This window comes from Leuciscus leuciscus (genome assembly GCF_965113295.1).
Source record: "Leuciscus leuciscus genome assembly, chromosome: 24".
NCBI lineage: Eukaryota > Metazoa > Chordata > Actinopteri > Cypriniformes > Leuciscidae > Leuciscus > Leuciscus leuciscus.
In genome coordinates, this window is record NC_138723.1 from 25,474,708 (window position 1) to 25,546,796 (window position 72,089).

At 38.2% G+C, this 72,089-nt stretch overlaps 3 protein-coding genes, 2 long non-coding RNA genes and 2 pseudogenes across 7 annotated transcripts; 4 read left to right on the top strand and 3 right to left on the bottom strand.

Annotated features, from left to right (window-relative positions):
- The first annotated feature begins 8,290 nt into the window (after positions 1-8,290).
- On the top strand, positions 8,291-9,628 carry LOC309489233 (trace amine-associated receptor 13c-like). The gene has a single exon (XM_082157878.1). It carries the CDS (start codon positions 8,508-8,510, stop codon positions 9,573-9,575), a length of 1,068 nt encoding a protein of 355 aa, XP_082014004.1. The 5' UTR covers positions 8,291-8,507; the 3' UTR covers positions 9,576-9,628.
- A 6,493-nt stretch (positions 9,629-16,121) lies between these two features.
- On the bottom strand, positions 16,122-17,164 carry LOC309489260 (trace amine-associated receptor 13c-like; annotated as a pseudogene). The gene has a single exon. The product of its transcript is annotated as a trace amine-associated receptor 13c-like (transcript).
- Positions 17,165-19,201: 2,037 nt separating this feature from the next.
- On the top strand, positions 19,202-20,373 carry LOC309488870 (trace amine-associated receptor 9-like; the record flags this gene model as incomplete). The annotated part of the gene is made up of 1 exon (XM_082157292.1): positions 19,202-20,373. Exon 1 carries the CDS (start codon positions 19,375-19,377, stop codon positions 20,371-20,373), a length of 999 nt encoding a protein of 332 aa, XP_082013418.1. The 5' UTR covers positions 19,202-19,374.
- A 2,076-nt stretch (positions 20,374-22,449) lies between these two features.
- LOC309489267 lies at positions 22,450-24,274 on the top strand. The gene is made up of 3 exons (XR_014202371.1): positions 22,450-22,803; positions 23,511-23,578; positions 24,209-24,274. It is a non-coding gene; the product is annotated as an uncharacterized lncRNA (long non-coding RNA).
- Positions 24,275-46,616: 22,342 nt separating this feature from the next.
- Positions 46,617-50,433, top strand: LOC309489213 (piggyBac transposable element-derived protein 3-like). Its single transcript, XM_082157850.1, has 3 exons — positions 46,617-46,871; positions 47,714-48,802; positions 49,011-50,433. Exons 2-3 carry the CDS (start codon positions 47,719-47,721, stop codon positions 49,721-49,723), a joined length of 1,797 nt encoding a protein of 598 aa, XP_082013976.1. The 5' UTR covers positions 46,617-46,871; positions 47,714-47,718; the 3' UTR covers positions 49,724-50,433.
- Positions 50,434-53,928: 3,495 nt separating this feature from the next.
- LOC309488871 (trace amine-associated receptor 13c-like) lies at positions 53,929-54,929 on the bottom strand (annotated as a pseudogene). The gene has a single exon. The product of its transcript is annotated as a trace amine-associated receptor 13c-like (transcript).
- Positions 54,930-57,739: 2,810 nt separating this feature from the next.
- On the bottom strand, positions 57,740-60,787 carry LOC309489268. Its single transcript, XR_014202372.1, has 4 exons — positions 60,653-60,787; positions 60,139-60,184; positions 59,071-59,135; positions 57,740-58,085 (listed from the first exon to the last, which is right to left on the bottom strand). It is a non-coding gene; the product is annotated as an uncharacterized lncRNA (long non-coding RNA).
- Between the last annotated feature and the right edge of the window lie 11,302 nt (positions 60,788-72,089).

Sequence of the window (72,089 nt, forward strand, 5' to 3'; positions counted from 1 at the left end):
ACTTTGGCATCAGACTCCGGATGTTTAAGTGTCCACCTAGAATTCCTCTTAGCTTAGATTTAGTGTTCCATACAATTTTGGCATGATTTACAGTTTGAAAAAAACGGTGCTCTTTCTGTTTCAGCGTCGATCTACATTCATCCGTAACTGACCTCAGCTGGTAAGTGTCGTCAAGCAGCTGATCTCTCGTGCGAACTCCTTTCTTCCTTCGTCGATTTTGCTGGGTTGATGTCGGTCCCGCGTGTTTACCTTTTTTCACACCACACCCGCCTAGCTCATCGGAGCCGTTATCCACTCCGACAACCATCTCACAGTTCTCATTTCGAACTCCTCCCGCCATCGCCCCTTGTACTCGCAGATCGCGCCGGATCAATCCCACGTCCTCGCCGCAAGATAGGCCTACAACAAGCCCATCGGCGACACAGTCCCGCTCCAAAAGCGCATCCCCCTGTAGTGAACTCCGCAGATCAAGGTCCCCAGCCACACCGGCTCTTGCTGCCGCAGGAGCCCCTTCAGTGAGATCTTGCACACCCGGAAAAAAATGATTATTCACAGAGTTCGTCGATTCAATTGGAGCTGTGCTTATGCTTATATTTGTAACCATATTAGGTCCAGGATTCAAATGAACATCGCCAGCCAACAGCAGCAAGGTAATCAAAATGTGCAACTTAGAACACTTGCACTTGTCCATGTTTTGTTTAGTGAGTTTCATTTTGTAGTAATGTCCCAATGATTTCTGTCCAAATCTCTGATATAAAATGTAATGGCCGTATCCATAACAATACAACTTGATTTGTTCCGTTGTTGACTGTAATCGCAATTTGGGTGATGAAGTTTGCTTTGTTTCCAACCTTGAGCGATAATAAATTAATACCAGCACCATGCAGCCACTGATCAATAAACAAATCAGTTGTTTACGATTACCCTTTATAGTGGAACACTTTTTTGCCTCATTAAAAAATCCAATGAACTGAAAAAATAAAATCATTTGCAAAACTTTAGCTAGGAGAGTGGAGCCTAACCAACCACTCATTCCCTTGGCCGCCATCTCGGCCAAGGGAATCTTGGAGTTGTTTTACTCCCTGACCGAGGGAACACTCGGCACGCAGGGTGGTCTACGCTCCCGTTGCACTGGCACACAGCTGGCCCCGGGGCCTCCGCAAATATGCATTTCCCTCAGTGAGCCTACTTGCACAGACCCTGGGAGATGGAGATGGCAAAACAATAGGAAAGCACGACCTGGTCGTCAGGTTCCTTAGGGGGGCGAGACGATTAAATCCTCCTCGTCCTCCCTCCATACCCTCTTGGGACCTTTCCCTGGTGCTTCGAGCACATCAGGATGCTCCCTTTGAGCCTTTGCAGTCAGCAGACCTAAAGCTTCTCTCCTTGAAGACTTTGCTGCTGATTGCACTGGCCTCGATCAAGAGGGTAGGGGACCTGCAAGCATTTTCGGTCGACGAATCGTGCCTGGAGTTCGGGCCGGGTGACAACCATGTTGTACTGAGACCCAGGCCTGGCTATGTGCCCAAGGTTCCTACCACTCCTTTTAGAGATCAGGTAGTGAACCTGCAAGCGCTGCCCCTGGAGGAGGCAGACCCAGCCCTGGCTTTGCTCTGTCCCATTCGCGCTCTGCGTATGTACGTGGACAGAACTCAAAGCGTCAGGACCTCAGACCAGCTCTTTGTCTGTTACGGAGGCCAGCAGTCTGTTACGGCTTACCAAGCTCAAGGCGTACCCTGCCCGCTCAGGTTTGCATGCACACTCCACGAGAGGCGTTGCATCCTCCTGGGCGCTGGCACGTGGCTCCTCGCTAACAGATATCTGTAGAGCTGTGGGCTGGGCGACACCTAACACGTTCGCTAGATTCTATAGCCTACGTGTAGAGCCCGTGTCCTCCTGTGTTCTCACCCTAAACGGGTAGAAGCACTGTGAATACCGGCTCTGTCGGCTTGCTGCATCCTACTGTGCACCCTTATTGCTCCAGAGTCAAAACCTGTTGAGTCCTCCAAACACCCTTGGCGGAGCGTCCGGTGCCAGGCCTTTATCCGCTGAATCCTTGAGAACCGGGTCTAGGCTGGGTCCCATATGTGTATATTCTCCACGGCTGCTCCTAAACGGAAGCCCGTGTCTTTCCCTTGGGCTAAGTCACCCAATACTCATATGCAGTACAACCCTCGGGTTAGTCCATATGTCTATTCCCACATAACTCTCCTTAAGAATGTGGCTCCCGCAGCATTCCCCTCCCTCAGTTCGGGCACGCTTTCCCAGTGTTATCCAATATCTCACTGTATAGGTAATCACGGAACAACAGTGACGGATACTCTCGGTGTAAGCCCTCTCCTATCATCCTTCCAGGCAAGAAGGTGTGGAGGCTTACACAGGGCGCTGGATGGGGTGCAGCAGCTGTGGCGCTTTGGTAGGGATTCCTATTCGTCCGTCACCAGACCTCGTACGTCTCAGTTACATATGGTAACCCTCGTTCCCTGAGGGAGGGAACAGAGACGTACGTCCTGTCGCCTCATCTGCTGCTACCCGCCGGAGCGACCAGCTTTTTCAGGCTTGGCTCCTCAGCAAAAAACTGAAGTGCAATCGCACCAGCTGCGAGTTAAATACCCGCGCTGCGAGGCTTCACAGCTGATGCAAATGATTGCACGCCAATGTGTATTGGCTTGTTTTAGTTTCACTCGAAGTAGATTGGCCTCTCTAGCGAGATTCCTAACCCTAACCTAACCCTAACCCTCAGGGAACGAGGGTTACCATGTGTAACCGAGACGTTACTTTCACCTCCTGTAGCTTGACTGCTTCTTTCTAATGAGTGCTACAAAACACACTGTATAAATAGCATGTTGGCTTAGGCCACACCTCACTACCGAAACAGTTTACCACATGACTAAACGCGAACAAACCTTCACCAACGAGATTTCAACTCGTGAGCACAGTAAAGAAACACCGTTTCTAGTAACTACAACTGCACTAAACACTTGTTATCTATTTATTTGTGTGTATGAAGCTTTATTTTTTTCACTACATTGAGCATAATATCAGACTTTTTGCTACACTTTATTTCAGAAAAAAAATATGTTCCTCGTTATTTTAAAGTGATGAAATCGAGAACTTTTTTTTATCTGTAAGCCTACCTGCCATGATTCGGAAAGAACGCAACATTGTAACAACATAGAATTGTAAGACGCGACAGAGCTGTAGCAACGTTGTTGCGCGACATTCAGCAACTGCGAGACGACGTTCTGCCAATTCGTTTTTTTGTGCTAGATATAGATATCCCCCATTTAGCATGTTATGTTTTGTGGTTAATTTTAATTAGTCGGGTGTTAGATAATTATATACTTTTAAAATATTGTTTATCATTATTATTTATGGGCCTAACAGTAAATTAATTATAATCAGCACCTGCAAGTGTACACTTTGAAGAGTTAAAATGACATAGAAGGTTGGTAATCAAAGTGCACTTCCAAAAGTCATGCACTTCATCGCAGACAGGAGAATGTAGTCGAAAGCGGAAGTATCTTAGTGGAAGATGAAGATCAATTACTGGAATCAGTCCAGGAAACATCAACAAATCCAGGTATGAGCCCGAAACCAGGTAGACAATCTGGGCCCAGAGAGGGTGGCACTGCAGGCACAGTTAAATTTGACAGAGAACAAAGCAAATCAGAGCTTCACATGACAGGACTATACTAACGTTAACTAGCATGAGCAGACATGAGAAAATCGAGCAAAGAAACGAATGAGACTAAATAGCAGACAAATCAAAGGAAAAAATAAACAGGTGTTAAAACTCGTTCCCTGACTACGTCTCCGTTACCTCCTTCAGGGAACGAGGGTTACATGCGTAACCTAGACTTGGAAGACAACTTTAATATACAAAGGGCTGCAGCCGCTCTTACATTAAGAATGAGGTGAATAGCTTTCTAGAAATCCTGAAGACCTTGATTAGCTTGTTCAAGTGTGTTTAATTAGGGTTGGAGAAAAACTCTGCAGGAAAGTGGACCTTGAGGGCCAGAGTTGAAAACCGCTGGTTTAAACAATATCTGAGATGCATTTACATATAAATATTGTTATTTACAGATACGTTATACAACCTATATAAGTAGGCAGTGGTCTTCTAACTGTCATGGAACCTCGCAAGTGACTGATTTGGAAATGCTCTCTATGCTGCCACTCCATGTGCCCCACAAACATACAAAAAGCAGAGGAGAGTCAACACAGTTTCAATACAATCTGACTTTAGAATTTTAACTTACAAGTTAATAGTATGATACATTAATAAGAATAAAAATACACAGCAAACAGATGAAACACATTTCGTATTTATATTTTTTAGCACTGAATTAAATAAGTTTATTATCAGCTTTATTAATGCCTCATTCATTTGTCACAATGAACTTAAGGATTCCTTTCTCTGTGAAGGATGTATGTGATGTCATGTGGGACAATGATGCCTTGGTTTGTCTCCCCTCTGGTTGAATCGGGATATGAAATTTAAATTCCCTTTTGCATCTAACATTATGGTTTAACACTAGGCCTGTCTTTGGTCATACATCTGATTACAAGAACAGTACATGTCATTACCATTACCTAACGTAATTTCGGTTCCCTGAGAGGAGGATAACGAGACACTGCGTGTGCTGCCGTGTTATATCTCAGAGTCTTTGTTGGCTGCCCTCTGCTTCAGTCCAAGATTCTGAGGCAATGACACTCTGCGCCGTTGTTTGGCAAATAAATACCGTTGTTTGGCAAATAAATACATGATGGATGGTTATCTTACCAACATTTTATCATCTAAGCTTTTCTGGTACACATCAAATAAGTTATTATTGATTAGTGAGTCCACAAATGCCTTCGGTATGCAGAGCATTTGCAGCTTATATATGAACCGTATGCCAGTTTTATGCACATTTTTAGAATTTATGTGCATCTTGCCATTTCCATTCAGTGTTTATTTTTATGCTATTTGCCAAAATTGGCATAAAATAGGTGGATGGAAATATGGCTAATGATAAGCATCACAATGTCTCTATAAATGTGTGCAATTACAGTGGTTAATCTATATAATGTGACCATGTCCATTGATGCACCTACAGAAGCCATGACTTCATGTGTGTCAATGGCTGTGGCACATTCTGGGAATTTTCAAATGGTAAACATCTTTAATAATTCTGTAATACAGTAATATACTAAGTAAACTTGTTTTACTGGCCAATACGTCAATGTTCCTACTTTATACTGACACATGTAATCATTGTTATAGCATCACATAAAAGCAGAATTTTCTGAATTCATGTGTCTCATTTTTGTTGTCAAACAAACTCACAGACCTCTGAGCACAATGCAACATCAGTGTATTGCGTATTGTGTTTGTTTGCCTATGTTTGCTACACACCCTTAATGAACAGATCACTGGAGGATTGTCACTGCAGCAAACCTCTGAATACAGAACAGGTGTTAACAGGGCCCAAAGGATTATTTACCAATGTGAAATACTAAATAGCCACAAAAGCGTATGTCCTTAGATGATTAGTTTCTGTCTGAAGTTAGAAAATGAATTGGTCAAAATAACAAAGATGCAAAGTCACTGTCTGAATGATAGGTCAGTGGCCAGGTGCACACAGACAAAGTGGTTTTGGGGCTTATAAATGGCAATGATAATACAGTAACCCAAATTTGCATTTGGACACACTTGCCACAGCAACAAAATGTAAGAGTTTAAACAAAATCAAGAAGAGGTGTTCGTTTTAAAGAAAGATCAATAGTTTTCAAACAAAACATTTGACAAAAATATGTGGCTTCATACAACCAATTCTTTTTGCAGATGTCACTTGTTTTGATATTTTATATCCAATGCCAATACCGTACATTCATATGTCAAATGTTTGAATACTATTGTCTTGCATGTCAGAGCTGTCAAGCAGGTGGAGATGTGTTGGTACTTTGGAGATTTGTTTTTGATTGTTTTTTAAACTTGGAGATACTTCTCTGAGATCAATCCCTGAAAATGGACACAGATATTGCAGCAGGCATATCATCACGACGTGTTCCTGTGCTCAGGTGCAGGAATGACACATACAAATGTATCTATCACCAATTACTAAACTTCCCAAAGACTTTTCAGTGACTTTAAGGTCTGGACTCAGAGGTGCCAATTCGTGTGAAAGTGACTCTTCATTCTCCCTCCAAACCATTCTTTCACAATTAGAGCCTGATGAATCTTGACATTGTCATCCTGGTATATGGCCATGATTGTTTAAGAAATGAAAAGCTACACACTCCATCAATTAGGGTTAGAGAGGGATGACAGCCTTTCTATTGCTGCATCTGAATGCGACGAGTCGGGGGGCTCCGTGTCCGGCCCCGCACCCTCAACGCAAGCCAGCGCGTGCAACGTGAGAACCAGGCTGGATGCAGAGCTTCTCCGTTTGCTAACTAAGGCCATTGAAGATAAGGCTGGGCGATATGGCTGAAAACAGTATCACGATATAAGTGTTTCATATCGGTCGATATCGGTAATTATTTATCTTTTTTATGACCTATTTAAAATAAGGACCAGGAGACAAATATATTACATTTAAACATTTTTTTATTTTAAACTTAACCTTCCTCTGATTATAATCCCCTCAGTTATAAAGGCAGAAATGTCAACACAACCATGGAAATCCCTCAAATAATTAAAATGTAAACATAAGTCTAAAATCACAATGAACACTTAACAATTATCTCTTAACATTAAGTAGCAAAATTAAAGAATACGTAAGAAATGCTTAATAAAGTGTAATAAAATAGTGCAAAGTGTTAAATATAAACATAGAGAAACCGACGACGGTCTTGCATAATTTGCAGACGACATTGGTCTGACTACGGTCAGACTTATAAAATCCAAAAACCTGCCATACTGGCGAGCTGACTTTTCCTGTTTATCAACAATCGCTGCGGCACTCATTTTCCACTTATCACTCCACGCTGGTTCTGTTACTGAAGAATCCAACACGAGACAATGATATGATACATACGATACTGTTAAATGACCGGCTGTTAGTGTGTCACCCCCTAAGTTGCTAGGTTACCAGAGAGTGAGTGCCTTTGTTCATGCAACCAAACTTGCTTCGCAACCTCTGTTTTTTTCCCGACGAAGAAAAAAAAAATTTATCGAACGTTTTATCGAACGCATTTTTTATTGATATTGATTACGTGTCTATCACGATACATATCGTTATTGTTTTATCGCCCTAGTTGCGCGACCTCGGGCTCGAGTGGTCTTCGCCCAAGGAGCCGACGCGTAGCAGGTTAGATGAATGGTTTCTGCAGGGGTGCCAACAGGCCCCTCAGCAGAGGCCTGCCCCCTTCTTTCCAGAAGTGCACGGCGAGCTAACGAAGTCGTGGAAAGCACCACATTCGGCTCGCCAAAAGCCTTCCATCTCCTCAACGCTCTCAACTGTGGACGGCGCTGCGGAAAAAGGATACAAGGCGATTCCTCCCCTCAAAGAAGCGGTGGTCGCACACCTATGCTCGCCCACTGCTATGGGATGGAAAGCCAAAGCGACGCATCCGTCTAAGCCTTGCCCACCACTTCAGCCCTGGCTGGCCGAGAATACGCCTCCGCTGGCCAAGCTGCTTCGGCACTTCACACCATGGCTGTCCTCCAAGTTTTTCAGGCCAAACTCTCCGCTCGATGGACGAGTCTGGACATGAACCGGAAGCTTTCAGGGACCTGCGCAGCGCCACAGACCTGGCTCTGCGGGCCACAAAATCAACCGCTCAGGCGATTGGAAGGAGAATGGCGAACTTGACGGTGCTTGAACATCACCTCTGGTTAAACTTAACAGAGATGAAGGACGCAGACATGGCAGCTTTTCTCGACTCCCCTATCTCCACCACCGGTCTGTTCAGCCCAGCAGTCAAAGGTTTCGTGGAACGCTACACTGAGGCTCAGAAGGCGTCACAAGCTATGCGTCACTTCCTCCCTAAGCGTTCCAGCTCTGCTTCAAGCCGCCACAAAAAGGTGCCAACTCCTCAGCAGGTAAAGTCAGCGCCGCCGGTCACACAGCCCCAGCCAGCGGCTGAGGTCCATCACCACTTTTGTTTAGCTAAGCGGCAGCAATTTCGAAAAGGAAAGTTATCTCAAAAAAGGAGTTTTCCCATAGCGTAAGCTACTTACGCAATACTCGTTCGCTCTTCTCAGGGAACCAAGGTTCAATAATAACCGAGTCGTTTGCCGATCATGTGTTTAGAGCAAAAACTATCCGGTTCCAATTGATGGCCGGTTGACCAGTGCATCTCTATTGATTAATAATTATGAAATAATTATTTGATGCGCACAAGAATAAGGGTTATTCTGATTTGAATTATGCTTCAAAAAAGAGTAAACCTTAGTTTCTTATTACAGTTGTGTGTATTTATCTTATCAAAAGTTGGGAGAATAAAATAATTATTTCATTATGCAGTATCAGAGTGGGTGAAAATGGGTGGGCCAGCCTGAGCTAGACACTGTATAAATGAAAGGACAGAAAGGAGAGCAGAACAAACTCCTAACAGTAGGAGACTCACTCATGGCCTATGAGACAGAGGATCATGAGACTCAATACTGCTTTCCTGCCATCAACTCATCATGTGTCAAGGGAAAACGCTCCAGTTTTGAACATAATATCATTTACATTTTTGTATTATTGCTGTCAGCATGGACTGTGTTTCTGAACCTGCTGGTGATCATCTCCATCTCTCACTTCAAGAAGCTTCACACTCCAACCAACCTGCTTATTCTCTCTCTGGCTGTGGCCGACCTGCTTATTGGACTTATTGTGATACCCGTAGAGGGCATGAAGCAAATTGAGACATGTTGGTACTTTGGAGACACTAACTGTGGACTGTTTGTAATTATTGTTAGGTTGCTCCTTTCTATATCTCTTAGTAATTTAGTTTTAATTGCTGTTGATCGTTATGTGGCTGTGTGTTACTCTTTACAGTACCCACAGAAAATAACCATAACTAAAACCTTAATAAGCATCTGTCTCTGCTGGTTTTGCTGTTCATTTTACATTATTTTGTTTGTAATTAGTAATGGATATTTTAACATCTCAGACAAAACAATGTGTTACGGCCAGTGTATTGTTTTGATTACTCCTGCTTGGAGATTCACTGATTTGATATTTTCCTTCTTATTTCCATGTACTGTCATAATCACTGCATATTTGAGGATATTTTATGTTGCACATCAGCAAGTGAAGGTTATTAACTCTCAAATGAATGGTGTAAAATGTGTAATGGAAGTTTCAGTTAGGAGGAAATCTGAGAGTAAAGCTGCTCTGACATTAGGAATCATTGTGACGGCTTATTTGCTTTGCTGGATTCCATTCTATATCTGTTCTCTAACAAAAACCACAACAATTTCATCCACTACAATGACATTACTATTATGGACCTTTCATATAAACTCAGGTCTGAATCCTATTGTCTATGCTTTATTTTACCGCTGGTTTAAAATATCAGTTAAACACATCTTAACTCTTCGAATATTTCAGCCAGCATCCTCTCTGATGGACATTTTTACAGATTGTCATTCATGATTGAAGGGAGGAGGGGGGTGAACAAATACACAAATACCGCTATTACAGAATATGTCATATGTATTTAGGTGTTCAGGTGCGAGAATGACACATAACAATTTAGAGAGTTCAACCAAACATTAAAAAATGATAATCATTTACTCAACCTCAGGTTGTTCCAAATCTGTTTTTTAACACTGAGGGAGATGTCAGGCAGAATGATTGCCTCGGTCACATTTCAGTTTCATTGTATGAAAAAAAAAAAAAAATTGAAATGAAAGTGAATGATGACTGACGTTGTCAGACACTGCCTAGTATTTTTTTTTGTGTTCCAAGGCAGCATGACATGTATCCTTTACAGATAAGGCAATCCTATTTGTAAAATTTGTGAAAATTGAAAACGTAAACCCAAGATGTGGACGATGTACTAGAAATGTTGATAGTACTTATATAAACTTATTTCATACAGTAGTTAAATGCAGAAATACAGTGTTGAATAGTTATGTGTAATAATTGTGTGTGCTGTGGATTTTTATGCTTATTAAAATATCTTGCTATTAGCTCAAATTCTGTTTGAAATTAATTCAATCAGGCCAACTTTCATCAATAGTTTATTTATACATGGCAACAGTTATGTTTGTTTTTGTTTGTACAGTTTTGTTCTGGGTCAAACTGAATGAAGCATGCATGAAGCCATGCCTGGACAAGGCGAGGAGATCAGCAATATTTTACCCATCTGTTAAAATAAAACAGCTACAGTAGTTCACATATTTGATAGTTGCACACAATTGTAAGACAGAAAAAATGGCTTAATACAAATGCCAATACACAGAAGAGGTAAACAAGATTACATCACTAGCCTAGAATCACTGACATCCATCAGCTAAGTTGTAGCTGAAGATGGAGGTGGTAGTGGTGCATAGCGGTGGTAGTGGTGCATTGCGGTGGTAGTGGTGCAATGGATAAGACACATGCCTTTGGTGTGAGAGACCCGGGTTCGAATCCACTGTGAGACACCAATGTGTCCCTGAGCAAGACACTTAACCCCTAGTTGCTCCAGAGGCGTGCGACCTCTGACATATATAGCAATTGTAAGTCGCTTTGGATAAGAGCGTCAGCTAAATGAATAAATGTAAATGTAAATGGAGGTGGGAGTCTAAATGCAGCTAGCATTATCATCTGAATAGAGTGAATTTAAAGGATCATTGTAACAAGGTACTTGTCAAATCATGGGTGAACTGATGCAAGCATAACTGACGTGACCTCCCTGAACTAACATGATGCTTGATTTATAAATCAAGACTTCTTTGGTCTCCGCATTAGTAGCACTATTTGTGTAGTGTGTAGAGCTGTAGTGTTCCAAATCACTTAAGAAGTTCCATGATGGTTTGTAAGCAGAGGTAAAAAAAAAAAGTTTAATTCAAGTTCAAATGTTTTTAAATATGTCTAAACATTTTCTAAAAGATTTATATTTATAGGATTAAAGAGTAGAATAAAAATCTACATAGACATTATTCATTAAATAATCTATGACTGTAGTATTTTATGACGCACACGCACGCACGCACGCACACACACACACACACACACACACACACACACACACACACACACACACACACACACACACACACACACACACACACACACATGATCCCTGGGTGCATAACTACCTAAATGATGCCTTTATAGTTGAATCATTATCAAGAGATTTAATAAATTAATTTCAAATGACAATTATTTTTGAGCCCCAGGGCTCCAAAGCTCTGAATGGTAAAGTCAAAAAGAATAGGGTGATCATTTCTGAATGGAAACGACCCCCCAACTCTCTCAGAATCGTCTCTTAGTCTCTCGTAGTCACACGTACAGCATGCATCCTTTTATTCTAAATAGCTGAATAGAAACAGCCAGAAACTTCGTCAAAAGTGCAGTTTATTATGCGCTATTAGCGATACAGTCTTTGGTAGCAGTGGCTTGAATGGTTTCTGTGCAGGTTTAAACAGTGGCATAGGAATTTATACAGTATATATATATATATAAATATGTTAGGGCTGTCAATCGATTAAAATTTTTTATCTAATTAATTACATACTCTGTGATTAATTAATCTAAATTGATCGCATACATAATTTTTGCTGTAAAGTATTGAATATTTAAATTCAAATGAATCAATGAATAATCAGCATTAGTGACATTAAAGTTCAAAAACTCTTTTATTATGATTTTCACTGTTCAAATAATGGCCATAACAATCAACAATATGACCTAATATGCTAAGGCAATAAATTCAAATGTGCTTCAGGAAGAATTTTTTTTTTTCACTGTACAAACAAGGCATCTCAGGCCACATTTATAACCTAGGGGAAACAATAAATAAATGAACACTCCCCTCAATGTGAACACTATTTCTCTTGTATGTGCCATAAATAAACTCGGGCAACAGAGACCAAAAGTTTAACAGTGCAATATCAATTGCAGGGCTTTTTGTGTAATTGAACATAAACCTTAAATAAAAAATCAGCCCCTTTTACAACATTTCACACACACACACACACACACACACACACACACACACACACACACACACACACACACACACACACACACACACACACACACACACACACACACACACACACACACACACACACACACACACACACACACACACACACACAAAAAAAAATCAACAAAGCAACAATTTCTCATTTTCAGACACATCTGTCTCACTTATACTTCTCCTTCAGCCAGTCACTCAGACAAAGTAGCTTCTCTACATTCTCAGAGCTCAAGGCTGCCCTCTTTTTTTGGACTATGTTACCTGCAAGTGAAAAAAAAGTATCTCACAAGGGACAGAACTGGCAGGGGCAGCCAGATATTTGCGAGCCAGGACAGACAGCTGTTGATGGGCTCCTGCATGAGTTGTCCACCACTGCAGTGGGCATTCCTCCATGCTGATGCTGGGCTCTGCTTTGTAGCGGTTCAGAGCCCTGCTTGGTTCCACCGTGTCATCATCATCTGAGTCTGTGTCTGAACCAAAGAGTAGGAGGGTTCCCTTTTTTTGGTGGCTCTTCTGCAGGCTCTGGGGTAACTGTACTGGGTTTATTTTGCAGCAGTACCTCAAGGCTGGTCCACACCTCTTCTCTGTCTCCTCTTTGAAGAAACTTCAAGTCCTTGAAGCGTGGGTCCAGTGTTGAAGCTATGTTGAGCCATCCATTGTTGAGGTTTGCCTGCCGTTCAGACTTCAGACAGGTCCTTTTTAAAGGCAGTCTTGAATTTTCCTATGTAGACTGGGTCCTCCTCTGTAACTTCCATTGTGCGGTACAGGTGGCAGAGAGCAGGCAACACCACAGAGCAAGAAACATAAGTCTCACCTCCAAGGAGCTCAGTCACATATCTGAAGTGGATAATAAGAGATGCACACAGTACATTTATTATATCAGTGTCATAGTAGTAGCCTAGCCTACTTTAACAATTTGAAAAATAAAGTAAATTTCTTAAAAAATAATAATAATAAAAAAAAGTGTGTGTGTGTGCGTGTGTGCGTGTAAGCTTTTACCTGCATGGTTCAAGGATGGTGTCCAGCCTCTGAAGTTTGTCCCACTCAGATGTAGTCAACATAGTCAGCTTGTGCTTCTGTCTGCTCAGTGTAGCCTTAATAGCCTCCTTGTTCTTTAGGAGACGAGAGATCATGGCGAGTGACGAGTTCCATCTTGTGGGAACGTACTGAATCAGACTTTCTGTCAGTTGCCCAAGTTGATTTTGCTGCTGGTGGAGCTCCTGTGTATTGGCAGGGCTATGTTTAAAATGTCCCACTATCTTTCGACACTTTGCCAATGTGCCACAAAACTCTGCGAGACAAACAGTGATGCTTCTCTGCATCATATGAGCAACACACGGCATGTGCTCATATGGAAGCTTTCTCGCCGCAGCAATCATGTTTCGGGCGCTGTCTGTGCCGACTGTGGTGATCTTTTGTTGAACTCCCCATGCCTCCGCCACAGACAAAAACTGTTGGGCGCAGGCATCGGCGTAATGCCTGGTGTTCGTTTTTAGCATTGCTAACGCAAATGACTGGAGTTTCCACTCACAGTAATAATGTGTGCCGTAACACCGCGGTAATTGTGATTGCTAACTGACGTCCAGTGATCCCCTGTCAGCGCGATGTATTCCGCTCCCGCCAATACATCTCCTTTTTTTTTTTTTTTTTACAGCTGCTGGATTTTTAACATAATGGTGTTTCGCAATGGCGGTTTATATGTTATGTCTGAAGAGGCTATTTGCAAAACCTCTGCTAACCCTCTGTCTTCAATCACCGAAACTGGTCTGCAGGACATTGTGATCCATTTTCCAAAGGGAATTGGTCAGTCGGTCACATACAGATTTGCTAAGTTTGCGTTTCAGTGTTTGCTGCAGTGTGGTTTGAAGATGACGCTGACTGCTAGAGTTGGTATCACGGAACGTGCTAGGTTGTACATCCGGATTAACGTTAACTCCTGGATGCTTTGCATTGATGTGGTACTTTAGAGTGGACGAACTCCGGTGATATGCAAATTCCTTGCTGCAGACATTGCAGACGACTTTATTTTTATCAACACTTCCATCAGGCCGTTTTTTATAAGTAAATGTTCCAATCAATGATCCAGGCAGCGCCAGCGCGTTCTCGTCTCCCTCCTTCATTTTACAGTCGAATGGTGGCTAGAACGGCTCCAGGTTCAAAGGTCAATACGGAATGGATTAATCTGCGTTATTTTTTTTAACGCGTTATTTTTTCTCAGATTAATTAATCGAAATTAACGCGTTATTTTGACAGCCCTAATATATATATATATATATATATATATATAGAGAGAGAGAGAGAGAGAGAGAGAGAGATTAACACATACATTTAGCTAGCATATGTATGTGTGCATTATCACTTTTGTGATTGCATTCACTTTCAATAATCTAAGGAATGATGGTGGGGGGGGGTTCATCAAATTCATCAAAAACTTGAATTTTGAAGCCAAATGCAGTCGCCAGAAGAAAAAAGTTAAAGGTAGGCTATAAACGAACTACACCACGGTCCCACAAATTCACCATCACTAATAAGCTTCCAACAACTCTTTCAGGTTTATCTAAAAACTTTTTCCCAGAACGTTTGAGTTCAAATAGTTTGTAAGAGCAAATAACTATAACGATCCTGTAAAAGCGGACTGAGTTTACCTGTTTGCGTGATGATGTTTAATCTCCTCGACAGCCTCTGTAGTCCCATTTAGCCACTTGTTAGCAACCACCTTTTTCCAGACATGTAACAGCTTCAAAAAATACGAGTGGGGTAATATTGATGTATTTTATGTTGTAGAATTAAACGTGAAAGTGTCTTGAGCTTGTGTTCCCCACAGACCTTATTTCAGCCATTTGACTAAAACCCTATTCAAAAAATCCATTGACTTCGGGACAATGGAACTGAAAGTGTAAAAATGCTAACTCGCTTCCGCGTTTTGGCCTACAAAGTGATGTCATACCTGCACCACTCTTTTAGTGATGTGTCACAATTGTTTCTGCTGATGTGTGAAATTGAAAATATATATATGAAAATGTAAACACCTATACAGTGGTGGCCAAAATGATTAATTATTAGAATGGTAAGATTTTTGAATGTTTTAAAATAAGTCTCTTCTGCTCACCAAGGCTTCATTTATTTGATCCAAAATACAGCAAAGTCTTCAGTGTCACATGATCCTTCAGAAATCATTCTTATATGATGATTTGATGCTCAAGAAACATTTATTATTATTATTTCAGATTTCAGATAAATGCTGTTCTTTTGAACTTTCTGTTCATCAAAGAATCCTGAAAATAAATTGTACACAACTGCTGTCAACGTTGATAATAATAAATGTTTCCTGAGCAGCAAATCGGCATATTAAAATGATTTCTGTAGGATTATGTGACACTGAAGACTGGAGTGATGATGCAAAAAAATCAACAGAGCATGATGCCAGCATGTGCTACGCTCAAAGCATAACGATAAACAACACACAATAATATTGCAGAAAATAGTGTTTTTTATTACACTGATCGATTTAGTATTGATACTTTTTAGTTTTCAATGAAATGTTTATTTACATTTACATTAACATTTAATCATTTAGCAGATGCTTTTATCCAAAGCGGCTTTCAAATAAGAACAATAGAAGCAATCAGCCCAACAAGAGGGCAACAGAATAAAAGTGCTGTAACAAGTCTCAGTTAGTCTAGCACAGTACACATATTTATGATCATGATTTCTTTCACAATCTGGAAATGTCTTTTTTTCTTCTTCTTGAAGGATGCATACAATGCTGCCTAAGAATCTTGATAAAATTTGGTGTCTTGAGGCAGCATAATTGAGTAGCTTACCTTTTTGAACTGCACTAATGATGCATTAAAATGCTACTTCTATAGGCAATTCATTAGGGTTAGCGTAAGTATCTTACTCCATCTATCTGTATGCATCACAACTCAGGAACACATTATAACGTTGCAATTTCTGCAATTGTGCAAAGTGACTGATCTCAGAGATCAAAGTAAAAAAATTACCAATTATGAATGACAATCCGTAAAAATGTCCACCAGAGAAGATCCTGGCTGAAGTATTCTAAGTGTGAGAGAATGTGCTTAACAGACCTTTTAAACCAGCGATAAAACAAAGCATATATAAGAGGATTCAGACCCGAGTTAACATACAAGGTCCATGTTAATAATGTCATTGTAGTGGAAGAGATTGCAGTGGTTTCTGTTAAAGAACAGATATAGAATGGAATGCCACAAAATAGATAAACTGTCACAATGATTCCTAATGTCATTGCAGCTTTACTCTCAGATTTTCTCCTAACTGAAACTTCCATTACACATTTACCGCCCTTCCGAGAGTTTATAACTTTCACTTGCTGTTGTGTGACATAAAATATCCTCAGATATAAAGTTATAATCAGGATACAAGGAAATAGGAAGGAAAATATTAAATCAGTGAATCTCCAAGCAGGAGTAATCATAACAATACACTGACCGTAACAACCATCTGGTCTGTGTAAGGTATTCAAATATCCATTACTAATTACAAAGGCTATTTTATAAAATGAACAGCAAAACCAGCTCAGACAGATGCTTATTAAAGTTTTAGTTGTGGTTATTTTCTGTGGGTATTGTAAAGGGTGACACACAGCCACATAACGATCAACAGCAATTAATACTAAATTACTCAGAGATGTAGAAAGAAGCAGTCCGAGAGTAATTACGAAGAGTCCACAGTAAGTGTCTCCAAAGTACCAACACGTCTCAATCAGATTTATGGCATCCAGAGGCATCACAATTAGTCCAATAAACAGGTCGGCCACAGAAAGAGAGAGAATGAGCAGGTTTGTTGGAGTGTGAAGCTTCTTGAAGTGAGAGATGGAGATGATCACCAGCAGGTTCAGAAACACAGTCCATGCTGACAGCAGTGAAAAAAACACATACATGAATTTGTATTCATGATTGGAGCGTTTTTCCTTGACACATGATGATTTGATGGCAGGAAAGCAGTATTGGGTCTCATGATCATCTGTCTCACAGGCCATGAGTGAGTCTCCTGCTGTTTTGTTCTGCTCTCCTTAGTGTCCTTTCATTTATATAGTGTCTGGATCCGACAGACCAACTCATCTACCACACATATTTTGAAAGTTAGTGGGCTCCAAACAACATTGGACACAACTTCTGTCATTGCACTGACAAAAACACACAATAATACATTTTCCAAAATATTTTCTTTTTTTTGAAAAAGAAATAAATGCATATTGGTTTGGAAGCACATGAGGGTGAGCAAATTATGACATAATTATTTATGCATTTATTTTGGATTAACTATCTAAAAGAATGAATATAATTTAGGATCCTCTCTCTGTCCATGACTGGGTCATCTAGGTTGTGATGCAGCAAATATTATGCTGACAAATCATGCTAGAGAAGGTGTTCTAGCAAAGTAATCAGAGGTGTAATTGATCACATTATCTATGAACATGTTTCACTAACAAGGCAAAGCATACAGTGCAAAAAGTACAAGACAAACACAAGGCATTTGTTGTATAGTTCAGAGTATGTAAAACAAAGAATAACAACAACAACTAAAATAATATAGCTGCAAGCAGCAATACAGGGCCAAGTCCCTGAAGCAGCTGCAACAGCGGTGCAGAGCAGGAAGAGCAAAAACAGCAGAAATTGAACATACATGAAAAAACAGCTGGTTCAGAAGTACAAGTGAAAATGAACTCAAAATGTTCAGATGAGAATAAACACAGTGTGTCAAATTTGGTGAAAATCTCATTTTGTTTTAGAGTTATAGACATTTATATGTATGAGAGCATAAAAAAAATTACCCATGGGTGACTTTGATTGAATTTTTTTGCCACTTACTATCACAATTGTGACATTTGGGCATTAGTGTAAAATCAAACAACCTATGTTTCCAAACTTCTGACAGTGATTTCATCTCAATTGGTCTAACGGTTTCAAAGATATTGGCAAACGTTTTTTTAAGCGCTAAATCACAATGCTACACAAACAGTAAGACCAAACCTAGCATGTTTGGTATCGCTGGACTCGGAAAGGATTCAGGAACCTAAGGAGATGACTCCCGAGAAAATAAGTCAACCACACCCATAGTTATAAGCATTTGAAAAATATTTGTTGCCACTAGGTGGCGCTGGTTCGAAACTTCTCAGGCTCTTTCAGGGCATCGTACTGATGACCCATATCATTTCGTAACGATATGTTCATGCATTCATAAAATACAGCATTTTGGTACAAAATTCAAAATGGCCGACGCCTAAAATGGTCGATATGGGAACATTTTTGGACAAATCAATCAGAAGTTCTAAGAAAAAATAGCCATTTTTCGTATCTCCAGACCAGTAGGTGGCGCTGCGCCAAAACGCAGCATGTTGCCTCAAGTCATGCTTGTGATGACTTGTACCAAGTTTGGTCTGAATGCGATAAAGCGTTGCGGAGATACAGCCTTAAGCCTGTTTTTGCAAGCACTACGTAAAATTTGTTTGCGCGGTATTTGAGAACGGTTTGACGAACCAACTTGAATTCCAAAACTTTTTTCGGCATGATCTGAAGATGATCTGGTTAAATTTTCGTGAAAATCGGAGCAACCGTCTAGGACGAGTTCGTAAAAGTATTTTTTTCTGAGAATTCAAAATGGCAGAAAGATTTCCATGACAGAAAATGACGTCATATGGTGCAATCGAATCGGATTGATCCACATGATCAGAAGAAACTAGCTAACTTTTGTTTCTAGTCTTTACGGTTCAAAAGTTATTAGCATAAACATGAGTGAAACTTTGGACAGTTGGTGGCTCTAGAGGGATTGAGTTAGAGACTCCAAATTTGCTATGGTGACTGTTCAGATTGTCCTCTATCAGTGTGCCAAATTTCTATTTTGAATACAGCAACATGAAAATGATTTTAAAAATCAGGGATAGGGAAAGGAGATTTACCTATAACTAACAGTTAGAGGTAACTAACAGTCTGCAATTCTTATAGCTTATGAATTGCTCAAGCAACCTGGATAGTAACCAAACCAAACTGATGGGAATTATCATCCCCATGCTTATGAATATTTAACTAATGGGTGTGTTTAAAACCAAAGCATCAACCCTCCTGTGTAATGATGTGGCCAGGTTTCATTTACTATAAATTAATCCACAAAACTGACACCAAATCAACAAGCTTGAAAATCCTCCCACAGCTACAACATGTTGCTATGAAGTGGTCTTATTTTTAAAACTTGTGGTATTCCTAATACATTTTTTAAATGCTTAACAGGGTAATGACAGATGCAGACAATCAAGAAATGGACTACTGCTTTTTAAACAACAATTTGTCATGCATCAAAGAAATCAAACCTCAAGTGGAATACTTTGTTTTGTACGTTTTCATATCTTTAGCATCTTTTTTCACTGTGTTTCTGAACCTGCTGGTGATCATCTCCATCTCTCACTTCAAGCAGCTTCACACTCCAACCAACCTGCTCATTCTCTCTCTTTCTGTGGCCGACCTGATTGTGGGACTGATTGTTATACCACTGATGGGCATCAGATATATTGAGACATGTTGGTACTTTGGAGAGACATTTTGTTCTTTGTTTCCATTTATTCTTTATACTGTTGTTTCGGCATCTCTTGGTAATTTAGTTTTTATATCTATAGATCGTTACATTGCTGTGAAAGATCCTCTGCAATATTCAACAAGGGTCACCACCAACAAAGCAGTTTTTTGTATCATTTTAAACTGGCTATGTTCAAGCATATATTCGGTTATCATGTTATACAATGCTATTTTCTATACGGAGAACCCAATTACATGTTATGGGGACTGTATTGTTACTGTCAAGTTTGAGTATGTTCTCACAGACCTCATTGTTTCATTAGTGGGCCCTTGTTCAGTAATAATATCTTTATATGGGCAGATCTTCTGTGTAGCAAAATATCAAGCTCGGCTCATAAACTCTGTCACAAATGTCAGCAGGTCAGAAAAAAAGGCAGCAAAAACATTGGGGATTGTTATAGCAATTTATCTTATATGTTGGATACCGTATTACATAGCCTCTCTTTTTCCAGGAAATGATTCAAATGAATCAGCTGTAATGAACATTATGTGTTGGATTATGTATATGAATTCTTGTATGAACTCCCTCATCTATGCACTATTTTATAGATGGTTTAGAATATCAATTAAACACATTCTGTCTTTGAAAATATTCAAACCATCATCAGAATACTTAAGTCTGTTCCCTGAGGTAAATGATCAGTGATAATCTATAATGTCAAAGGCATGAAAATGAAAAACAAATTGTTGTTCCTTGGATTTAATTGTGCATTGCTGAATTTTCTTTTCTTAATATCCACGTAATGTTGTCACAGTAAAGATGTTGAAAGGTCTGAATGCTGAACCTTTTTGCTTTTTTGGGGATTCAGAGGAAACCATATCATCGGGGGAAAAGGAGACACAGGTAGCCTAATAATAATTTTTTGAAATAGTTGTTTATCTCCTAGTTATTTATTTTCTGACACACAATTGTATCTGCTGCAGGTTTACAATGTATTGTTTTTAAAAGTGTTATCAAACAGCATAGATGTTGCAAACAAAGTCACAAAAAGTGGACTACCACAATATGGCCAACAAAATACATAATAAAAATCTACTTGTTTTCTGCTTGAACCTTGTGTACTATTTTTTTTATGACTCTCTCTATATATAAACATCGAAATTTTGAAAATTGCTTGACTGTATTAAAATAATCTAATACTGCTACAAATAACAATTGTAGAGGCTACTGTGGCAGTCAGTGGTAATGTAACCAAATTCACCCAGAGCAATGTGACAATGGCATTTAAAGGTTTGTACAACCAGAAGTACAAGATTTGTAATCTGCCCTTTCCCATGCCCTTCACTAGTGGAGCTGGCCCTGGCAAAACATCTACTATAATATTACCATTTGCTAACTATTATGTTGTTAGCAAATAAAAGTTATTTTACCAGCATGCAGGGCTACTAAAAATTGGCCATTGATTGAGAAATAACTTTTATGGCATCTAACAGGAGGGGGAAACTTAGCTATGCAATCCAGACAAACCCTGGTGGGCTTGTACATGAAGCTCATTAGTGCTGGAGGAGTGCAAAGGCTCTTTTAGATGGTGCTGTTAATACACTGAACAGGTTTCCAGAGACATGCTGGGGAGAGCCCAACATTTTTACCATGAATCTTTCAAATAACTTCAAGCAGTGTGTGAACTGTTTTACACGGCATTCTGTGGACTGCCATAGACTGCAAATTAGAAGAAACAGAATTAGAACTAACACATACAATAAGAGTTTTGGTGCTGGGCTCCTTGTTGAACATTTTCATTGTTTATAGATATATTCATGAACATCTTTAAAGACAGAAAATTCTAACAAAATGTATACAGGGAATTCAAACAGAAATATCAAACAAAAAAAAATAGGGCTAATTGAGTCATGCAGTCTGTTTAATTTTTAAAGCTTTTTTTGACAGAGCGTTCGTCACAGGAAAAAGTCACTGTTTGGACTTAAAGGTATAGTAGAGGATTTTCCTGAATTTTAGAAAAGAACCGCCCTCTCCACTTTTTGAAAAAATGCACATGCGCAACACGTAGAGCAACACTGCTCCCGAGAGGGAACGCCTATTAAACGTGTGTACGAGAGAGCATGCACGAGCCTAGTTCTCCTCGTGCACGCTATGTTTACAAGTTGCAAGATCGCTAATCATAGCTTACATTAACTTTTACTAGCAGTGATTTTAAATGGATTTCTCCAAATAGCATGCCAAACTTTACCTGTCGAGTAGAAACTTCGCGACTGAGGCATCAGTGGGCACTTTTTCTCTTGCGACCCTCAGACATTTTGAAAAAACTCGGTGAGAACGGCGAGCTTCAATGAATGGCTGAAACCATAGCTCACCACACATATACACCTGAAAGTGCGCATGCGCAGAAAGGACGAGCACGTACGACGGCCTTACGTAAACATATCACCAGAATGATTGACAATTAGGAGGACCAATAGTCTTGATGATCCACCTGGAAAAAGAAAATCCTCCACTATACCTTTAAATAGGCATATACACTCTAAAAAATGCTGGGTTATTTTTTAAACCCAAATGCTGGGTTGAGCATTATGACTATGTTGCTGGGTTATTTTCTCCGTAATCAGCTGACAATGACCCAGCATTTGGGTTTGTTTTGGAAATTTTGACCCAGCGCTTACATCCTCGCGAGTTGCGCGCTTTTGTCCACACACATTGTTCAAATTACTACGTCAACAGGAGGAAGAGAGGTTCAAGCAGGAGCGAGCGTAAAGGTGAGCAACCCTGTTTTATTAAAACTATCCTAACGTTAAGTAACTTTAGTCAAAGAAGTCATAAAGTCAACAAGAAGTTATGTTGACATGAACTATGAATTATTGACGACGGACCAAATGCTCTAGTCTAGATTTTGCGTCTGTCGAACTAGCGACCGTTATGCTAACGTTACGTTACACATAACATTCATTATTTTTACACGGTCTGTCATCAATTATTCCACTTATAACACGGTCACAATGTCTAAGTACAGTTGTTGGTGTCTGTTTTATCTCCAGAAATGTTGCGGGTTACTTGACTCGGCGGTGTTGGATGGATGCAGTGTTACGTCACTGGCTAGTGGCTGGATATGCTAAAGAAGCTGTAAGTCTAATGTTACCTATTATTTAACTGTTTTTGTTAGTCATTTTCGAAAGGTAGCTTTTCATAAAATATTTTATTATGCTGCAGTATGTTCTCTGTGTTTGGGTGCGTGCGCCTTAGTTCAATTTGGCTAAGCATTTCTGCAGAAAACAGTGATGTCATCGTCCAGCTCAGTACAATTCTTATCAAAAACTGTCATTGTTCATTTGAAGTCAGTTCAGTGTTGCTTCAGTTACGTTCAGAAACTATATAAAGATAATAAAAATAAAAAAAACTGCCAGGAAGAATAAACATTAACAACATTTATTTATTAATTATTTTTACTTATCTTGAAACTGCAATCAAATAAGTCAATGGGCGCAATGCCCTCAGGCGATTGTTATACCGATAGACTATTACATTGGAATGAATAAAAAATATTCTATGAAATATCTACAGGTGATTTTATAAAATATTTTTTTCATTATCCACAAAATTAACATTTCTTGTTTACAGTCTTGTGAATTAACAATAGTTAATTAAGCTGTTAAAAATTATTTTGTCTATTTATTTATTTTATTTCTTAATTAAGTAATGATTCATTAAAATGATTTATATTTTTTTTTTTTATTAACTGGAGCCAGCATAAAAATTAATTTTAAAAGCATTGTATAAGACATGCTAACTTTGTAAAGATATTACTAATCAGATGTTTCCTTCTTTTACAGCAATGGACATTTTTGTTCAACAAAAACTCCTCAACTGGAATCTTGAGTGCCTCATTGAAAAATTGCTGGTAAATATGTGATGAAAAATTTTGCATTTCAAATTCTCTTTCTTTGTAGGTAATCTTTTTTTCACAGTTGCATCCAGTGCCAACCCTAACCCTTAACAAAGTTTGCTACACCATTCACAATAAGCTCAAAAACATGAATGGCCAATTTACTTGTCCAAAGTACAAGCACATGACAAGACTTAATGTCAAACCATGTAGGGTGAATTTAAATCAGTTATATTGTAGGGCTGGCATAGGGTACCACTTCTGTGCCTAGTCGTTGTCAGTGTAATTTCATAGATAGCCTTGCTTGTTTGCCCCTTGCTTGGTTTAAGGTTCTTGGCTCAAATGTCCTGGGACCCCCCCATCATTTTGGATGTCTCCCTCATCAGACACACCCAATTTAAATTTTGCAGTCTGTACTAATGAGCTGAATAAGGTGTGTTAAATGAGGGAGAGATACAAAATGTGCAGTGGTATGGGGTCCCCAGGACGGGTTTGAGAAGCACTGCTTTAAGGGATAGTTCACCTGAGAAGGAAAATTCTGTCATCATTTACTCACCCTCATGTAACCTTAGTTAGAAATGCACTTTGCTTAATTTATAAGCTGATGAACGAACAAGTTCTAATTTGCCATTTTTCTATTCTTAGATTCCAAAGGCATGCTAGCACTTACAATCCTGCCTGTCATTCTTCCCCCGCCTGTGTACATCATTGATGTACAACCGGTAAGTAAAACAACAGGGGACAAAAAGAGCAGGCTCATTTCTTTACACCTGTTTGTAGGGCTGCACGATAAATCGTTTTAATCGTTTATGGTTATTGCTGCTTGGATCTGACACGCATTTCATTTTCTCACAACTCTTTAAAGGATTAGTTCACCCCAAAATGAAAATTTCCTAATAATTTACTCACCCCAATGTCTTCCAAGATACCCATGTCTTTCTTTCTTCAGTGGAAGAGAAATTAAGTTTTTTGAGGAAAACATTTCAGTATTATTCTACACAGAATGGACTTTAATGACAACCAACTATCCCAATGTTCAAAGAAGGTTCAAATGTCCGTCTCAATGCAGCTTCCGAGTCTCTACACAATCCCAGTCGAGAAATAAGGGTCTTATCTAGCGAAACCATCGGCCATTTGTGGTTTAATAGTATATAAATGTGTGTGTTTTTTTTTTAAATGACCGATCGTTTCGCTAGATAAGACCCTTATTTCTCGACTGGGATTGTGTAGAGACTCTGAAGCTGCATTGAGACTGACATTTGAACCTTCTTTGAACATTGGGATAGTTGGTTGTCATTAAAGTCCATTCTGTGTAGAAAAATACTGTAATGTTTTCCTCAAAAAAACGTAATTTCTTTTCCACTGAAGAAAGAAAGACATGGATATCTTGGATGGCATTGGGGTGAGTAAATGATTAGGAAATTTATATTTTGGGGTGAACTAATTCTTTAAGTTAATTTAAGACGGTATTTAACTAATTTAAGACTGATCTTATGAAAACCTAAGACACACTTTTAAATAATTATCTGTGTCTGATATTGTCTTTCCCTCATTTAGTCTGGATCCAACATGGTGCTTTACCTGGAAAGGCTGAGAGAAGCAAAACCCTTCCCCTTTGTCTTGGAGCTTGGAATGGCTGGACAGTTTTTTGGTGAATGGGGAAACTCTGGAACAGTTGACTCAGTGTTTTTTTATTTTTTTTTATCTTTTTGTGAAGATAATTTTTAGCTAGGCTATTTTACAGTTTATAGGTATAGAGTTTCATGTTTTTATTTTGCTACACCGGACTAAATGATTGTGTTACAGGTACCGGCTGGTATCATGTAAACAGCTTATATGCTCTCGCTCTGAAACAGGAGAAATAAATGAGACAGGGCAAAGTCTGCGTCCGTTTCTCATCTCGCTCAGCAGAAAGAGAGCCAAGAGGATTTATTACACAATCACAATTAAAATCCTACTTGGTTACACACAATGTCTTCTGATGAAATAGACAGTTTCAAAAATAAAATACAATTAGTCTTTTCTCAACTTTCAGCAATTACTGAGATATAAATTGTATTTGATCAAATAAATCAAAATGATAACCACTGTTACCTTGTAAGTTGTCTCTTTTCAACTTAATATAAAACCTAGCTTATGTTACCACTTGCATTTAATTCCTAAATGCATTTTCCATTTTCAATTAGCAATCGTTTTGACTCTTCCACAATGCATGAGCTGACAGACTTCTAACTTGTTTTTAAACCACTTTTAGAATAACGTTTGGTTTTAACACTAGCTTTTCACATATTACACAATATCATACATTTCAAAACTATTAAACCTTATAAAAATGTTCAAAGAACTAAAAATAAAACTCTGTTCGACGTGACGTAAATTACAGATGACGTCACCGGGCGCGAAAGTACAACTGCTGCTATATATACATATATGTCCACATTTTCATAAAACAGCCTTGTTACATGGACCTTGAAACATTCAGCGACATGTAAACATATTACATTTCAGTTATTTAACTTAATTTACCAATCTACCACCCTGAAACAGGAGAAATAAATGAGACAGGGCAAAGTCTGCGTCCGTTTCTCATCTCTTCTATGCTCATCCAGAGAATGGCTCATCTCGCTCAGCAGAAAGAGAAAGACCGCAAAGCGGGACAAACTGACGTAACGCCCCGGGAGCACAATAAGCGCCACACTGCCCCCTGCTGACGAACTCCAGAATTACTCCTGATTTCTATATAAAATATATTAGCGCAAATAAATGGTAGAAACAGGTTAATTACCCCTGAACAAAGTTCAAAAACATTTATTTATAAAATTACAAAAATTACCACAAATGCGATAACAATTTACTGGGCATCACAATTGCTTATTTAAAATGAATTGCAATGTATGTACTTACTGTTTATACGCAGAGTTTTTATGTGCCTCCCATTTTTGCTGCACAGGACTAAATGATTGCTTATTTAAGTGAATTGCAATGTATGTACTTATGTGTTTTTTATTGTATTCTTTGTGAAGAGAATCTTTAGCTATAGGCTATTTTACAGTTTATAAGTGTAGGGTTTTGAATTTTGAGAATCTTACCATTTTATAATCTTTTAACATACCAACATTTTAGCACAAATGATTTTTTTGGGCCTCCGTTTATGTTGCAGATGTCTGTTTTTTTTTTAACATTAATGTATTTATGATTATATTAATTTCCTGAAATAAACACTTTAATTGAATCAATAAACAGTAGTGTTATTATTGTTATTAATATATATATATTTTTTTTTTATTATTATTATCTAAAATGAATAACCTGTCGCATGGGGGTTGTTTGACCCAGCACTGATTAAAAACAACCCAGCAGATGGGTTAATGTATAAAAACCCAACCTGCTGGGTCAAAATAACTCAGCATGTGTTCTGTCCAATATTTACCCAGCGCTGGGTTGCCAAATAACCCAAATTGGGTTGTTTTTAACCCAGCATTTTTTAGAGTGTAGGTAACTATACATTTATATATGCTTAATTGAGAGAATGGCGCGAGGCCGGTCGCATGATGGATGATGAGCGCCACCTGTGAGCTCCTCTCACGGAGGAGCTTTGGAAGCATAAAAGAAGGAGTGACGACAGTGAAGGACGAGAGAGGACCAGGCCTGGACATTATGTTATGTTTTGTTTATGTGTGTGCGGCAGTTGTCCATGAGGGGCTGCCGCCTTTACTTTCGTTTTGTTTATTTCTATAGATTTTCTATAGTTTGTAAATGTTCACCAGTTCCAGCCTCCTTCTTCCCATAACAACATACCTCATTACAGTATGTACATTGAGAGAATTACATTAACTGAGTAACACTCCAGTCTTGAACATTACTTGGCTTCACACAAATAAAAGGTAAAAATAAAGCAAGCTGCTTTTCAACCGTTGGACCGGACGGTTCTAAGAACGTTTAGGAACGGTTAAAGTTATGTTTCCAATTGAGCCTGGTACCGCACAGCATGATTACAAACGTTACGGTTAGCTAACCGTGCTGCTAGAATGCGTGTAGTGATGTTGCCACTCATTTGGCTACCAGTTTCTCTGTAGCTGACTATCATGCTATTTGAGTGAAGTAAACACAAATGAATAATAAGATTAAAAGGAATATCTGATCATCCTCCATAATGTGGTCACAATTTGCATCTCACATCATCAGTAAACAGTTGCGTTACCAAGGCAACAACTGATGCATTTATATTACATTCCAAAGAACGGCGGTTAAGCAAAGATAACAGTTTGGCCCGACGGTGGAAAAGCGCTTAAGTGTCTTTTAGTTTTTATTTTGCTCAATTAAAATTGTGATTAATTTGTTTCATGTTTATGATGACAATGTCTGACTAAGTTTTCGTTAAAAACTAAAAAAATATTAAAAAAAACATGGGCGTGATGTTGACATATTATCATTTAACTAATTGAACTTGTTTTGAAATACAAATCTTTATGCCACCATCTTTGGGGCCTTCATTGTAGCAACATAAACACCATAGAAATGTGAGCTCTGACTGATGTGGTAGAGGCTTCACATATTGTTGTATTACATGAGTTAAAAAAAAAAAAAAGTTTTCTGTACAGAAGCACTCTCTGCCAAGTCTGTATACAGTATAAAGTTTTTACTTCAATTTATATTTATTTATTCTTAATATACAGTTGAGGTTGTGTGCTTCTATGTATTGACCCAATTTAAATGATTTAATTGGATGTGTACTTCAAATTTTTCATACTCATGTTTTCCACTTTTTCACAAGTCACAAAAAATACTTTTTGTGCGCAAAAACAAACAAAAATAACGACTTTATTCCACTTTTCATTTCCTTCTCTCTGGGCCTCGAGTCTTTTCACGTAGTGTTTAAGCGTAGCGTAGCGTCACCACGTATCACACACATGACCAGCGTCGCCCAATAGTGAGCCTACGTGGTGACGTGCAACACAGACGCGCTACGCTTAAACACTACGTGAAAAGACTCGAGGCCCAGAGAGAAGGAAATGAAAAGTGGAATAAAGTCGTTATTTTTGTTTGTTTTTGCGCACAAAAAGTATTCTCGTCGCTTTATAAACTTGGACTATATTAACGATGTCTTTAATACATTTTCTGGGCCAGCAAGTTATAGTGTCTTAGAAGCCTATGGAGGAGTGAGCCAGCACTCAGATTTAATCAAAAATATCTTAATTTGTGTTCCGAAGATGAACGAAGGTCTTACGGGGTTGGAACAACATGAGGGTGAGTAATTACTGACAGAATTTTCATTTTTGGGTGAACTAACCCTTTAAGCTCCTTCAGTATTATTAGCAGCTATCGCGTTTCTCAGGAGCTAATTAAATGGCGAAATTCGGCAGGCAAGCCACATCATCTCACAAGGGATAATGGAATCGGGTATTGACAACATGCTTGTTGCTAATGCTATATGTGGCTTGGGCTTATCTAACTTAGTCGTTTTCATTAAAATGCTCTTGCTAGGCTTATACGATCATATTGGCTATGTGCGCTACTATCTGTTGTCATTGGCAACTGATCGCGTTGCACATGCTGTGCTTTTTGCACTATACAGCACAGATTCAAGCAGCTTACAGTGATAAGAAATTAACAATTCATGGTGCAAACTGCTCCATGAATTGTTATGAACTGCTCTAAATTTCTGCTGTGGCACAGCTGTGTGTATATATATATATATATATATATATATATATATATATATATATAAACAGTTATTTAAACACTGTTTGTTCTAAAGGCTATCTAGTGGCTATTGAAAATTGCTTTAAAAGCTGTTAGTTTGGAAACATGGTTGTTTTACTTTTAAGGTTATTTAGCCCAGTCGTTATTTGTAACATGGCTGTGTTTTAGGCTTATACCTGGTGTCATTAGCCCCGTTTACATGCACACTTTTTTGCTATTCTGATTAAGATCGTTCTGATTGACGGATTCCGGTTGACTGTTTACATGGGATGTTATCTAAACCGATCTGGTGTTTACATGTGCTGACGCTTTCAATCGAAATCATTTTGTGACATGCGCACACTTGTCTGCCGGATCTGGAAGCTCGTTATTTCCCACGTTTTCAATGCTGTCAAGATGGTGCATCACTTAATCGTTGCGTTACTTGTAGGCATTAGCCACGTTTCCACTGTCGGGCCAGTGCGAGCCAGGGCTTTAAACGGGCCGTGCCAGGCTAATATCCTCGGGCCAGTAGCACCGTGCCCAAAATCTGCTGCGTTTCCACTGTCGGGCCAGAAGCTCCACAGCGCTTCACTTAAAACATGCCCGAAACACGCCTCTCTGGAACAACGTCACACAAACCCATCATTTCACCAACGAAATGGAAGTTTTATCAGAAAACTAATCAGAAAGAAATCACTGGAAACAGCGTGATCGCAAAACAAGAGCGACCGTTTGCTGGCATTTTTGTTGTTTAATTGAATATTTAAAACCCAAGAATCGATGTTTTACCACAGGTTTACAATAAAAAGCAACACATTGATCATAATGAATTAATTTGTGTCAGAATTGCACATTAGCAATCATCTCTGACATTAGTCACACAGAAATAAAGTGGTTTACCGTTGATGACGTCTATTTCACAAAAGAAAGAGGACACGCAACTTATTCAGTCGCGTCTGTTTCTGTTTATTTGGTAGCCTAGTTACATGACATATTTACATCACATTTAGAAAGAATGATAATTTCTACAAATATGCCACCAAAAATATTACCTGAGGAGCTTTAGCACTCTCTCCCAAAAGGATACAGTTATATTTTCAGTCAGAGATAAAGAGGATAGTCCGGTATAAAGAGGCGAGACGTAGGCTACTGACAGATAAAATAAAAACAGGATTATGATAACCTATATGATTTGTCTGATTTCTTGATTTGTCTGATTTCGCTGATTTCTAAGCGTTCATATTTACCATGTTTACTATGGTAATGGTTAGCGTGCATTGTTTTTTGCATCGGGTCACAAACAGAAGGCATTATGTTAGCTGACAGAATTGTCTGGCGCAAAACCAGGCATGCGCAGAAAGACGTACACTCAAAGTAATCGGATCAGCTCGTTTACATGGTGTAATCTTTCGTTTGATCGGTTCATGAAAAGGTTTATTCCACCCCCTTCAATCCGACTGAAATTTCAATCGGTTTGAGCATTTTTATTCCGATTGAGGTGTTGACATGGAGCATTTTCATTCTGATTGGACTTTTAAACTGGTTATAATCGGAATACAATGCTACATTTAAACGGGGCTAGTGTCACATGCTGTGCTAAGCTTATCAGGTATCAGCAATATGCTGTCATTTCAGCAACATTGTTATCAGTACTGTATGGTGGTTGCTAGTTAACCTCAGCTTCTAGTATTTTGCACATACTGTCCTCAGCAACATGCTGTAGTAATCAAGTGTTGTTTTATGATAATCTGGTTGCATTTGAAAAATGCTTGTTCTTTATTCTATCTGATTATTGCAACATGCTGTGTTAAAGTTACCACATGCTTGTGGCTAAAGCTATCTGTATATCGGTAACATACTTGTGCAAAAAACACAGTACAATCACCGCAGAGGTCTGGTATTCATCCTTACCCTTAACGCCTACTGTCATAAATATGCGACAAACCGTTTGACTCAATCAACCAGCCGAGATAGCGTCTGCATTCCCCCCATGCCGGTTAGTGCATATTCGCTATGGACCTAGGAACCTTCGACAAGCACTTGTTTCTAGTGGGACCGCAAAGTGACGGACTTATTTCCTGTTTACGCACGAGGATTACTCCGGTCGCGAAGTCGGGAAAGTTTGATCCTGAGGTGTAGGGCACATCTCTATTCTCTAATTAGTATGCCAAGCACAGTGTATTTGTACGCGTTTTTAGCCCTGCGAACATCCACGCAGATCCCTACTCCATGCACTGCCTAAGATCAATTAAACCAGCGAGAGAAGCCGAGTCGAGCCGAGGGACGTCAGTTGGACGGAAGATCTCACCCGGGACGGAAAAAGGAAGTCGGATGTTCGAGTGCGGTGTTTTTGAAAGACTGCGAGCTGTAACTTTTAACGTAGGTCGTGTTAAGCCCCCGTTTTCTGGGCTCAGAAACGTGTGGGACTTGGCGGTTGGCATAAACTGGTTTGTGACTGGACTAGAATGGATAATGTTAGTCAGGAAGAAGAGGAAGATTGGGAAATGGAGCATGGCAATTGGACATCAGTTGCTAACAGGAGAAGACAAAGAACGGGGGTAAATAGGAGAGGAGCGGTAGGGGGGATTTTGAGTCAAGGAAGTAAACGTAGTTTGGAAGAGAACAGTTCAGATGAAGGAAGTGGGTTTGTGCGGAAAAGGGTGGGGATGAGTGAGGATTTTTTAATAATCCTCAAATTTAGAAAGGAAGATGAGAATGTTGGTTTAAGTCCGATAGCGGTGTCTAAGGAATTAAAAAAGAAATTAGGAGATGTGGAAATGGCAAAGATTTTGAGAGATGGAAGCTTGTTGATAATAAGTAAAACGGAGGAACAGAAAAATAAAGCCTTGCAAATCGAAAGTATTTGCAAGAAAAGTATTAGTGAGAGAAAGGTTCTGGGTGAGAATAGAGTAACAAGGGGAGTGATAACAGGGATTCTGGTAGAGGAAGATTTGGAGAAACTCAAGCGGAATATTAGTGGAGGCGAAGTGAGTAGAATAAAGAGGTTGTTGAGAACAGTAAATGGTTAAAGGGTTGATAGCTTGTCTGTTCTTTTGGAATTTCAGGAGTCATTACTTCCATAAAGAGTGAGAGTAGGATGTATGAGCTTCCTAGTCAGGCCCTATATTCCCCCACCACTACGATGTTACAAATGTCAAAGGTATGGGCATATAGCTGCAGTTTGCAAAGGGAAGCAGAGGTGTCCCAAATGCAGAGGTGAACACAGAACTGAAGAATGTAAGGAAAATGTGCAGGATAAATGTTGTAATTGTGGTGGCCAACACAGAGTAACATACGGTGGATGGGAAATCAGGAAAAGGGCTGTAGAAATACAACAGGTCAAAACAGTTGACAACATAAGTTATGCAGATGCAGTGAAGAAAGTACAAAGACAAAAGGGAAGGGTTGATACTGACAATGTTGTCCAGGTGTCGAGAGTAGATACCGGTCAAACAGAGAAGACAAATACAGAACTGTCAGTAGAGAAGATTATTTTGTTTGTGGCCTATGTGATCAATTGTACTGATCAGGTAAAACAAAAAACAGAGAAAATTAAAATAATAGTCAAGGGAGCTGAGAAGTTTTTGGGTATAAAAGAAGTATCTTGGGAGCATATTAAAACAAGACTTGAAGCAGATGGGAAAGTAGGAGGGCCAGGTGATAAGACAAGCTGATTGTTGTACAATGGAATGCAAGAAGCTTAATAGCGAATGGTCAGGAGTTTAAGGGATTTATTAAAGATTTAGAAAATAAACCAGAAATCATATGTGTTCAAGAGACATGGCTTAAAGCAGAATTGGAGTTTGTTATTAAAGGATATGATAGCATCCGCAGAGATAGAGGGGAGGGTAGTGGAGGTGGATGTATAATATTTATAAAACAAGGAATGCAATATAGAGTTTTGGGGAAAGGGAAAGAGTTGGAATATTTAATAATTGAAGTATGGACTAGAGAAGGAAATATCAAAGTTGTTAACTTTTATAATCCATGTCGTAAGTTGTCATTAGAATTGCTGGATGAAATGATGATACAATTAGTAGGGAAAGTGATTTGTTGTGGAGATTTTAATGCCCATAGCACTGTATGGGATAACTGTAATGATACAAATGGAATGGTGATTGAGGAGGTAATGGAGATGACAAATTTAGTGTGTTTAAATGATGGAAGTGGTACAAGAATTAATATCAGAACTGGTACAGAATCAGCAATAGATCTTACATTAGTGTCAGATTCATTAGCAGGCATTTGTACATGGGAAGTAGTTAGAGGAATGACAGTAGGAAGTGACCATTATCCTATTATAATAGAAGTAGGCTTGAATCTAGAAGAATTTGATATAGTAGGATTGCAGAAGTGGTCATTCAATAGTGCTGAATGGGATAAATTTAGGAATATTAGTGATCAAGAAATTGGAAAAATTGATAGAAATAAAGATGTTGATAATTTAAATGTTTCTTTTTGTAAAGTTGTTCTAGAGGCTGCAGAGAAGTCAATAAAGAAGAGGGCAGGTAAGTGCAAAAGTAATATTGTACCATGGTGGACAAAGGAATGTAAAAGAGCGATACAATTTCGAAATAAAGGTTTTAAAGTGTTAAAAAGGAATCACTGTTTTCAGAATCTTATTGAATATAAAAAGTTGCAAGCAAATGTAAGGAGAGTCATAAAAAGTGCAAAGAAAGAATATTGGAGGAAATTCTGTTCCTCAGTAGGAAGGGAGACAGAAATTGGTAAAGTCTGGGGGATGATAAAAAGAATGAATGGGATAAAAAGAGAATATGGATACCCAATTTTAAATGATGGAGGGGAAATAGCAGTGAGTGATAAGGAGAAAGCAGAGATGCTGGCTAAAGCATTTGTAACAGTTCACAGTTCCGATAATATTAGTGATAAGGGGAAAAGAGGGAGGGAGACTACAATAAGGGAGAATGAAGAAGTACAGCAAGAAGAACATTCGAATGACCTACTAAACAAATCATTTACTATGGTAGAACTAAAACGTGCTATCCAGAAAAATAAGAGGTCAGCACCAGGAATTGATCAGATTTGTTATATAATGATAAACCAGCTCAGTGAAAATTCAAAGGAGGTATTATTGGAACTATATAATAAAGTGTGGGAGGATGGGAAACTGCCACAGAGCTGGAGGGAGGCTGTGGTAGTGCCAGTACGTAAACCAGGGAAAGACTGTACAAATCCGGGAAATTATAGACCAATAGCTTTGACTTCTAACATATGCAAAATAATGGAGAAAATGATAAATGAAAGGTTAACATACTATATGGAAAAGAACGGATATATAGCCAAATATCAAAGTGGCTTTAGGAGAGGTAGAAATACAATGGATCCAGCTGTATGTTTAGAGCATGAAATTAGAAGAGCACAAGTAAATAGAGAAAGTGTAGTGGCTGTCTTCTTTGACATTGAGAAGGCCTACGATATGATGTGGAGAGAAGGTTTGTTAATTAGAATATGTAAATTAGGTATCAAAGGAAGAATATATAGATGGATTAAGGACTTTTTACGAGGAATATTAATACAAGTTAGAATAGGGGAGAGTTATTCAAGGAAATATATTGTTGAGAACGGAACACCTCAAGGGAGTATAATAAGTCCTTTATTATTCTCCACACTAATAAATGATGTTTATAGAGAAATAGAGAATGGGATGGGATTTTCACTTTTTGCGGATGACGGGGCGATTTGGAAGAGGGGAAGTAATCTGAAATTTATTGTTAAAAGACTACAGGAAGCTATTATGGAAATAGAGGAGTGGTCATATAAATGGGGGTTCAAATTTTCAGTAGATAAGACACAGATAATGTTGTTTACAAAGAAAATAATTGGTACTGAGGTAAAATTAAAGTTATATCATCAAGAGTTGGAAAGAGTGAAACACTTTAAGTTTTTGGGGATATGGTTTGATGAGGGATTAACATGGGATGTAGGCCTACATATCCAGAAAGTAATAGAAAAGTGTAGGAAGGTGTTAAATGTTATGAGGTGTTTGGTGGGAAGTGATTGGGGAGCTGACAGAACAGCACTGAAGGCAATTTATTGTGGATTAATTAGATCAGTACTGGATTATTATGGTTGTGTGGTGTATGGATCTGCATCAAGCACATCCCTCAAAAAATTAGATAACATTCAGTTTCAGGCTTTGAGATTATGCACAGGGGCATTCAAAACAACTTCAACAGCAGCTTTGTTGGTGGAGATGGGAGAAATGCCACTCGAGTTGAGACGAATTCAGCTATCTCTGAATTATTGGGTCAATTTACAGGGCCATAATAAAGATCATCCAGCACAAAGTACTTTAAAACCTTGTTGGGAAAAGGAGAAGAGGGAGACAAAAAGCTTTGGATGGACAGTTTTAAAAAAGGCAAGAGAGTTAAAATTAACTGAATTAAAAATCAGTCCTACAGTACCATTACCAGTAGTGCCACCTTGGATAATACCTGAAGTGAAAGTAGATTTAGTGCTATTAGAAAAGAAGAACAAAGACGTGTCAATTTTTGACTCACATACTATACAGGAATATATTAATAATTACTACAGTTATATTCAGATTTACACAGACGCATCATAGAATTTAGTTAATAAGATAGGAGTAGCTTTTATTGTTCCAGAGTTTCATATTTCAATAGCAAAGAGAATAAGTGATAATGTATCAGTATACACGGGAGAAATGTTAGCAATTCTGTTAGCAGTACAGTGGATAGAGGAAATAAGACCATTGAGGGTTATAATATGTTCAGATTCAACTTCATCATTAGTCAGTTTACAGAACAGTCATTCAAACAGCAGAGCCGATATTTTAATAGAAATACAACAAGCATTATATAGAATTCAAATGATGGGCATTGAAGTTATATTTTTGTGGGTACCAGCACATATTGGAGTCATAGGAAATGAAATGGCAGACAAGGCTGCAAAGGAGGCCACAAAAAGAGAGTATGTTGAAGTCACAGTTAACATCAGTAAGATGGAAATGAAAAGCATTATTAAACAGAGGTTGAAGGAAAGGTGGCAAAAACAATGGGAGGAAGAGAGGAAAGGACGGTGGTTTTACAAAATTCAGAGGAGAGTGGGAGAAATGAGATGTGCAGGAAGGTGAAGGAGAGAAGAGACAATTATATCGAGACTTAGATTTGGGCACACAGGGTTAAACAGTAATTTATTTAAAATAGGTAAACATAACACCGGCAGATGTGAATATTGTGAGCAACAGGAAACAGTAGAACATGTCATGATACATTGTAAAAAATATGAGGGGAAAAGAAAGGAAATGATCCAAAATCTTAAAAAGGAGAGAATAAGTTTTGATTTAGTAGAAATTCTTAGAAAAAACTCAAAAGATAAATGCTATGGAATTGTTTTTCATTATCTTAGAACAATAGATATGATTGAGAGGATTTGAGATTTAATTTAATTTTGTTTATTTTATTTTATTTTATTTTATTTATTATTATTATCATTTATTTTTGTTTAGAATAAAGTAAATAATAGACATTCAGATCCACACTCCATACCAGTCGGTGGCAGTAATGCACCATTACGTTGTGTGCCAACCGCCAAAAAAACTCAACAAGAAGAAGAAGAAAAAGATCCTGAGGTGTATAAGGTGTGCGAAGATAAAAATACTCACCTGCTTATTGTGTGCTTATACATTCGACATAATGAGGTGAAACATGTGTGACAAGTATTTTTGAAGTTATTGTAATATTTAGCTTTGTAGCATATTAGCGACAGTAGGCCATAAGCCTAATGCTGACCGCTAACCAGCGCTATATAGAAAAACGCTTTTCGTGACGGCTTATCTAGGTAATCCTTTGTATTTTGCTTAGTTATTTTCAATAGTCTGTATACAGACACCATGCTGGGATACACCATGCTGGGATATGAATACAAAATCTATTTATTTTTATGCAGATCCGAATGAAATGCTGATTTCCTATTGAATGGCTAGTGAATTTCGCCAGTTTATCCATAGATTATCCATAGATTTTCACATTTCTAAAAGTTAATTTTGACCCCTGCAGGTGTGAGGAGCAGCAGCAGTGAGGAGGAGGTTCAAGACCAAGATGCGGGCAGCGATGGCGAATGCGTGCATGTGTGTGTATGTGTGTGTGTGCGTGAGTGTGTGTGTATGTATGCGTGTGTGTGTGTGGAGGTTAACCCTGGGGCTACCCAAGAGGTGTTTCACGGCCCCTGCTCCTTAAATAATTAAAGAGTGGAGTAGCATTGTTATGTTACATTGTTATAGTACAAAGAACTGCTTCTGTGCATTCCCTCTCATTCTTTCAGGTTCAGCAACATACATTTGAAAACTTAATTTACAATTCAAATTAATGCAATTTCCTATAGCCTTAACAGTAACGTTTGTGTATATTGTGTTGGTGACATGAAAGTGGTCATAATTCTTATTATTGAATACCTGCTGTTGCAGATTTATATAAAAAAAGATTTATTTAAAAAAAGGGTGAATAAATAAAACATTGTTTTTTCATTGTTATTTTACTGTGTTTTTGTTATCTTATTATTGACCATTATGCTTGCTGTTGCTTATTTTACTGTGTTTTTGTTATCTTATTATTGACCATTATGCCTGCTGTTGCAAATTTGCAACATACCAAATTGACCCCAAATTGACCATTATGCCTGTTGTCGCAAATTTGCAACATACCAAAATTTCTATTTATTTGTTGTGCAAAAGTGAAATTGATAATCTCAACATTATTTACCATCTACTTAAAGGCAAAAACACACATACATTTTTTTATATATACAGCTATATAAATTCAGGCGTTAAGGGGTACATGTTAAGGGGTACATCGTTAAGGGGTACATGTTAAGGGGTACATCGAACATCGTAGCTTCATGGTCCTGTGAAGGAGTGTGGAATCATGGGAGTCGTCATCTTCACCTCCACAGCCGATGGAATTTGTAGGACGGGAGCACTGTATTCATAAGCTTAGTTGCGCACTGCATCTGACTCAGAGCTAGAGGGTCCATGCTTCCCCGACTGGACTACACTAGTTTTAATACTAGTACTATGGTTATACAAATATGCTAGTTGTAACAGTTTTATTGCCGCTAGTCGGAACTATTGCTGTAGGGTGTATGCTTCCCCTGCCAAACTACACTAGTTTTAGCAATAGTTCCGCGATTACACAATATGCTTGTTGTATCAGTTTTGTTGCCGCTAGTCAGAGCTAATGCTGAAGGGTGTATGCTTCCCCTGTCAAACTACACTAGTTTTAGCAATAGTTCCACGATTATACAACATGCTTGTTGTATCAGATTTTGCTGCCGCTAGGGGTGTAAGCTTCCCCTAATAGATCCCATACAATTGTTAAACTGGCTACAGCTACATGCTTGTTGCAATGTGTCTTTGCTTGCTCCAGCTTGGGGTGAAGCTTCCCCCATAAGATTGGATCTATAGTGCTCAACATATGCCGCTAACATCAGAATGTAACCATTCTATCAGCCTCAGTCGTGGTGGGGGTAGTGTGTAAAAAAAAATAAAAAAATTCTTGGTTTCTACAGAAGTAAACTACAACCAAGTATAACTGTAACGGTCACCAGCTGGAGTGCCCTTGAGAGCCACCAGAGGGCACTCCACACCAGACTACACCAGACTGGTAACCAGGCTGAGGGAAGCCGGGATATGGCTAATGAGCTGAATGTGTTTTTCAATAGGTTCAGCTCACCCCTAGCCTCCCATGCAGCCTGTCAAATTGGCCACACATCACCCCTTGCTCTTCAGCTGCATCCTTCTCCCTCCTCCCTCCTATCCACTTTCCCCTCTCTCACCTCCTCAAAGATCAAAATTGGTGATTCACATGGTGCCACCTCCACCCACCCTTCAACATCATCATCTATCTTCACTGCTGAGAACACCATGCCACCCTCTATCTCTCCCACCCCCCTGTATGTCTCTAGCTGTCAGGTTAAGAGGCAGCTGGTGAAACTGCATCAGAACAAAGCCCCGGGACCGGATGGTATTAGCCCCAGAGTCCTGAAGGTATGTGCTAACCAGCTATGTGGGATTTTACAACACCTTTTTAACCTCAGTCTGAGTCTGGCGAAAGTTCCACTAATGTGGAAAACAACTTGCCTTGTTCCAGTGGCTAAAAAGTCTGCTCCGTATGCTCTCAATGACTATAGACCGGTTGCTTTAACCTCACACATTATGAAAGTTCTAGAGAGACTGGTTCAGGCCCATCTGAGACCACAAGTTACTGCCTTCATTGATCCACTGCAGTTTGCCTACTGCCCTGGGGTGGGTGTGGAGGATTCTATCATCTACTTGCTTCAGCGAGCTCACTCTCACCTGGATAGAGCTGGCAGCATGGTGAGGATCATGTTCTTTGACTTTTCCAGTGCTTTTAACACGATCCAACCGTCATTGCTGCGTGAGTAGCTTCAAGTGATGCAGGTGGACACCTCCACAATTTCCTGGATTATAGACTACCTGACATGCAGACCTCAGTTTGTGCGACTAAGGGGTGGTGTGTCTGAACGAGTGGTCAGCAGTACAGGAACACCACAGGGGACTGTTCTTTCGCCATTTCTATTCACGTTGTACACGTCAGATTTCCAACACAACTCAGAGTCCTGTCATCTTCAAAAATACTCAGATGACTCTGCAGTTGTTGGGTATATTAACGGTGGAGATGAGACTGGGTACAGAGATTTGGTTGACCGCTTTGTGTCGTGGTGTGGGATAAACCACCTTCTCTTAAACGTGACTAAGACAAAAGAGATGGTGGTGGACTTTAGAAGGACCAGGAAAACAACATTAAAACCCATTTACCTGCATGGAGAGGAGGTGGAGGTGGTTGATCATTTTAAATATTTGGGTGTGTACCTAGATAACAGACTGGATTGGAAACGCAACTCTGAGGCCATCTTCAAGAAGGGCCAGAGCAGACTCTATTTCTTGAGGAAGCTCAAGTCTTTTAATGTATGCAACAAGATGTTGTATATGTTTTATCAGTCTGTCGTCGAAAGTGCAATATTCTTTGCAGTCATCTGCTGGGGCAGCTGCATCAGAGGCAGTGACAGTAAGAGACTAAATAAACTAATAAAGAAGGCTGGCTCTGTGCTGGGGTTTGCTCTGGAACCTATGGAGTTGGTTGTGGAGGAAAAGATGTTGAAGAAACTATTTAACATCATGGACAACACATCACATCCGCTGCACAACTTGGTGGTTGGGCAGAAGAGTGTTTTTAGCTGGAGACTACGGCAACTCTGCTGTAGCAAGGACCGGTACAGAAAGTCATTCCTACCCACTTCAATAACAATATATAACAGATCTTCTCTGGGTAGATAAGAGATTATGGACATTAATGACAGAATAGAGAATAACACATGAATATATGGTATATGATATTTAAACTGCACATCTTGTGTAACTATTTTATTTATTTATTATTATTCTTAAGGATTTTTATACAGTATAGGTCAATGTATGTTATATGTAATATGTCTGGTATGTATTGTAAATTGCTGCTGTGACATCACAATTTCCCCTTGGGGATTATTAAAGTTTTTCTATTCTATTCTATTCTATTCTATTCTATTCTATTCTATTCTATTCTATTCTATTATCACTCCCTCACAAACTACATTTCCCAAAACTGATGAAGCCTCATGAATCACTGAGGCTTTCTCCTGACTGTTCCGGGAAAAGATTCAAAGCTTCGAGAGTGTCGAGAACTGGTCGAGAACTGCGCCATCTGGTGGTTATTTAAAATAAAGCAGCCAGAAGCCTGTGTTAGAAGCTCTGGCAGATGCATAGACAGTATATAAACTGGACACAGCGACCCCATTGGATTCAACGGAGACAATTGAAGTCAAATAGAAGCATTAACTTCCTGATGGTCGAGCGTACTGCGCAGACTCAAACTGAGCTTGACGACGTAGATGTGACGTGAGCAACCCGTCTGTCTTCTAGTAGCTGTGTCAAGAGAAATCTGAATAATTCCCTTCCAAATATTCCAGAGACGGAGAGTGTGAGTAGGAGGTGTCCATGAGCTAGGAGCAGGAGCAACTTTTGCTAAGTATTCTGATTAATTACTTTGTCATTTTGCCTCCACGTCCCCCCGATTGCGCGCGAGCTTCTCCTCCTGTCCATACGGTAATCTCTCTACTGTGCGACAGAGAGTCGCGTGGTTATGACGCAATCGTTAGCCAATTTTTACAAAAACGGCTTCTACGGGGCCATAACGTAAGATAGAAGGTAATGGAGCCTTTTATACATGTTCGTGTTTCTTTAGAAATAAATAATGGACAAATGGAGTCTTTAAACGCCTCAGATGTAAAGTTATTCGCTGTCAAAGTGACGCCAAAATGAATGGGAGTCAATGGGATGCTAACAGCAGGTGATGGTCTGCTAGCCAATGGTGGCGCCCGGGGAAACTTCAAAATGATATGAAACCCTGCCCCCCTGGGCAGATGAAGCAACCACAACACACTCCATAGTTTCAATGTTATGTGTACAAATAAAAGCCTTACATGTTTGTGTTTGATTTGTTCATTAAATAAATTCATTTTCCCATTAAAGTGTGACAATAAAATATAATATAAGCTTATATGATTCAACAAGATTTAATGTTAGTCTTCTCTCTCTCTCTCTCTCTCTCTCTCTCTCTCTCTCTCTCTCTCTCTCCACACACACACACACACACACACAAAATGAATAAGGACATTGTCTGATAGGATCATCTGTTATTAAATGTGCGTATGACACTGTTACTGATAGTGCTTAACTGTAGGAATGACAGAAAGGTGATAAAGTTTTTAATTATATTTATTATTTTTGGCTGTTGCCATTGCTCTAAATACAAACCCTTCACCAACACCCTATCCCTTCCCCCCTAAACCCAAATACCAACACCAAATTACCTAAAATCACCAAAAAGTGCAAAGATTTTACAAAAACAAAAAGACACAAAAACAACGAAAAAATTATAGCCTAAGTAGTGAAAAATAAATGTTGGTTATTTAAATGTAATATATTGATTAACAGAAGAGCCCCGCAAACTGGCAGTATCCACTAAGTCTCAGTCACTTCACGTCAGCCCTGCCGAGCATCAGTCACTTCACGTCAGCCCTGCCGAGCCTGAGCCTCTTCACGTCAGTCCTGCCGAGCCTGAGCCTCTTCACGTCAGCCCTGCCGAACCAGAGACTGTACACGTCACGCCTGCCGATCCAGAGACTGTTCGCGTCACGCCTGCCGATCCAGAGACTGTTCACGTCACGCCTGCCCATCCAGAGTCTGTTCACGTCACGCCTGCCCATCCAGAGTCTGTTCACGTCACGCCTGCCGATCCAGAGTCTGTTCACGTCACGCCTGCCGATCCAGAGTCTGTTCACGTCACTCCTGCCGATCCTCAGTCTGTTCACGTCATGCCTGCCGATCCTCAGTCTGTTCACGTCAGCCGAACCAGAGTCTGTTCACGTCACGTCTGCCGATCCAGAGTCTGTTCACGTCACGTCTGCGATCCTCAGTCTGTTCACGTCACGTCTGATGATCCAGAGTCTGTTTAAGTCACGTCTGCCGAGCCAGTGTCTCCAGACAAGATGGCCGCCGCCGAGCCAGTGTCTCCGGAAGAGATGGCCGCCGACACGCCTGAACCTGAACCCTCAGCAGAGATGGTCGCTGCCACGCTGTCTGTTTCTGTCCCTGAGCCGGTGTCTGTTCCTGAGCCGGTGTCTGTTCCTGAGCCGGTGTCTGTTCCTGCCCATAACCCCATAGCCGCCTCCAAGGAAATTTTTTTGGGGGGCAGGAGGTCCCTTAATAGGACCATGGAGGCCGTGCCGCCATGGTCTCCTGAACTGTCTGGTCTGCCCTGTAGCCCTGAACCGCCAGGTCCGCCTGGTCCGCCTGGTCCCCCTGAACTGTCTGCTCCTCCCTGGCCGCCTGAAGGCTCGTCTCTGCCCTGGTCGCCTGCACAGCCTGCTCTGCCCTGGTCGCCTCCACAGCCTGCTCTGCCCTGGTCGCCTGCACAGCCTGCTCTGCCCTGGTCGCCTGCACAGCCTGCTCCGCCCTGGTCGCCTGCACTGCCTGCTCCGCCCTGGTCACCTGCACTGCCTGCTCCGCCCTGGCCTCCTGTCTTGCCGCAGTCTCCAGGTCCTCTTCCACTCCACGGGCCTGGCCCTCCATCCCGCCCCCGGGTCCGCCTCCGCTCCATCTCCCTCCTGGACAATTTTAGAGTGTCTGGAAGCCGCTCCTTTGAGGGGGGGCTATGTAACGGTCACCAGCTGGAGTGCCCTTGAGAGCCACCAGAGGGCACTCCACACCTGACTATTATCACTCCCTCACAAACTACATTTCCCATAACTCACTGCCCAGACTCATCATCACTGATTGCATTCACCTGTGTCTCATCACCCTGTTAGTCTCAGCCTATTTATACCATATTCACTCACTGTGAAGTTTTGTATGTTGTTGCACTGCATTTCCGAGCATTTTCCCTGGTTTCATGTCTCTTGGTTTTTTGCCTGTTCCGTGGATTATTCTTTTGCCTCTGACCCCTGCCTGTTTTGTTTGTTTGTTTGGACGGCCTACCTGTGTTTTGACCTTTTGCCTATATATTGGATTATGTCTCTGGATTGCCCCTTAATTAAAGCTGCATTTGGATCTCAACCTTCGTTTCTCGGAGCAGTTCGTAACAATAACAAGGTTATGACATCATTGACAGGTGACAGTGTACGCAGTACATGTCAACAAATAACTTGTCTAGTGATTGGAATTTATTCAAATCTACATATTTGTGCCTAAATATATCCAAGTATGTCGGCGCACTTGCCCACGAGGTGTGATATATTTATAGAGTAAAAAGTATAGGCTCATTATTACCTTTGGCTCATTCCAAATACTTCAATAACCAATGTACATTATTAGACAAAGAAAACTTAGCTATACTTTGTACAAAATACTATTAAATACTATAAAGTATTTTGAAAGTATACTTTCAATACATTGTTACAATGATCATTTCCAGCACACAGTTAAAATACCTCAAATATATTTTTAATAAAGTGCAAATAAATACACTTTTAAAATATATTTTTAGAAAATATACTAAAGTACAATTATTTTAAAGTGTGTTAAAAGTTGTATTGTGAAAATAGGTAAAAGCATGATGCTAATATACTTTTAATATATTTAAAGAGAGTACAATTTTTGTTAGTATATTTGCAATGTACTATTGATAAAGGGAATATATTTCAAATACAGTCAAGTATACTTTTTTTAACTAGGGTAGACATCCCAGGTGAAAAAAAAGTGCACTAAAATACATTTTATTTAAGTGCACTTAGTACACTTCCATAATACACTTTCATAATGTACTTAAAGTGCTCTATTTTCGACACACTTATTTTGCACTTAATATACTAAAAGCTTATCTTTAGTACTACTTAATATAAACTTAAAATCATCTTAGTGTACTCAATTGTGCTTTTTTGAGACACACTGAAGATGAATTTAAGTGTATTTTTAATATACTATTTCATATTTTTTAAAAATGTATTTTGTTACCACTTTAAGTATAATTGAAATCATCTTTAAATACAATAATACACTATTTAAATAATAATAATAATAATATTAAATTATATACAAATTATACTTAGAATGTATTCCTAGATTAAAAAAGTGCACTAAAATACATTTTATTACACTTCCATAATACACTTCCATAATGTACTTAAAGTGCTCTATTTTCGACACACTTATTTTGCACTAAATATACTAAAAGCTTACCTTTAGTACTGCTTAATATAAACTTAAGATCATCTTAGTGTACTCAACTGTGCTATTTTGAGACACACTGAAGATGAACTAAAGTGTATTTTTAATATACTATTTCAGATTTAAAAAAAATGTATTTTGTTACCACTTTTAGTAAAACTGAAACCATCTTTAATGCGTTTTAAATACTTATAAATTACTTAAAATATAATAATAATATATAATAAATATATACACATTATACTTATAATGTATTCCTAGGTTTAAACAAGTGCACTAAAATACACTTAATTAGTACATTTCCATAATGTACTGAAAGTGCTCTATTTCCGCACACTTATTTTGTACTTAATATACTAAAAGCTTATCTTTAGTACTTCTTAAGATAAACTTAAAGATCATCTTAGTGTACTCAACTGTGCTATTTTGAGACACACTGAAGATGAACTAAAATATGCTTTTAACATACTATTTCAGCTTTAATTTATTTTATTTTGTTACCCCTTTTAGTACAATTGAACCCATCTTTAATGCATTTTTAAATACACTTATAAATTATTTAAAATGAAAGAATATACAAATCATATTTATGTATTGCTCACATATGTTTTATATAGTAAATAATTTCAAATATGTTTTAACTATGTTAACAGTACCTTTATAAAACATAATTAAATATGTTAATGGTGTATTAAAACACACAGAAAAAAAATATTTGTCTAAAAAAACACACTTTGAAAGCTAGTAAACTTTAATGTATTACCCAGTGTACATCAGTACAGCAGCATAAGTAAACTGTAAAAAAATTTATAGATTAACATAAAATACAGTGATCTGCAGAGGTATTATAAACAACAACAAAAAAACTAACTTCAATAAACCCAACTAGTCAATAAAGTGCAGTCATTAATAGCTGCAAACAGTTACAGTACTTTTACAACTCAAACCATCTTCATCCTTCAAGTGAATTGGAGTGACTGGTCTTTGAGTTTGCCTCATTGTTGCATTTCCTTCGAATCAGTGCTCGCACCTCAGACGTGTTGGAAATTGTTTGATCACAGTGTCTATGAAAGGGGAAAAAGATGAGTTTATTTTTATATTAAAGCTAAATTAACCTCTGTTAAAAAAGTAACTGTTCCCTTTCAAAAGGGAATTTGCACTGCTTCGATGATGCTATTGGGGAACGATGTTCTCTAGACGCCTCTTTAATTCTTTTGAGTCGCACTAGTAGTGTCATAGGCAATCGCCAGTCAAATTCTATTGCCGTGATTTCAAACACCGGTTCACATGGAGGGTGTTCCTCATAGCGTCATCGATGCAGTGTCTCATTCCCTGTTCTCAGGGAACAGAGGTCGTAACCTAGATGTTTTTTTATTACAACACAGTATGATGTTTTGACATTTCTCTCTGTTGTACATACAAGGTGAAAAAGACATACTGTTAAATGTATTATAAATGCATTAAAGTATATTTGTCTTGTACTAAAAACATACTTAAGTACATATTTATTACATTTAATAGTAAGTCTTTTCACCTGGTAAAAATGGAATTCTTTAACATGGCATGTAATGCTTAGTTCATATATTTTAACAGTAGACATTTAACCCTTTAACGTGCATTGTAACCGTGCGGTTGACCTTTTTTCGTGGTCAAATTCCTGCAATTAAAACTCGCCAAACCCCATTTTTAGCTGTTTGTTCTTCTTCCTCTCACTGAATAGAATGTGTAATGACAATTATATCCACTGGGTGGCAATGTTGTAATAAAATATTTGTTGCTGAGACGAGCTGAATCTGAATCGGAAGTGTGTTGTCGTGACCTCTCCTCAAACAATGGCTGGCAATGACGCTAAAATTTAAGGTAAGATATTTTTTGGTTGGATTTCATGTTCTAGACTTCCTAATGATTATATTTTTGTTGAATGGAAGAAACGTGATGATAAGATGTATCTCTCTGTTACCTCTGAAAAGTTGTGTGACCGCTCGGTTGAGTTGCCCATTTAGGGTAAACTGAACTGGACGCTAGCTAAATTAGCACAGCAACGCGATCGTGACTCAGCATAATACACCCTGCAGGATCATACGGCCAATTTCTTTGCTAGACTATATGTATTTTACCATTATTTATACGGCCTGTGGTTTTACCTTCAGATTCTAAATTTAATACGTTTTACTCTTTACATGTTACGAAATGAACCATTAGTCCTAACGTTACTCATTATTTCTGCAATAGCCATCGTAGCTGAGGCTTATTGACTAACACTACGTTATGCATTGAATAGCTACAACTACAGCTGTCTAGATGGGTATAAACATTACATTTTCTGTTCAATATTCTGACAGACACAACATGATAATGAGACTGAGACTGTAATTGATTCGATGGGGACATTTTTGGCTTTATTTAGCACAGTAAACTTACCTTATCAGTCACACTTCAACATTTTCTGTCTCTTGTTATGTAATTTCATGGTTGTGTGTTATCCGATTTGTCATACATAGTACACAGAGCATTTATTAGCATATGCAATTTTTTCTTAACAAATTAAAATAAATCACAATGTGCCTGTATGTTGGGAGAACAGTTTATCAATATGACAATTGTGCATTTATTATGGATAGATGTACCTGATGCACTGTTTACTCAAGACACAGTTTGTGACCCTACACTGTACAGTAATGTTTATGTTCCATCTCTTTCAGACATAATGGACTGCCGTACATTTTATGGACCCCCCAGATCTACCTCTAGCACTATTGCACTTTTACCCGCTGATCCATGTGACTCAGAAGTGGAAGAGCTCAGTGATCCAGACGATGGAGATAATGAAGATTTTGTCCCTCCACGCAGTATAGATTTACCGCCCCCTTCAAAGAAATTGAGGAATAGAAACAGGCTTGTTGAGGTATCTTCAGACCTCAATCAAACTCCCTCCCCTCCTGCAAAGTCCAGAAAGACCAAAAAGACCAAATGGGTCAAAAAGGACATTCCAATCTTCACTCTGCCCGAGCCTGTCTTCGAGCTTCCAGAGTTGGTCCAGACGCCGTTTCAGTATTTTAAGAAGCTCTTTACTGACCAGATGATTGTGCACATAACTGAGCATACCAACCTGTACTCAGTTCAACAGACCGGGACATCCATCAACACCACAGCTGCTGAAATTGAGGTTTTCTTGTCAGTTTTGCTCTACATGGGAGTTTTTGAATTTCCCTCTTTGGAAGATTACTGGGCCTGTGAGTCACGCTTCCCACCAGTGGCTGATACCATGTCAGTGAAGCGCTTCAAAGTGCTCCGAAGATATGTCCACTTCAATGATAACTTCCAGATGGAGGGCTGCCCTGACCGCTTCCATAAGATACGTCCTCTTTTTGACATGTTCAGAGAACAATGCCTCCTTATTCCACCTACCAACAAGCAGAGTGTTGACGAAGTTATGGTGGCTTACAAGGGCACCAGAGCTGGCAAACTCAGGCAGTACATTCAGAACAAGCCGGATAAGTGGGGTTTTAAGATCTTCTGTCGGGGCAGCTACTCTGGCATCATCCATGACTTCATATTGTACCAAGGGGCCACAACATTTTTCAACATTCAAGAGGAAGAGCATGCACATCTGGGCTTGGAAGACCTTCTCCTTGGCGCCAAGGTTGTCTCAATACTCTGCAACACTATCGTACACAAAGAGGCAACTGTGGTGTTCTACGACAACTTCTTTACCAGCTTCAACTTGGTGAAGACACTGCACACCAACCTGGGATTGAGAAGTGTGGGTACCGTCAGGGTAAATCGCACAGGTAATGCACTTTCAGTAAACTTAATCATGTAGTAAATGGTAATCATGTTAGTTACACAGTCACAACCAAATCAAACCATGCATGCACATAAATGTTTTTCTTCTGATGCAGATATACTGTACACATGCCTTCCATTTGTTATAGAAATTATATTAGTGTTATTGTGACACATACTGTACTCACAAAAACAAATTTCCATGTCTTTCAGGTGGTGCAACATTGATGAGTGATAAGGAGATGGTGAAGCGAGGCCGAGGTGTTGTTGATTTCTGTTCATCAGAGGGAGTCGTTGCAGTAAAGTGGTTCGACAACAAGTGTGTCACCTTGCTGAGCAATGCTTATGGGGTGGAGCCACTGTCTTCAGTGAAGAGATACACAAAGGAGGCGCAACAGAAGGTCGACGTCCCTTGCCCATCCATCGTCCTGGCATACAATCAAGCCATGGGGGGCATTGATCTCTCCGATATGCTTGTGCACCTCTACAAAACACCAATGAAGTCCCGGCGCTGGTACCTGCCATTGTTTGGGTACATCATCGATGTGAGCATTGTGAATGCATGGCTTATCTACAAAAGGGACTGCAGCATTCTCAAACAGAAACCGATGCCCTTGAAGAAGTTCCGTCTGTCGGTGGCAGCTACTTTGAAGGGAGCTGACAAGGTACCTGCCAGGGCTGGCCGACCCCCAGGTGCAAAGCACAAGCCACAAGTCCGTCGCCCCAACCCCCGAGTTCTCCACCCCACCCAGGAAGTCCGATATGATGGCGTTGGACACTGGCCTACATTTGGCACTCAGAGAGGGAGGTGCAACTTGTGCAAAAGTGGAGTGTCGCGTTGGCGATGTTCCAAATGTGGAGATGGGAAGTTGTTCCTTTGTTTGAACAACAAAAAACAGTGCTTTGTTGCATATCACCAGAGATGAGTTAAGAGTAAGCCAAGGATGAGACCTATTCACGCACGCACGCGCACACACACACACACACACACACACACCCTTACTTGATATTATTACTACATTGACTAATCACCCTTTATAATTTTTTTATGATTTTACAAGTTGCATTTTAGTATTGCAATTTAGAGTAATTCAAGGATGAGAAGTTGTTTGAACGGAAAACTGTTCTTTGTTACGTATCACCTATCAAATCAAAAGATATGTACTATATTTCTAATTTATTACATTGTCAAGTTGTCTATACCATACATCTTGTCAGATATTGTTACCAGAGATTATTTATTTATTTTATTTATAGTATATATTTTTTTAATTATTTATTGTTTACAGTTATCATAATTATTTATTTAGCTTTGTATTTGTTACATTTCTTGAATTCTATTATGTTTACTGTTGCACTTTACAATGTTTTTATTGTATGTGTTATAATAAGAACATGTTTTTAAAATAAATTGATGATATTGTTAACATATTCTACTGTCTGTAATGTTTTTATATGAAAAAAAATTCAACTTCAGATGCACACAAGAAAAAAATCCATGAATGCCTAATACTAGTTACTTCATGCTGAGAATGACCCTAAATGGGCAAGTCAACCGGCTGGTTGACGTGTGTATCTGCTTCCTGATTGGGTCTTTAAAAAAAAAAAACACTGAAAAGTTGCTAAATGTGGACTAAGGAACACCATTTTATCAAAAAATATTTTTTTGCATATTTATTTCTTAGTGTGACTGATAAAGGGTTAATATAAAATGTAAATGTAATTCAGAAAAGGAGTTAATAAAATATCTCTTGAACAACTGTGAAGTCTACATGGTATGTCACTGTATCACAGCAAAAAAGGGCAATTTAGGCTAACTGTTTAACTGAAAAAGTATACCCAGCCAACAAGAATAATAATTATAATGTACAACAAATGCTAATCTTGTTTTAGTCAGCCCCCTTTGACTTTAAGAGCAATAAAAAATAAATAAAAAAAAGTTACGTACAGAAACACATACACTCTTCAAAGAGTTAAGGAAATTAAGTGCAAAATATTGTAAGCCAGGACAAGTGACTTGCAGCTGTCCCAAAAAAACAATTAAATAAACAGATTTTTACATGAATGAACACAAATTAGGCTAGACTAGGAAACTAGGAAAAAATGTTAGAAAAAACTAGGACAAAAACTAAACAGTGAGCTATTTATTTATGCAAACAGCAACTAAAACTTACCAGTAACTTCTGATAGCAGTATCTTCATCTCTTCTAATTCGACTTAAAAAGCTTGGCTCTGATTGGTCAAATTGAATGTAGCTGAACTGAAAAAGACGTGCTGTTACACAGAGTCAAAAATATGACTGGCAAAGTAAACGTAAATGTATTACAAATCTTACCTAGAATCACAACATAATGAGGTTCCAAATGTCACACGTCATGCAAACTTGAAGATGGAGGAAAAAATAAAAACAACACTAACAGTTACGTTTTCTATTAACGTTAGGAAAAAAATCTAAATACTGTCATGAGCACTCATTAAGTAGTTGCAAAACATTTAAGAATTCCGTTAATCTTAGAAAGAAAAACTGAGATATCGTAGGCTAATGAAACCTGAGAGATTTAACTTATCCCTCTGATGAACGATTTACCTGTTCACGTTTGAAAAAGTGAATCGCAAAAAAAACGTCACCTAATCCATATGAATCACGTGGTTTCCTCCAAGTCCTCTAAAGAAACTCGATCGCTCCAGTTTAAATTTAGACTTAATCTAAATTATTAGAAATATAATCACATTCAATGAACGCACAGCAAGCTCTGAGTGAGTGAGGTGTGAGCTCATAAATCATAATTATCACAAGAACCAATCACAGACGTTCAACGGCTCTGGAACCATTCAGGATTAGTCACGTGTGTTATTCTTGTTTTTCAAATTTAAACAAGTACAACATATTTTTGAACAACATTTAAACATCTTTGGAAAATGTATCTATGATGCATTTAAAATAATATGATGTTGATATCCTTCTGGGAATTTCAGTAGTAATAACATATCATGTAATGGACAACAGCCCTTTACAAGTAGCCTACAAGCAAGTAAAAGTGAACAACATTAATTTTAAGTGCTTATTGCAATGCTTAATAATAGTTGACAAATGTTTATAATACATTAGAAGTAGGTACATTATACAAAAAATCTAAAATATTAAAATGGTAAAATCATAAATATTACAAATATATTGCAGTAGGCCTGTTTAAAGTACTTTAAACACACTAAAAGCTTAATCATTTAGCTATGTTCTTACACAAGTTACACAAATGTACTTTAATTAAGAGCAACATAAGTATGTTTTCTTTAAATACACTAAAACTTCACACAAACGGTATATTGTGTTTAGCATATTTCTTAAACTAAGCATATTTATTACCAATCTACTTGTGCACTTTTTTAGAAATATATTAAAAGTATGCTTGTGTTTAGCATATTTCTTAAAAGTATAATTAAGCATATATTTATTACCAATGTACTTGTAGTGCATTTATTAGAAATATATTAAAATGATGCTTGTGTTTATCATATTTATTTAAAGTATAATTAAGCATATATTTATTACCAGTGTATTTCTAGTATACTTTTTAGAAATATATTAAAAATGATGCTTGTGTTTATCATATTTATTTAAAGTATAATTAAGCATATATTTATTACCAGTGTATTTCTAGTATACTTTTTAGAAATATATTAAAATACAATTCAATGTATTTTTTATGCACTTCAAATAAGCATGTTGGTAATACAAATGTATTATACTATTTGTATTTCAAGTATATTTTTAATATATTTAATACTACGTCTTTTTCACCTTATCTGAATACACTTAAAATCAATTTAAGAATTAGTAATATTTAGTTTATTTTTATAAAGTGTACTTAAATAGCACTTTTGGGAAAATTTGATTTTTTACTATTACATTTTGAATATATTTTAAGTAAAATCAATTTAATTTAAACTTATGATAGCTATCTAAAAGTGCACTAACAATGAACTATTTTTAATGTGGTAAAAATGTACTTGTAAGAAATACACTAATAAAACACTTCTGTGTATTTTTTCAATAGTATATCTTTTTTTCTTATGCACTAAAAATACATTTAAAATATCAATGTTATTTAGTATATTTTTCCAATTACACTTAAGTACTAAAGTAAAAATATACTTTTTATTAGTGTATTTATAGTGTATAACTTTTACATTTTTCTTTAGCACAAAAAATAAGAATGTACTACAAATGTACTTTCTTGTATTTAAGTGTTTTTTTAGTGGACTCAAGTACACTTTTTTTTCACCTGGGATCATGATTTTTATATTGGACAAACTATATCCCCTTTTTACATTTTCAAAAAACATAATAGCATAATTTATAACATGTTTTCTTTATGGGGACCATAAAAAAATGTCTACGCAACGTCAAACATTTCTGATATTACTATCTTTGTGGGGGCGTTTGGGTTGATCAGAACACACACACACACACACACAAACTGTGATTTCTAATCCTGGAACCATGTTTGAGAACTTTGAGAGTCTTGGTGGAAGAGTGGGGTAACATCTCACAGCAAGAACTGGCCAGTTTGCTGCAGTCCATGAGGATGAGATGCTCTGTGGTCCTTAAAGCAGCTTCTGGCTACACCAGATATGACTGCAAATTTTGATACTGGTCAGGGACTCATTGTTTTATTTCTGTTCATCAAATGTCTGTGAAACTTGTTTAGTTTATGTCTCAGTTCTTTAATCTTTTTGTTCACACCAATATTTATTCATTAAGACATTTTCAAGTCAGAGGACATCACTTTTTTACCGAGTTAAGTTTACTGTCCTCTTTTTGTCATTATGTTTTTGATCTTTAATAACACAGATGCAACAGGATTGATGGAAGTGATTAAGCATAAAGCACATAATATCTACCTTTACCATTTATTCCAGTACATTGAAGATTTATGCTGCTTGCTCAGTTTATTTAATAAGCTAATTTAACACAATTTATGAACATTGTGTCACTCAATTTCTATATGTGTGGAAATAAGTTTAATTATTAAAATTAAATAAGCTACATACTAAGATACATGTATTGTAAATTACAAATATAAATCATACAAAGATAATCATATATTTTATGAGTGACAGCTTTACCAGTTTAATAATATTGATGTTCTGTAAAAATATCAACCAGAGAGGATGCTGGCTGAAATATTTTCAGAGTTAAGATGTGTTTAATTGTCTTTTTAAACCAGGGATAAAATAAAGCATAGACCAGAGGATTCAGACCTGAGTTTGTGTACACAACCCATGTCAATAGATTTATGGTTGTGGAAGAGATTACTGATATAGAACAGATATAGTATGGAATAAAGCAAAGCAGATAAACTGTCACAATGATTCCTAATGTCAGAGCAGCTTTACTCTCAGATTTCCTCCTCATTGAACCTTCCATTACACATTTACCACCATTCATCAGAGAGTTTATAACTTTCACTTGCTGATGTGCAACATAGAAAATCCTCAAATATAAAGTTATGATGAAGGTACAAGGAAAAATAAAAGACATGAACAAATCAATAACTCCCCAGGCAAAACCCATCATAACAGAACAATCTCCATAACACATGTCTGTTCTGAGTGAAGTGTCTAAAAATCCATTATTAATTACAATTGTAGCATTATAAGTTGAAAAACAAACCCAGCTCAGACAGATGCTTATTAAGGTTTTAGTTGTGGTTATTTTATGTGGGTACTGTAAAGGGTGACACACAGCCACATAACGATCAACAGCAATTAAAACTAAATTACTGAGAGATGCTGAGAAGACCAATCCAAGGATTATAATAAACAGTTTACAGAAAGTGTCTCCAAAGTACCAACACGTCTCAATATGTCTGGTGGCATCTATGGGCATAACAAGTCCCATAAGCAGGTCGGCCACAGCCAGAGAGAGAATAATCAGGTTTGTTGGAGTGTGAAGCTTCTTGAAGTGAGAGATGGAGACGATCACCAGCAGGTTCAGAAACACAGTCCATGCTGACAGCAATGATACAAACACATACATGATATTGTATTCATATCTAGAGCGCATTCCCTTGATACATGATGAGTTGATGGCAGGAAAGCAGTATTGGGTCTCATGATCCTCTGTCTCATAGGCCATGAGTGAGTCTCCTCCTGTTAGGAGTTTGTTCTGCTCTCCTTACTGTCCTTTCATTTATACAGTCTGTATCAGACAGCCCACCCATCTACTGCCCACTGATGATGTAACATGTTTTTTTGTTTTTTTTTTTTCATTAGCTTTGAAATGCAATTAATTTATTCAGTTCAGATTAGGATTCTCTTACACTGTTTAAAAGTTCATGGTTTTTTTTTTCTTTTTTGCTTAATTTCTTCACTTTTTTTATTGTTTAGTATTTCCACATGAAAGCAATGCACAGGTGGAACATAACTAAACCCAGGTGTGGTGGTTATTGCTTTAATCCGTAATAATCAGCCACTGTAGATCATCCTTCCTTTGAGCAGCCCCTGAAACTTATCTGAGGGGTCCCTTGATGTGGTTAAGATGCCCTCTTGGGGTCGATTTGACCCCATTCAGTGTTCAACGCCTCTAAATACATAATAAAAAATATATATATATATATATATATATACATAAAAAATCTTCATGTTTAAAGACTTTTCCTAATATAATAGGGACAACTGGGTAAACAAAATTAACATGATAATATGTTTTCAATGTTCAGTACACATTGTAGCGTTAGTGTTCTTTGGGGTCAATTTGACCCCAGGCTCATTTTGCTGTATAAAACATATAAGAAATATAAAACATTTTGCTGTTCACACATTGGTAATTTGACACAAATCACACATTTGTTTTGATTGTTTTGGATGATATTTAGGTCATTATAACTTGAGATTTTATGATGTTCAAAAAACTTCCCTCTGCTTTAGGGCCCTAATCTAACATTACCATTTAAGCCTACCTGAAGTATTGAAAGAACCACTGATAGTTCACACGAAATAGTGGAGGGGGAATCATAATTCTCTCAAGAAATTAGATATTTCCAGTGCCAATTATATATTTCCAGTGAAGGGAAAACATAATACTTGCAAGAACAATATTTTGTGCCGTGGGGGAGGGGAAAACATAATATAGGGGAGGAGCAAATATATAAAAGCTTCCACAGAAGCCTTATAAACCATTTCTCTTTGTGCTCTGTGAGCTCTCTTTAGGCTCTTTCTCAATTGAAAATTACCTCTAAGCAAAGGTTTTCTGTCAATTAGACTTTGTCATAGTTCTTTGAAATTGACAGTGACAGAGGAGAATGTGTCTGATATAGACGATAATGTCGAAGAGGACCCGGATTATGAGGCAGCATCCTCAGATGAGCATGAGACTCCTAGTGTTAACCCTCATGTTGTCTAGCAGATAAATTACCTTCCAAAAATGGAACGTTATTAAGGTCCCACTTCCCACTTGAATGACAGGGTACAGCTGTTGCCAAATTTGAAAAAATGTTGCTGCTTCAGTTGTTGATGTTGATTCACATTTTTCTAGATTATTGTGCGGAGTGATCAGAGGCATTTTACATATTTGCAAAAAGTTTTATCACAAAACCCCAAATTTCACTGTTTTTGTCCTTGGGACCAAATGACCAGCTAACATAATTTTACTAATCATATCATCAGCACATGATTGCTATAAGAGGAAGGAAGGAGTACTTCCAATCATTGTGTTCTTCTGTTAGCAATGGTTTCCTACAAAGAAAGATGTGCAGCCATCATCTTTGCATCAAAATGGTCTCACATGTAAGGAAATAGCTGCAAAGAATTTTGCACCTGAAAGAACCATTTACCAGATCATCAAGAGCTTCAAGAATAGAGGTTCGGCTGCAGTGAAGAAGGTTTTAGGATGTCCCAGAGTGTACAAAGCCTACAAAACATGTCCTTAAAAGAACAGCTCATCCAAAAAATGTTGTTCTCTCATTATTTACTTCATGTTGTTCCAAAACTCAAGATGTACATCACTCACCGATCAAATAAGGCTTTGGCGAGACACAAAATTGCTTGTGAGAGAGACGCGTGAGTGACAGAGAGAAGGAGGAAGAGCAGGGAAAGGAAATGCAGGTGAATGAATACGCTGCGTGTTTTAAGTTGTGTAAAACATTTTTTTATAACGAAACGCAATATGTGGCGGCCGGTGTTGATTCTGTGGCGCACCGCCACGAATGAGTCTGTGTGGGAAACACTGGAGGGATTTGTTCACTTCACACAAAAAGATCTTGGAATGAGATGGCTAACTGGAGTAGCGTTTAGTCTACTGTCTATAATAGCCTAATTTGAGAGATACATTTTTTTTTTAACCGACTAACAACAACTTTGATCGGTTAATGTTGATACGGTCAACCATCGGTCAAACGGTCATCGGTTAACATCCCTAGATGAAACTACACCTCACATGTAAATATTACCAGAGCCCGTCTACGGAGAGCCTGCCCACTCCCTATTAAGTCCTACACTGTAAAAAAAATAATCGTAAAAAAACGGTCAAATGACTGGCAGCTACGGCTGGCAAACAAAAACCGTAAAATTAAAGTAAAATATCTTAATTCCAATAAAGTGCAAAAACTATAATTTTACAGAATTTTTCATTAAAAGTTTTAGAAAAAAACACTGTTATTTTACAGGTTTTTCCTTGTTTGAATGAAGATATTTTACCTTAATTTTACGGTTTTTGTTTGGCAGCCGTAGCTGCCAGTCATTTGACCATTTTTTTATGATTATTTTTTTACAGTGTAAAACTTTTATTTTATGGATTTTTCCAAGATTATAATGACCAAACACCTTTAATAAAGTTATGGCACTAAAAGTTCTACTGAGAAACACTTATTTTACAGGTATTTCCTAAATTATAACGATCAAACACATTCAATAAATTGTCAAGACATGCTCAAGAATGCAAGAAAACAGTTTTATTTTAGAAGACAAAATAAGTATGTAAAGAAACTGTATAAAACTGATTAAAATCATCTCAAACTTTAATTTACAGCACTTGTGTTTACATATAATTTAAGAGTACTTAAACAATGTAAACTTGTAATCTAAATAAAATGGAATTATTCAGACCCCTGGGGGTCACATAGTTCTGATATTAAATATTATATGGTCTTTACATTCAGAATCCTTACTATACACGTTTATTAATAAGTTAAATCAAAACATACAACAAAAGTGTACCAGAAGTGACAGATGCAGCAAATAAACAGCAATCCAGCAAACGGCCAGTAATCAGCTGGATCCTTGGTGCATCTGGGAAGAAGAAAAAAAGGACACACTATGATTCTCTCAAAATGATTTCAATTATTTTTGTTTCCTTTAAACAAGCTTAATTCATTTTTATTTAAATTGTCTGTTTGTCTTCTGATTTGTCTTGTATCTAAAACTTATGTCAGATTGAAAAATGTGCATCACCAAAAGAAGGAACATGTAGAGTCGTTTTCGCGGATCTGTGCGAACGGGAATCGTTTTTATAACGTTTTCATCTGTACAAAGAAAAAACGTTTCTGTTTTTAGTACATCGTTGTTGTGTAAAAGTTGAACCCTGCAGGTAGTTACATTTAACGTTATCTATTAATAGTTTTACCTATGGAACTTATTTAACTTTATATGAAATGTATGATGGAAATGTGTGTAATATAGCAAACCCAAACAAACAATTCAAATTATTCTGTTAAATTGAACTCTTCCACCATATCTAGTTTTAAAATGAATCACGGGGACTTGCCATAAATATAAAATAAAATTACTTCAGTTAATTTACCATCGTATGTACCCTTTGCTAACGCATTTGTGGAAGGGGATTCTCCCCTCATTTACTCTCCCTTATGCCGCCCGAAAAGTATATGATTCAGATGAACACAACTTTTAGAAAAAAAAACCTAGACTTTCAGAAAAATTATCCATCTCGTGTTCTTGTGTCGAATAATGCAAGTGAATAGACACCAAAATACTGAAGGTCGAAAAAGTCCAAACACACATCCTGACAATAATCCAAGAGCATTGTAAAGCTCACATGATAAGTGCAGAAAACTTCTTGTGTGAACCACACAGCAGGCTGTTTGTAGGCTGTATATAGTTTCTGGAGCATGCACTTGCATTATATCAGCTTACAATAAAGGATAATTTTTCAAAAATCTCTGTGGAAAGAAAGTCAGATATACATCTGGGATGGCACAAGGGAGAAAAAAAAGAAGAGATATTTTGTTTTGTTTTATATACTGCAGTGGATACTTACTAGTGATGGGCTTGTTTCTCTGTTGGTGCCTGTTCTGCTCCGTAAACATTGTTCCAATGTTTGATCTAAAAAATATTAAAAAGTGTGTTAATTATTACCTGTGTGTTAACAGACTATTGATCTGGGTGACATAGGACCATTTTTTAACGTGTTCCTTAAAGGAGAACTCCGGTCAATTTTAACATTGAGCTAATTTTTTTGTAAATTTGGAGTGCTGTCAGTACAGAGAACAACGACAAAAATCTGTGTTGCCTACACCGTGTTATCCTCTTTTTAAAATTTGCACCCTGTTGACTTCAATGGGGCAAGTTTTAAACCTGCTTTTACCCTCTTAACATCCTTGATGTGTCATTACAAGTGCCCAGCCATTGTGAGTGATTCCTTCAGAGTGAACGCGGTGAATCTGACTGCAGTAGATGTGAAAGATATGAATAAAAGTGATGTTAATTCAGCCAGCGCACATACCTGTATTTACTTCCTGTTTTCGGTCGAAGTCCACAGTAGTCGATTGTCGAGTTCACGCGCGTGATCACAGGTAACTAAGCAACAGTGGAGAACTCGACAATCGACTACTGTGGACTTTGATTTTAAAAAAGAGGACAAATTTTAAAAAGAGGATAACACGGTGTAGGCAACACCGATCTTGGTCGTTGTTCTCTGTACTGACAGCACTCCAAATTTACCAAAAAAAATGAGCTCAATGTTAAAATTGACTGGAGTTCTCCTTTAAGTGTTACATAAATCTGGAGAACACTTACTAACATTAACCATGGTTTTGCTATACTAACCAAATGGTTATTTTTTGTTGTAATCAATCCATAAAAACATGGTTTCTAAACTTTTACTATAATAAAAACCATGGTTAATTTAGCAAAGGACCCTGGAAACATGTCCTTAAAAGAACAGCTCATCCAAAAAATGTTGTTCTCTCATTATTTACTTCATGTTGTTCCAAAACTCAAGAAGATAGGTAAAATATTGTCTGGAAGGTTTGAACTAGAGTGTCTTTGAGCAGAGTTTACATGTCCTGCCTCTATTTCACGTGTATTTTAATATAACAATACTCACCGCATCTGAAGATCATGTGGCTGGATCATATTTATTTTCAAAATTCCTGGATCATGAGGGAAACACACACATACACAGCAATATTAGCTATTTGTATATTAGCATTTTACAAACAGACATTTGTGAAAGCTTGCAAAATTTTACTCACCAAATCCAAAACATATTATGATGACTGATCGGTAACGTTAGGCCTAACGTTAACGTTATATCCCGCGATCAACAACTATTCAAAAGCCTAGTTTGCATAACTTATTATTCTAGAGTCAAAGGGTGTGGTTCGAGTTCCTCTCTGTATAAAGAGACAATGTTCTCAGTCATTCTAAAGCTCCTATGCTGATAAAAAAAAAAAAAAAAAAATTAAGTTAACTAAGCTGACAATATATTTACACATGCTAGCAACACATACAGTAACATCAGCCTAATACATAATGCTCTAATCGCGTTTAGATTCTCAATTTAACACACTATATTTTAATATAGCAGAATTGTTTTTATAAAATAAAAAGTTATTTACCTTCCGCAGATTGCAATATGTCCGTTACACGTTGTTAAAATGCGTTGTCCATATTCCTTGTTTGTTCTTAATTTACATCCCGCAACTCACTCAAAATAAAAATGCAGAAGTCCGATGTAAAATAATACATGTTTTAAACAATATAAAAGCCACAGTGCTAGTAGCCTACTGAAGATCCAACGCTATCTCACGACCAATTCGTACGAATTCGTACGAATGATAAAAAGTTGGCTAATTCGTACTAATTCGTACGACCTCACTCGTACGAATTTGTACGATTTGTCTAAACCCACGTGATGGGTAGGTTTAGGGGCGGGGTCAGGGGTAGGTCATTCGTATGAATTCATACGAATTGGCCAATTCGTCAAATATGTACGATTTTCCAAAAATCGTACTAATTCGTACGAGTCAGGTCGTATGAATTCGTACGAATAAGCCACTTTGTAGAATTTGTACGTTTTCCCGTGAGATCGGGCTAGAAGATCCCGAGCAGCAGCACACACCCACTGACCCACTCACTCCAACAGACGTATTCAAACTTGACCAGTAAAAGGCGCGCATAGTTGTCATTGGCCAGATTCCTGGATGACAGTCTGAATAACCAATCATACTCAAAACAACTCGGAGAGACAGCCAATAGTGTGGTAACATTGCAATTACAAGAAAAGATTACATGTTTTAAAAGAAAGAACAGGAAAAATATACACGTGCTATTTATTTAGCTGTATTTGTAAGCTGGCTGTTATATTTAATCAATTGGTTAAATGGTGTTTTCATTGCAGTGTATGATTAAAAATGTAACTTAAAATAACTTATATACCATATATAACAACATATATTTACCACTGCTCTGCTAAACAGCAATTTAACAGAGCAAACATATTATATTTAACAGAGCAAACACTGCATATGTATTCATATAAAATTCTGTATGTAGACCTATATGAAAAACTAATGGATTGGTATACTCTGCTGACATTAGTTGCATCCATGTGACCCATAATGACCCTTTTGCACTTTAAAAAATGATTGACCTTCCTTTCCTTTAGAAACACTCTTATGCCTAATGATGTCTTGCTTTTCACCTTGTGTGGCACTGTTACACAACCTGTTGGTTTAGGGTTAATCCTCTGTCCAACGCAACACTTTGCTAACATTGGCATAATTCTATACAAGTTGCAACATACCCCGGGTTTCACAAGCAAGGCTTAAGCATGTAGTCCCAGACTATAATGCACATTTCAGCTGTTTTACCTGAAAGCAACTTGCACTGACTTATCTTAAAATATGTCAGTGCCATTGTTTTGTCTCAAGATGCACACCAGTAATGTGAAACCGGGTCTGGATTAGAAATTAAGGGTTAAGGTTAACCCTAACTCTAACCCTAACCCTTGTCTACAGACTTGTATTTAACAGCATGGATTCTCCAAGGTGTTGACTGCAGTGGTTAGGCCTTTAGCGTTGATACAGGACTAAGAACTTCTCACTGCGACAGTCTGTAATGTAATTTAGCAAAGAGTGTTTAAATGTATTGTCCCTAAGATAGAGCTATTGGTGCATTCAAGTCATGTCATAAAGATCGTATTTACGAGTTGAACGCACATGAACGCCACTACAATGATGAAAATATGAGTAGGAAGCTCAGAATTTTCTATAACCCCGATCTTGAAGAGTTAGGGGTGTGTCAGTGAAAAACATTGAGGAATACGATACTACTGTCAGGCTTTACTATTTACAATGAAGTAAGCTAATACCTGCACAAAATATGAGCATTATAATATAGCAATATAATATGTAATGATACAGTGGCTTCATAAATTAATTTAAAACATAAAAAAAAAAAATAGTAAAACCTCATGAATACAAACTTCCCAGGAGGACCTAATATGTTCCACCATGTTCCACCATGATCCCTGTTGGCCTGCTGTCTGACCAGCAAGGTCAATTTAACAATAATTGTGCAGTTTGCTTGCATTAAATTTGTATCCAGAATTACAGAGTTTTAATGTAAAAATACACTTAAATGTAAAACTAATAACATTTACTTTAAAATGACAAGGAAATATGTTAAATTGTTAGTATGGATATAAACCTTTAATATAATGAGCTACATATTTAATTACACAATTTTATTGTAATTTTACATAACTTTGTATGTAATTTAAAAAAAACAGAAAAATACTGTATAAAAATACAGTAATTGTCCTGTGAAAAAAAGAAGAATTACTGTAATTTGTCATTAATGATATAATCCTTAAATTAACAGTCAATTAATTAATTTACAGATATTGTTTGTAATTTGACAAAGTTTTGAATATAATTTGAAATAACAGAAAAATACTCTAAAAAATTTACAGTTATTCTCTGTAAAATTAGGATTTTTTTTTACAGTGTATTGTACTGAATTTTGGTTGTAGTTCCACCAGAGTTCCACTGGGGGTGATCGCCCATGAGTGCAAAATGAATGAGAGTCTATGGGGCTAGACGGTGTAAGGCCCGCTATATGGGTCCAACGCCGGTTCGCCAATACACGGGGAAGGTTATCACGTGTTCTGTCCAACGCATTCTCATCCCAAGTCGTCATGTACTGACGCTTTGGACATTTCGTCTACATCGAACGCACATGGCACCCTTTAGCGTCAATATGAGACGCACAGAGCTTTGTTCGGTTATGGGTAGGTTTAGGTCTGGGGTAGGGTTAGGGTTAGACCGCTAGGGAGGCGCCTTCTGGCCCATATCTATCTGCGTCTCATATTGACGCTAAAGGGTGCCATGTGCGTTCGATGTAGACGAAATGTCCAAAGCGTCAGTATATGACGACTTGGGATGAGATCGGGCTGGTTCTGTCCTCACTCATGCAAAGTATTGGTTAGTTAAATTTAAATCATATGTATTTACTCGTTACTTCATCTGACTCCATAAATGAAAGGTTTTAATAACATCTGTGCCTCACTAAAGGTGAGCGAATGTGTGACTATTCCTTTTAACCATTAAATGAACAATGTCAAAATCAGTTAGAATAATCACATGTAACAATTTAATATTTCAGATATCAGAGATCAATTCCACAATCAATTCAAATATCTAGAACATGGTTATACATTGGTTACACCAAATAATCTTACCCAGCTTGTAGCCTACCTGAGAGAGAGAGAGAGAGAGAGAGAGAGAGAGAGAGAGAGAGAGAGAGAGAGAGAGAGAGAGAGAGAGAGAGAGAGAGAGAGAAGACCACCTATTCAATCCACGTCCAGCCAAAAAGTGAGCCAGAGGGAGCGAGAACACCTTCCTTTATTCTCTTTTGACCAGGTGACATGGGGGATAGGGCAGACCACCCTCAAATGGCTTCTATTCAACAAGAGGGGGGTTGCCTTATCTGGCCTTATCTCTAAACCAGTTTTCTCTAAACTTCTCTAAACCTTATTTCCTTTTATTTTATCTATCTGGATCTGAGATATCTGTACCACTCACTTTGAGACATTTCAAATGACACCAAAAACATAACAGCAAACCATGTTCTTGTGTGAGTTCTTTGTTGTTTCTGAGAGCAAGTGAGGTGTATGGGGGAGGTCGAATGTTAATTAGCCAGCAGGGCCCTTTTGTCTCATAGACCAGGCCTCAACCAGTATTTTCAGCCTTACAGATTTCCCTCCTTGATCCCGTGGGTCACATTCTGATGAACACTTACGGGGGCACAGTAAGACGTTTGTTATAATCCTTGAAGATGTAGCACAAAAATTGTCTTTGCAATGTTGGCATCTGTAGAAGCTCAGTGGGCTGTGTTCACCTGCAGAACACCTGTTCCCACCAGGTGTATAGCTTGAGTCCAGCAGGTGGATGAATGCGTTCAGGTTCTCTTCCTGTAATCCTGTGATGTGAGCAAAGTTCATAGAGTCAATCTGGACCTTTTGTGACTTGTTCAGTTGACGTGTCATTCCTTCAAGGAGAAACTTCCGCTTCCCTGGCACCTTCTCCACGATGATGATCTGACCCTTCTTGACCAACCCTGTCACCTCAACCTCCAGGTGGTCTGGGCAGACCTCAAAAGTTTAAGCTTTTAAATGCAATATAGAGTTTGTCAAGATTGGTTTAGGTTTAGTATAGGATATTAATGTTTTCAATGTGGCTTTTGGGCCTACCAGTCAGCCAGTGACACAAAACAAGGGTTAAGCGTTTTGGACGCAGCATGGCTTTAGCATTTAGCATTAACATTAGCCTTGAATGTTTTGAAAGCAACCTGAACAATAGCATTTAGCATTAGCCTTGGGCGCAGCATGGCTTAGCATTGACAATAGCATTTAGTATTAGCCTTGAGCATTTTGAAAACAGCATGCCAATAGCATTTTAGCATTATCCTTGGGCGCAGCATGGCTTAGCATTGACAATAGCATTTAGCATTAGCCTTGAGCGTTTTGAAAACAGCATGCCAATAGCATTTAGCATTATCCTTGATATTTGAGTTTTAGCCTGTAAATCATATCATCCTGTTTTCCCAAAATTCTATTCTTTCTATTCATAAACAATGCATTGATCTGCCTTTTTATTTATAAAATCATGTGTTTTCCGATCGTTTACAAACTTAGATTTTTCTTTCTCTGTTTTGTTAGTTTGCTCATTCTCTTCACGTGTTGCTGGTTGGTTTTAACAAGCCCAGATACGACAATGGCCGGAAAACATGCGGCTGATTTTAAAACTTTTTAGGCTTTACTTTTTCAACTCTTCATCGAGTTATTAATTATTTGGAAGATGTTAATCTCACTTTAGGTTTCGTTTCTTGTTGCTTAGGCAAAACAAGGAGATCTTTAACCCTCTGAGGTCGGCAATCACGCCGCCGTGATTTGCTCGGTTTTTTTCTTATCAGTTCAATCGAGAGTCCAAATACTCTGTTGACTTTGATTTTTACAAACCAGTTTCATACATCAATCGATCCTGTTAAGTGTGTATTATTTTTGTGTATACTCACAATAAAAACAAAGTGTTGTGCTTTTTGCCAAATAAAGAAAAATACATATGATGTGAGTTCTGCTTTCTCTCTGTCAGTGAAGTCAATTCTGAAACGCGTCCGAAAATGAACAATAACTCAGCGAATACTCAGTCAAACAGGCATACAGACACACAGGCATGAAGCTTGAATTCTCTTCTTTTAAATGAAGTAATTTTTTATAAAAAACAAATATTCTCAGTTTATGTAATCTGTATGAAAAGAGCGAGATGTCAGTTGTTCTCATCTCAGCTAATTATTTTTAATGTGACTCTGCCCACGGAGAGCGCGCGCTATTCAAACGCAAATGACTGAGGCAATCCATGCAAACTGTGAACGCCCCCATATCAGCTCGAGAAAACACATCAAGTTTATTCAGATCATTGTACTTGTTTACACCGTCTCGCGGCGCTGTGAGGAATAATAATAATGGAAAATGTACCTCAGAAGTGCTGGTATTTTGAGGAGCAACGGATCCTGAGAATACTGTAGTAAGTTTTTTCATTCTCAAGTGAATCGCGTTTCTGTGTGTGAATGAATGAACGGCAGAGATGCGCTGTTTACCACAACTCGCAAAAAGACAGTTTAAATTTGAATCGCGTTTCTGTGTGTGAATGAATGATCCGCTTTTAGCAAACTGTATTGCTATACTGAGATGAGTAAAAATCGACTGAAATATGTTGAAATAAAATGTATTTGTATAAGCAACGTATTAAACTGCAAATGAACATTTATATTTCTTATATAAACGAAAGACCTATGTTACAGACATATGAAATACAACATTTCGTTGACTAGTTTTGGATAGATTATAAATTTTTACTGTAAAATATCTGCCACCTCAAATAAGCTTTTGTTTGCCAATCTTTGCACATATGTTAAATATAGTATGTTTTGTGAAAAATAAAGTAATCAAATAATCAATCAAATCCTTAACTTTGAAATATGTATGATAAAATGTATACTTTAGTTTTTACAATTGTTGTTGTAATTGTAACCTTTTTTAATAATAATATATATATATATATATATATATATATATATATATATATATATATATATATATATATATATATATATATATATATATATATATATATATTTACAAGGTAGATGTAAACAAACTATTAAAAGGTAAATATAAGCCTTTTCTTTAAATAATTTTTATTGTGTTTTATTAGTGACAAATTTGGGGAGAGGACACATATTCCAAAACTGAAAATATGAGAATTAACTGCACAATTACTAGACATGTTTTCCTTGGATATTATACAATTTGCAAGCACAATTTAAAAATAAAATAATAAAATAAAAAATGAGATGCTTCCAACTGTGAACCAATTTGGTAGAATATATATATATATATATATATATATATTAGGGCTGGGAATCGATTAAAAAAATTTAACTAATTAATTGCACAATTTCTGTAATTAATTGCAATTAATTGCGCTTCCCCCAAGCTTGTAATCATCAATATTTAAACTTAGAATCACCTAATTAAACAACACAGGAAAAAAAGGGAACAGAAAATAGCCCTATATTAAAATATTAAACATCAATATATCAATATATTATTCTTTTTCAATAATCAATCAACATAATCAATTTAACAGATTATTATTATTATTTTATTAATTATTAAAACAAAATATAGTCCTACAAAGCTATTATTACCAGAGCATGTGATCAGAGCAGGTCATTTTACCATTGTTGCCCAGCATGGCTATACCAGCTCAGCAAACAGAAGTCAACAGAGAAATTTCACGTTACTTGAGTGGACTTTACTTTTCCAGTGCTTAGTACATGATTGAAGCCTTTGGGCCGTTAACGACAGAGCCGCCGACACACACACACACACACACACACGGAACGGAGAGCTCGCCGCTGCTGGGCCATTAACGACAGAGCGAGCCGACACACACACACACACACACACACGCACGCGCGCGCGCGGAGCACAGAGCGCGCCGACCGACCGACACACACACACACTCACGCGCGCGTGCGCGACGCACATACCGAGCGGAAAAGACCCGCTCATGAAAGCTGCCCGAGAATGAAACCTGACCGCCGAACATGGAGGGGCGGGACGGCATATTTCGGCCTTTTTAATAGCAGACGCAACAGGAAATCATTAAAACGAGGCAAAAAAAAAAAGTGCTGCGTCAATTGCGTTATTTTTTTTTAACGCGTTAAACATTTCAAATTAATCGCAAAGATTAACGCGTTAATTCCCCCAGCCCTAATATATATACACACACATATTGCTCTTGCATTCTTTCTTGTGGCTCAGTGACACACCTGAATGAATGGCTCATTAAGTATGCGGGCCCCATTGTCTCCTCAGGTGTGAACCACTAAATATGCATGATGGTGTTGGATCGTTGACGCCCACTCGCATATTGTCTTTACAAACAGAAAGTGTTTTGCAAAATTTAAATCAATGTATTGTTTTATGTGAATGATTAGGGAGGATGATTTTCACATCATTTTGAAGAAAAAACTCTAGGTGACAACATCCATTAGTCAAAAGTCTTATTGGCACATACAGTATTTAGTATGTGTTTTGTGGCCTTATTTCAGAAACTTTCGTTTTTAGTTTTTTTCAATAACCATGCATAAACATTATTCTCTCAAAAATACAAACATGTACATTCATGTTGCTCACATATTATGGTAGCCCTGTTTGTGCTAAATAGAGTGTAATTACACTTTTGCCATTAATATGTTTATAAGCAACTGAAAAAAGCACAAATGTCAGGGCATGTCAGAACATCTCAAGGACCCCAAAAACACCTTAGACCCAGAGGGTTAAGATCTAATACACAAGGTTTTTCATTATTCATCTGGCTGCCGCATCACGTTTCTAAACAAAGGGCTTTAATTCCGACCCGTAAACAATGCAAACATTTCTTCAACACTTCTATAAAGGGCAGAAAAAGTTTACTTACCATCGCGGCGGAAGAAAGAGAAGATGTTCAAACCTCGTGTTGATTTTAAAATCCCAATACTTGCTGGAAAGGACGTTTCTCGTGTAACTGTTTTGATCTGTTTTGAGATCACGTCCTTGGTCACCATTTTGTAAGGTCCGCTATATTGGTCCAACGCCGGTTCGCCAATACACGGGGAGGTTATCACGTGTTCTGTCCTCACTCATGCAAAGTTTTGGTTAGTTAAATTTGTAATACATTAATCATACACTGTAAATGATTTCTGTTGTTTTCACAGCATTATACTGTTTTTCTCAACAGTTTCTTGCTGTATAACCTATGTACAGTATGTTCGCAAAGTCTGTAGATTGTGTTGCTTTCACAGTATTATTTTGTATTTTCAACAGTTATTTACTGTGCACACAGTTGACAGTATGTTACTGTAGATTTTCAATGCATTCTGGGAAATTATTAGTTACTGTAAATCTAAATACAACAGTGCAAAAAAAACACAAATTCCACAAGTAAAATTGCTAGCCTACTAACGTTATCCTTACACAAAACATTTTCAGGACTGGGTGACCATTAACAGTCTTAATATCTGTCAGTGGGGGGTGCATGAGAGCGCATTTGAATGAGTTTTTCTGTTGTCAGTGCATCGTGTAGACCTGTCGTTTCTGCCGACCTGGAACTTCGCCATATGGTAAGTAATAAATCTTAATATGTGTATGCATGGATTCTAGCTAATAACTTTACAATTATTTAGAGAGTAGCTGACCAGGATTAGATATTTAATTTAATTTATTCTCAACATTTTACTATAAGCCGTGTACAATATGATAGGCTACTCTAGGTTTCAATGTAGTTTGGGATATACTGTAAATTTAAGTAGTACGAAATGACCGCGAAAAATAACCACAAGCTGCCGTTTTATGAATAACTCTTCAGTTCCCTGAGTAACGTTGAGAGCGCAGGCCTTTGCATCGCGTCGCTGTGTCTGTCGGCGAAGTTTTCGCCATAAATATCTGGTTAGTGATGAATCTTTATATTTTTTGCAAACTAAATAGTAGCAGGTTAATGTTAGTTTAGAAGAACTGCCCGCGGCTTATGTTCTATAACGCCTGTAACGCGGATTTCCTTCATGTTGATAGCTAGCCTACTTGATTAATAAATGTAATTTTATAAACATAGATTGCATATGTAGCCTCTTATAAGGTCAGAATGGTATACTAAAAGTTGGTGGAAGCGCCTGCGCGTTCATTATTTTATATATCATACGGTTGGGAATTGAAAATCGATCAATGTATCCTGAAATCGGATACCCAAGGTTAGGATTCGGATTCTTGTTATACAATTAAATTTCCGATTCCTCTTATTGATTTATTTGCGCTTATTTTTGTCTAAATCAGAATTTTCTTTTACACGTCTGTGAGGACCCGACATGGCGATCTGCCAGGACCTTGTGCAGTTACCTCAGTCTATGTTCATACACTTTTGTTACAAATTGATTTCTATTAGTAACACCAATGGCTTTTTATTTTGCACAAGTGATGGTTTAGAGCAGGGCTATTCAATTGGCGGCCCGCGGGCCACATGCGGCCCGGAAGCAACCTCCAAATGGCCCAGCCCGTGGTCCCGCCAAAAACGCACATCCCTACGTAAACTCATACAGTAGTACAGGCCACGTAGCCTAGCAACAATGCAAACAATGCAGAGCGCGTGCCTGTAACGTATAGCCTAGATTACTATCAATATGTCTTTCTCAACACTGAAACGTAAAATTGCAAATGAAAACCGTCGGTTTAACCCTGTCTGGACTGACAAATACTTGTTTATTTTACCCCCACATCCAAACGCCAAACCGATGTGTTTAATTTGTAATGAGTGCGTCGCAGTATTTAAAGATTACAATGTGCGGAGGCACCACATTGAGAAACACCAGACTTTCCGCACCAATTTTCCCGAGGGATCTCAAGAGAGGGCAACAAAAGTGCAGAGTTTGATGGCATCTTACAACCGGAGCAGTACTACCATGGTGCGGTCATTCACAGCCCAAGAGAGAGCTACCGCAGCATCTCTTCGTGTTTCCTGGATATTGGCAAAAAAGAAAAGGCCATTCACAGACTCTGAAACGGTGAAGGACTGTATGCTGGCCGTCGTGGATGAGGTGATAAATGACGATAAAATTAAAACGAGCGTGGTATCTGCTATAAAAAACGTACCCCTGTCAGATACTTCCAACATTCGTAGGGTTGAAATTCTTGCTGCAGATGTGTATGAAACGCTGTTAGGAGACCTGGTGAAAGCTGATACTATGTCTATAGCAGTAGATGAGTCCACAGACAAAACCGATACTGCTCAGTTGTGCATATATGTCCGTTTTTTTGACAGCAAATGCTTCAGAGAGGAGCTGCTCTGCCTACTGCCGTTAGAAGGACACACAACGGCCGATATAGTCTTTGGGAAAATTTCCGCTTTTTTTAAAGACAATGGTCTGGATATGACGCGTGTGTGCATGCTTGTGACAGATGGGGCTCCATCCATGACAGGTAAAGTGAATGGTTTGGCAGCACGTTGGTCCGCTGTTGCACCTCAGTTGATCTCCTTACACTGCATTGTGCATCAGGCGGTGTTGTGCGCAAAACTAAGCGGGGCGTTCAAAACGACCATGGACAACGTGATGGCTACAATTAATTTTATTCGCTCCACATCAAGCCTCCAACACCGCTTGTTCCGCATGCTGCTGTCAGAAATGTCTGCTGAGCACCACGACCTGCTTTTGCATAATGACGTGAGGTGGCTGTCCAAAGGCAAAGCACTGGAGCGTTTCTGTGGTCTCAGAGAGGAGATCATAACTTTCCTCCGCAGCAGCAAGCAAAAAAAGGCAGAAACGCACTTGAGTCGCATACTGGACGACAACTTCATGGCAGATGCCTGCTTTCTGAGCGACATATTCAAACACCTGAATGATCTCAATTTGGCACTACAAGGCAGAAACAAAACTGTAATCGACCTTGTGGAACAGATGCACGCATTCCCAGTTAAACTGGACATTTTCGCAACTGATTTGAGCACAGGCCGAATGCTGCATTTTCCGACACTCCGCAAATGCATCTCATCCCCCGCACAAATCACGGATGTGATGACAGATTTCATTGCGCGTTTGAAAATTAACTTTGCTGGTCGATTGGATGGACTTGTTCTGCCCACAGAGGTGGCAGTTTTTGTCAGAGACCCGTTCACTGTTGCAATAGAAGGGGACTTATCCGCCAGAGCAAAGCAAGTGGTTCCTTCCATTGACGAGGGGAAATTCACACTCGAACTTGTTGACATGCAGTCATCTGTAACCATGGCACAGGAGCTTTGCACTAACGGGCCTACAGTGTTTTGGACTAATGTCAACGTACATCAGTTCCCTAACATTAAGAAAGTAGCGATCGTCATGCTCAGTATGTTTGGATCAACTTACACATGTGAGTCAAGTTTTTCACACATGAACTCCATAAAAAGCAACTCTCGTTGCTCC

Coding starts and splice junctions, on each gene's coding strand:
- LOC309489233 (XM_082157878.1), top strand. CDS start 8,508: ATGAAAGGACAGAAAGGAGAGCAGAACAAACTCCTAACAGTAGGAGAC.
- LOC309489213 (XM_082157850.1), top strand. CDS start 47,719: ATGGACTGCCGTACATTTTATGGACCCCCCAGATCTACCTCTAGCACT. Junction 48,803..49,010: donor CGTCAGGGTAAATCGCACAG/GTAATGCACTTT, acceptor CATGTCTTTCAG/GTGGTGCAACATTGATGAGT.